The sequence below is a fragment of the Symphalangus syndactylus genome, chromosome 1 (genome assembly GCF_028878055.3).
Source record: "Symphalangus syndactylus isolate Jambi chromosome 1, NHGRI_mSymSyn1-v2.1_pri, whole genome shotgun sequence".
Taxonomy (NCBI): domain Eukaryota; kingdom Metazoa; phylum Chordata; class Mammalia; order Primates; family Hylobatidae; genus Symphalangus; species Symphalangus syndactylus.
Window position 1 is genome coordinate 1,356,010 of NC_072423.2, and position 72,089 is coordinate 1,428,098.

Below are 72,089 nucleotides of genomic sequence, written 5' to 3' on the forward strand. Positions count from 1 at the left end.
CTCCTAAGTGTCACGTAGTCTTTAAACAAATATATTTTCAATGATGGCACAGCTTTTTGGTTCCGTTTCTATTTTAATCTCTGATATTCGCACATACCTGTGCACACCTGGAAACACCTATTACTGTTTCAAAAAGACAACTATTAACAAAGTTCTTACATACACCTGCATGTCATGCATTAGAAACAAGTACTTTATTCATTTCATGTCTTCAAAATTATGTTAATATACTAATCAGGTATTCCATCCTTTCTCCAATATGATCGTCCTAGAATAAGCTACCCAACTTTCTCAAAGATGCAAAATGACCATATTTAAAGTTTGGATGAAATTTAATTCATCTTTAATTTGTTTCTGTCACTTTACTATGTTCTGGGGTGTTTTTTTAATCTCTCTCTCTCTCTCTCCTTCTCTCACTCTCTGTCACACACACACAAACACACATGCCTGGTGCTGTCAGCTCTGAGATTTCTGATGATCAAGAGAAACAGGACATCTTTTAAACTTGAAGTACATTCATATGTCAATGAATGACAACGTGTTTGCGCCATTACAGACAAAATCACAGCAGTCTTTATTTCCAAAAGCCAAAAAAGTAGGGCTCAATCAACATAAAATGTCATAAGCAATAATTAAATAAATGCCAATAGAATGACCTTATAATTTTCAAACCCATGTCAGATAAAGCTATAAGAGATATGCAAATGCCATATAACGTATGATATTAATACCTGTGTTTTGTGGTATTAAGAACATGAAAAAATAGAAAATTCTATGAAGTTCAAAGTTCTTTAAAGTTAGATGGAAAAGGCATTCATTGGTATTCCCACGAAGTTTTACGGTTTAGTTGGAAAATACACATATGTTTCTTAAGAGCTAAAATAATGCATTCGACATACAGACAAATGACCAATGTAGGTGGGAGGGCAGAGTTCTGTGATTAGACAGGAGAATTAGAAAATCTGTTCCAAGGAACTCCAGGGAATGGGTGGTATAACTTCCTCCTTGAGGTCTGAGGGTCACCAACATAAAAGCTCTACATAAGTTTTTATTAGTAGCTCAGAAAAAAAAAACAGAATCTAAAAATATCTGTCAAAATCCTGGCAAAGATTTCCGGTCATAATAAATCATAGTCGCGCAGGATGACATGATCTCCCACAGCATAAGATTTAGAATTAAGTGTTTGGTATTGTGAGTATCTTCAGTTACCAGATAGTCGTTGCTTTCATGATGTGTACACGTCTCCTTAGCCTCGGCAGGGTTTCCAATTAAGCATAGAAATACTTTAAAAATCTGAAATCCTAGTAAAGATAGTTTGGCATTGGAAAGGATCCAATCTGTGTTGGAAATCTACATACGTGTAATGTTTAAGAGAACTTCGCTTATGAGAGAAAGCTTCGTTTTGTTTTTTGAGAGAGAGTCTCACTCTGTCGCCCAGGCTGGAGGGCAGTGGTGGGATCTCAGCTCACTGCAACCTCCCCCTCCCAGTTCAAGCAATTCTCCTGCCTCAGCCTCCTGAGTAACTGGCACTACAGATGCACCCCACCACGCCGGGCTAATTTTTGTATTGTTAGTAGAGACAAGGTTTCTCCATGTTGGCCAGGCTGGGCTTGAACTCCTGACCTCAGGTGATCTGCCCTCCTTGGCCTCCCAAAGTGCTGGGATTACAGGCATGAGCCCCCATGCCCAGCAGAGAGTGAGTTTTAAAGGTACAATATCTAATGTGCAGTTGAGTACTTGAAACAGATATTTGATTTTAAATTTCTTACTAATATAAACAATATTGGAACATTTGGCAAAGCGTTTGGATTCACCTTATTGATTGTTCTTACAAAAATAAAATTATCGGGGAAATTTTGTTTGTAGATGCAGACACTAAAGAACTTAAGTGAAATAAAATATATTACATTTGGAATTCTTAGTGAATTGGAATGATGGTTTCATAATTTCAAACTTAAAATATGTAATTATTCGCTTGATTTTGACATGGTATTTTAAATTGATATTTTAGTATTTATATATTATTTTGGAACAACTAGATGCATTTTAGGGTCACTATTTTTATTAATTAGATTTATAAAAGTTATTTAGATATGCAGAAAAAATTTACTGTCCTAAATTTGAAGCACTCAAAAAATAAGTTATAAAGGTTTATAAATAAATTTAAAAATATTTGAAAATGTTTTACATTTGTAACCAAGATTAAAAAAATTCATAAGCCCTTAAAATAATTGCTGCAATTTCCCATTTTAAAAATAAAATAATCTCAGTAATGAAAGAGACCTAGAGAAGAACTAGGCTTATAAATCTATAAATTGAATAGCAAATGTTAAAAATGAGCTTTAGAAGTTTTCTCTGCACAAAAAAGAAGACAAAAGAAGTCATTAAACCCTACATTCATTTTTAATTACAAGTCGGATATTATTTAAGAGAACAATAATATGTCCCCTTTCATGTAATGTCCAGAATTCAAAGGAACCACAGGATGTCCTGTCGTTTATTCTCCGAAGTGGAATGCAATCATTTCTGCAGATAATACTGATTAATTTGAGCCTGGCTTCCACCTACATCTCCTATGCAAATAAACTTTACAAGGCCTTTCATTACATTATATACAAATATTTATTCTCTTCATCAGTCATATTCTAATTATAGAGGCTCAACAAGGTAAGTTTAGACTGACAAATATCTATGCTTATTGTTATAGATTCACAAAGTGCTCCTTCTTCCTTATTAGTCAGATAATGTTCTTTCCTTTTACCCTATAGACAAAGGATGTGATTCATTAGGAAGTATTCCCCAACAGAGAAAATGTTTATGTAAGCTTATTCATGTGTTCTTTTCAAATGCAAGATAATTTAAATATTCTTTAAATGTTTTTCTTTTCTTGAGAGTAAAAAAAAGGGAAACAGATGTTTTCATCACAAACACCATTTACCAACCAATCCAAAATGCATGGCCATTTATATTAAACAAGAAAACAAGTAGAATATGTGATTGCCTACATTTGTGCCATATAAATTCATTGTCGTTACTCTCAACTGAACTCCTGATGCTGCCTAAAAAAAAGAGACCACGTTTATTTTCTCAATTCAACCCATCACCCTTCAGAATGACTATTTTAATCTTTTACCACAAACACAACTCTGTATTTCCCTCTGCTGTCCTTAATCTTTGTCTCTTCCCTGAAACAAACAAAAGCCAAGACAGGAAACTGTGCTGCATCCTCCTCTAGTCAACCTAACGCCAGTCTTTCCTATGGCCCCTCCCCCACCCGTGGAGGAACATTCCAAAGTCAATGTCATTTCTTCCACCTGAAACAAATTTTACATGTGCTACCACTGTCCTGATTTTGTGTTTCCTCCTAAGCTCTTCAGTAAGATTGTCAACATTACCCATCCTCAGTCTCCCTCTCTTATTCCTCTACACGGTCCAATTCCATTGCTGCTGGCATGACTTGACCAATTTAGCTGCATTCACTACTGAAACAAAAGGGCTAATCACTACTTTGTTCCTATTGCAGACATTATTTATTGACTGTGCAGGATTACTAGACACAATCTAGCACACTCTTTAAACACACACATACACACACACACACACATACATACACACACATACACACACACACACACGCAGTTTTCCATGTGCTACCAGTTGTGTTCCCAGGGAAGGAGAATGTCAGATGGATACTAACAAGAAGGATGTCTTTTATGGAATTCTCTTGGGAGCAATATCTAGGAAAGTAGAGAGAAGCATGGTAGGACAAGGAGAGAAAGTGGGCTGGATGCAGCTTCAGCCTATGGGGACACTGGTAAAATAACACTTCAGAGTTGCATAAAGGCCAAGTTCTAGTTGGAACGGGTAGACTGTGCCTTCATATCCGTCTGTTGATCAGTCATTGGTTGCAGGCAGTTGAGGCCACCCTTAAAGAGGGCTGTGATCACAGCACCCATCATACAATGCAACCTCATTCTGAGGATGTTCCTCACACCTCTATAATTCTTGCTTCTAGATTGTTCGTTACCAGGTCTTACTTTTCTACTTATTTTTAAAGTGTTTTCCCCACACTTTTCCCCACTCTTCTTGCAATATACACTCAATGCAATCTCACCTACTCCCATTCTTTCCTTTAATAATGATAGACTGAAGGGACCCAAATTTATATCTGTACCAGATATTTCTTCTAGCTCTAGACATATATTTGCAAAACCTGCCTGTAGAATTCTACTCATGATTTTCCCCCACTTCCTGTTCTTTCCCAAACAATCTTTCTTTTTTCTTGCTCCACAAACAGAAACTAGAATGATTTCTTTAAAAATACAATTGAGGTCAAGTTACCCTTCTGCTGAAACTTTTCGGTATCTTCCCAGTACCCTTCAGATAAGGTAAGAACATTCTTAAAATGACTGTTTCAAAGCTCTGCACATTCTGATCTACGTTTCTTCCTTAAGTTCCTCTCTAGGTTAATTTTACTTATTCATAGTTCCTCCTTGATCCCTGTCATTCGGTGAATCTTTCTTTATTTTTAAAGTATCTGTTTAAATGGCATTTCTTTAAAACCTCTTACTCATTTTCCAAAAGTAGTTAAGGATTTTGTTCTATAATATCACTCTATCTTTGTGTTTATTCAAATGACAAAATTATGTACTTTATTCTTTTGTTTCATATATTTTTCTCCTGTTTGACTGTGAGTTTCAAGGGGGCAGGGGAATAGATTATCCTATTTTTTTTGTTTTTAGTCTATACCCAGTGCCTAGAATAAGGCTTCATGCACAGAAAACATTTTATGTATGTATATGCTGAGAAAAGCAGTATGATTGAAGAATGCATAAATAGTGACTGGAAAATGAACATGCGAATCCCAGCACTTTGGGAGTCCGAGGAGGGCAGATAACGAGGTCAAGAATTTGAGATCAGCCCAGCCCACAAATGAAACCCCGTCTCTACTAAAAATACAAAAATTGGCCAGGCATGGTGGTGGACACCTGTAATCCCAGCTACTTGGGAGGCTGACGCAGCAGAATCGCTTGAAGCCAGGAGGCAGAGGTTGCAGTGAGCCAAGATCGTGCCAGTGCACTCCAGCCTGGGCAACAGAGTGATACTCTGTCTAAAAAACAAAAGAAAAAAGAAAATGTACATGCATAATTTAGCATGTGTTTCTACCACTGAACACAGTGTGGGCAACATAGGAATATATATCAGGATGATGCAGATGAGTAAATAATTCTGAATTATTTAATCGTCAGGATTTACAGCTAGGATTATTTTCAAAGGCCTATTGATATACAATGGAGATGGATGAGCATGTACTACCTGAGGGCAGAAGAAAATCTCAATGAAAAATAGGGAGTAGAAATCAGAAGACAACAAAGAGGATGGCAAGATAATAGCTTCTCCAAAGTAATACAAATGAACACACTGAAAAACAGGCATGGGTAAGTTCAGTATGGCAAAATGTCCAAATATATACTGGGAAGCAAATGGAAAGTTTTATCTTGACTTTCGAGGTGAATAGAGATCTACAGGGATAAATAATATTTTATAGCTGAGAAAACACATGTGAAAAAGGGGAGAAATGGCCGGGCGCAGTGGCTCATGCCTGTAATCCCAGCACTTTGGGAGGCCAAGGCGGGCGGATCACCTGACGTCGGGAGTTTGAGACCAGCCTCACCAACATGGAGAAACCCCGTCTCTACTAAAAACATGAAATTAGCTGGGCATGGTGGTGCATGCCTGTAATCCCAGCTACTAGGGAAGCTGAGGCAGGAGAATCGCTTGAACCTGGGAGGCGGAGGTTGTGGTGAGCTGAGATCGCGCCATTGAACTCCACCCTGGGCAACAAGAATGAAACTCTATTTCAAAAAAAAAAGAAAAACAGGAGAAACTTGCCCCAAATCATTTGGTTAAAAAGTAACATATTTAAAATGTGAACCAGCCAGGCGTGTTGGCTCTCACCTGTAATACCAGCACTTTGGGAGGCCGAGGCAGGCAGATCACCTGAGGTCAGGAGTTGGAGACCAGCCTGGCCAACATGGTGAAACCCCATTTCTACTAAAAATACAAAAATTAACTGGGCGTGGTGGTTGGTGCCTGTAATCCCAGCTACTTGGGAGGCTGAGGCAGGAGAATCACTTGAACCCGGGAGGCGGTGGTTGCAGTGAGCCGAGATCGCACCACTGCACTCCAGCCTGGGCAACAGAGTGAAATCCTGCCTCAAAAAAAAAAAGTGAACCAGTTTCTTTCTAACCTCCAAATGCACAATATTCCACGACACCAACCCTACACAAAAGAAATGTGTAGAAGTTTATAAAAATCGTTATTAACTGATTTTTTTTCAGCACCAGAATCAACTATCCTGACTCTAGCTTTAGAAATGTAAGTTAAAAAAAGAGGAAAATAACTTCGAAGGAAGTAATTCTTTGAAAGCCGTTAGGACAACACAATGATTTGAGGGTCTTGTGCTTTTCCATGAAAAGGTGGGGCTAAGTCTGTTGTAGAGGGTGAAGGAGACACAGGAGTTACAAATGTGCCAACACTGTGGCCCTTGGAAATAATTTGTAAGATCAAATGAAAATCGCAATCGAGACTGTCACTTTTCGGTCAGATTGTTTTCAATAGATAATGAGTGCAGGCCCGCAAATGTGTATGGGAATTATGTGGCATATCAAGGTACATTTCTGCAAAACATACTCGGTGCAATAAGGCTTGTGCATTCAAGCAGGAAACACAGCAGGACGTACAGGAAGCCAGTGTCCAAAGAGCTGAAGGTGACCCTGTGGCCTTTCAATATTCACACTAAGAAGCAAAAGCAATAGCACAGCCTATCCTGGTCGGTGATGTGTGTGTGTGTGTATGTGTCACAGCTGCATTAGACCAGACCACGTGGTAATATTGTCTAAAGAAAGAAATAGAAAATACATAGAAAGCTCTAAACTTGTTTTTCTTTAGAAGTTATGTCCCAACCATGATAAAAGTGCTATTTTTTCCCCTTGAGGAAACAAAGAATAAACAACGATAACATTTCTACCCATTTTTTTTTTTTTTTTGCTGTTATATCCATTTTATGATGCTTTGGAAGGACTATTTATTCTTACTTTTAAAGCCAGTCAGAATGTGTTTGGGTTTCTCTTATTTCTGTCTTTTTAAAGCTTCAACATAAACGTTCTTTAGTACATCACACATTGCAATATTAAAAGAAAACCCTATCTTGCCTAAATAAGCAGCATCGTATAATATCCAGTCAAAAATAACTTCAATGTGTGTGATATGAATATTGCTTTCGGAAAAATTTATGGTCTGTTTGGACCACTCAATATGTAATTATTAAACTAGGATGTCATAGTGTTTAAACAGTTTTCACATCAGAAATGTAAGAAGTGCTTCTCCTCAGCAAATGTAAAAGAACACAAATCACAACAAACTATCTCTCAGACCACAGTGCAATCAAATTAGAACTCAGGATTAAGAAACTCACTCAAAACTGCACAACTACATAGAAACTGAACAACCTGCTCCTGAATGACTACTGGGTACATAACGAAATGAAGGTAGAAATAAAGATGTTCTTTGAAACCAATGAGAACAAAGACACAACATACCAGAATCTCGGCACACATACAAAGCAGTGTGTAGAGGGAAATTTATAGCACTAAATGCCCACAAGAGAAAGCAGCAAAGATCCAAAATCGACACCCTAATATCACTATTAAAAGAACTAGAGAAGCAAGAGCAAACACATCCCAAAGCTAGCAGAAGTCAGGAAATAACTAAGATCAGAGCAGAACTGAAGGAAATAGAGACACAAAACACCTTTCAAAAAATCAATGAATCCAGGAGCTGGTTTTCTGAAAAGATCAACAAAACTGATAGACCACTAGCAAGACTAATAAAGAAGAAAAGAGAGAAGAATCAAATAGACTCAATAAAAAATGATAAAGGGGATATCACCACCGATCCCACAGAAATACAAACTACCCTCAGAGAATAATATAAATGCCTCTATGCAAATAAATTAGAAAATCTAGAAGAAATGGATAAATTCCTGGACACATACACCCTCCCAAGACTAAACCAGAAAGATGCTGAACCCCTGAATAGACCAACAACAGACTCTGAAATTGAGGCAATAATTAATAGCTACCAACCAAAAAAAGTCCAGGATTCACAGCTGAATTCTACTAGAGGTACAAAGAGGAAGTGGTACCATTCCTTCTGAAACTATTCCAAACAATAGGAAAACAGGGAATCCTCCCTAACTCATTTTATGAGGCCAGCTTCATCCTGATACCAAAGCCTGTCAGAAACACAACAAAAAAAGAGAATTTTAGACCAATATCCCTGATGAACATCGATGCGAAAATCCTCAATAAAATACTGGCAAACCGAATCCAGCAGCACATCAAAAAGCTTATCCACCAAGATCAAGTTGGCTTCATCCCTGGGATGCAATGCTGGTTTAACATACGCAAATCAATAGATATAATCCATCACATAAACAGAACCAAAGACAAAAACCACATGATTATCTCAATAGATTTAGAAAAGGCCCTTGACAAAATTCAACAGCGCTTCGTGCTAAAAACTCTCAATAAATTTGGTATTGATGGGACGTATCTCAAAATAATAAGAGCTATTTATGACAGACGCACAGCCAATATCTTACTGAATATGCAAAAACTGGAAGCATTCCCTTTGAAAACTGGCACAAGACGGGGATGCCCTCTCTCACCACTCCTATTCAACATAGTGCTGGAAATTCTGGCCAGGGCAATCAGGCAAGAGAAAGAAATAAAGAAATAAAGAGAAATAAATATTCAATTAGGAAAAGAGAAAGTCAAATTGTCCCTGTTTGCAGACGACATGATTTATATTTAGAAAACCCCATCATCTCAGCCCAAAATCTCCTTAATCTGATAAGTAACTTCAGCAAAGTCTCAGGATACAAAATCAATCTGCAAAAATCACAAGCATTCCTATACACCAGTAACAGACAGAGAGCTAAATCATGAGTGAACTCCCATTCACAATTGCTACAAAGAGAATAAAATACCTAAGAATCCAATTCACAAGGGATGTGAAGGACCTCTTCAAGGAGAACTACAAACCACTGCTCAATGAAATAAAAGAGGATACAAACAAATGGAAGAACATTCCATGCTCATGGATAGGAAGAATCACTATTGTGAAAATGGCCATACTCCCCAAGGTAATTTATAGATTCAATGCCATCCCCATCAAGCTACCAATGACTTTCTTCACAGAATTGGAAACAAACTACTTTAAAGTTCATATGGAACCAAAAAAGAGCCTGTATTGCCAAGCCAATCCTAAGCAAAAACAACAAAGCTGGAGGAATCATGCTACCCGACTTCCAACTATACTACAAGGCTACAGTAACCAAAACAGCATGGTACTGGTACCAAAACAGAAACATAGACGAATGGAATAGAACAGAGGCCTCAGAAATACCACCACACATCTAAAACCGTCTGATCTTTGACAAACCTGACTAAAACAAGAAATGGGGAAATGATTTCCTATTTAATAAATGGTGCTGGGAAAACTGGCTAGCCATATGTAGAAAGCTGAAACTGGATCCCTTCCTTACACCTTATACAAAAATTAATTCAAGATGGATTAAAGACTTAAATGTGATATGTAAAACCATGAAAACCCAGAAGAAAACCTAGGCAATACCATTCAGGACATAGGCATGGGCAAGGACTTCATGACTAAAACACCAAAAGCAGTGGCAACAAAAGCCAAGATAGACAAATGGGATCTAATTAAACTAAAGAGCTTCTGCACAGCAAAAGAAACTACCATCAGAGTGAACAGGCAACCTACAGAATGGGAGGAAATTTTTGCAATCTACTCATCTGACAAAGGGCTAATATCCAGAATCAACGAAGACTTTAACAAATTTACAAGAAAAAATCGAACAGCCCCATCAAAACATGGGCAAAGGATATGAACAGACACTTTTCAAAAGAAGACCTTTATTCAGCCAACACACACATGAAAAAAGGCTCATCATCACTGGTCATCAGAGAAATGCAAATCAAAACCACAATGAGATACCATCTCACACCAGTTAGAATGGCGATCATTAAAAAGTCAGGAAACAATAGGTGCTGGAGAGGATGTGGAGAAATAGGAAGGCTTTTACACTGTTGGTGGGACTGTAAAGTAGTTCAACCATTGTGGAAGACAGTGTGGTGATTCCTCAAGGATCTCAAACTAGAAATACCATTTGACCCAGCAATTCCATTACTGGGTATATACACAAAGGATTATAAATCATGCTGCTATAAAGACATGCACACATATGTTTATTGTGGCACTATTCACAATAGCAAAGACTTGCAATCAACCCAAGTGTCCATCAATGATAGATTAGATTAAGAAAATGTGGCACATATACACCATGGAATACTATGCAGCTGTAAAAAGGATGAGTTCATGTCCTTTGTAGGCACATGGATGAAGCTGGAAACCATCATTCTGAGCAAACTATCGCAAGGACAGAAAACCAAACACTGCATGTTCTCACTCACAGGTGGGAATTGAACAATGAGAACATTTGAACACTGGGTTGGGAATATCACACACCACAGCCTGTCATGGGGTGGGGGGTTGGCGGAGGGATAGCATTAGGAGAAATACCTAACGTAAATGAGGAGTTAATGGGTGCAGCACACCAACATGGCACATGTATACAAACCTGCACATTGTGCACATGTACCCTAGAACTTAAAGTATAATAATAATAATAAAGAAATGTAAGAAGTGCTAAATTATACATTTTCAAATATTTAGGAGACATTAATATAATGCCATGTTTTTTCTGAACACTTATTAATCACAGTTAACAAAAACAAATAGGAATGATAAAGTTTTGTTAATATTTCATGTTAACTCCCATTTTTATTTTAATTAATTTCTGGTTTGAAACCATTGGAAATTTGTTTTTAATGAACAGAATTAAATATATTAGGTCCTTGATAGAATTCTTTTCCTCCAAAGAATATCCCCATCCCCCACTTTTAGCTAAGTGTCATAATATGTTCTTTTTTTTCCAGATGCTTCTTGTTCCAGAACTGTATACACAAGTTGGATGACTAAACTGATATTTGCATAACAAGAAAAGTGGTCTTTAGACAATTTGGCAAATATGCTCATAGCATCATTGCCAGGAACTAGCCCCCAAAATAGGATCACAGCAGAGTTGGAACGCCAGTGATAGGGCTTTAATTCCAAGCACACAACCAGAGTTAGAGAACACATTCAAATAACCCAGGCCTTTTTTTATGTAAAAATTTTTAATCGTCATGGCATTTCCAATGCAAATTTAAAATCTAGTCAGTAGCTTATTTTATTAAGAGACTTCATGGTTTTGACAGGTAATGATCTTTGGTAGAAAGGTCCCCCTCCTACTCCTCTTCCTCTTCCTTCTCAGGTCTATTCTTGATTCTGAAATTCACACCACTGGAGTTTTATACCACACCACAGTTAAACATTTTTTTCTGAATTTTACTATATTGCATTTTCCTGAAGATTTCTTTAATGCATGCCCTAGTTCTTTGGAGATTTTCAATGCCTGTTTAACAGCTTTCCTTATTCATTAGCAACTTCCTTTAGAATCTAACAAGTCTCTTATGATCCTGGAGTTCTGTCAATTGTAGTAATTTTTTAATGTTTTTATCACACGGTTGGGAATATTTCTGTTACTTTTTAACCTCACTTAGAAGCTTAATATAACTACTAAAAATGTTATATAACTCTTATTATTGTCTTCATCTTTTGTCATTATGAGTGGCCTAGCCCCTCCACAGACAATTTGAGCCTATGATTTTTCATGGAAGAGGGCCTAGTTTAGCTTCATGTACTATTATCCTCTCTCATATTTGCTCTATCAGTATATATTTGAATATGGTTGAATTCTATAGCATGTATTTTATTGCTTTCACACGTTTTATTGTGCTTATGTTTGGATTTCTTCTCATCTGAGAAAGGATTGATTTTCTCATCTCAGTATATTTTTAATAAAATCATAGCTAAGAAAGAACATTTCATACATCTAAAAGCTAACTTCCTTTCTTTTATTTTGTCTTGAAAAATACTACATCCACACTTTTTGCCAATAGCCTAAGACATTTAGCCATACTAATCTATCCTATTGGCTCCTTGGCTTTGATTGATGGACGAACAAAAATAGGTTGCTTGATGTTTCCAGAAAATGTATCTTACCCTAATCTGTCTAAAGTATTCCTAACATAGGATTGTCAGATTTAGCAAATATAAATAGAGGATTTCTACTTATATTTCAATTTCATGTAAAAAACAAATAACTTTTTAGTATAAGAACATCTTAAATACTTAGAGGCTTATCTGAAGTTCACATTTAAATAGGTGCCCTGTAAGTTACCAGGCAATCCTGTCCTAAAGGAATAATATTCAAATCTCTCTTTAGCTTTTCCTCCAAATGTTGCTTAAAAATTTTCTGGGAAAATCATTAGTTTTATCTCCAGAAGCAAGACACTGTTGTCAGGAAAGCATGGGTTTCACTTTCTATTATTTTCATGTACTTGATTTTTTATGATATTAGAACTGGGATCTCAGGAGTGGCCTTGTGTAGCAATCAATGATGGCTGACCATTGGTTGCTCTTTAGGAAAAAGGGTCATAAGCCCCCTTTTGCTCACTTCCCTGCCCCTTGAGATTAACTTATTGATTTAAATTAAAACCATTGCATGCCTACTCTACGATGAATATTGTGATGTCAAGAATCCCACACAAGCAGCAAGATTCTGTCCACCAGAAATGTTAAGCATATGTAAACCGGGGGCGGGCGACTGGGAGGTAGCAGAATATGCTCTTTGTATTGATTTTAGTACCTGAACTTATGTGCTTTAATTGAGTTATACTTACCTATAAATTGATGCTCCCATCATTGAAAACAGCTTATGCTGTCACAGAATACATTGCGTAAGTGTATGGATTTCTTTACAGTCAACAAAAGGGTAAAGGTGACATGAAGAAGAAAAAATACGCTAACTAAATGAAAATTAGGAGTCATAAAAATATTTTTATAGAACTGTAGAAATGATCTAAATCTCTTTTGGTGGGCTTTCTTTGCATCAGTACTACAAATGTTGGATTGTCCCAGCTCAGTCCTCAGACATCTCTGTAATCAGTATCTTTTCAGAGATCCCTGAAGAGGGGTTCTGGAGAGCCCTGGAAGGTTCTTGAGACCTCTCGAGGCAATCCAAAATGTCTTCCCCAAATGACTTGGCCCATCATTTCACTCAGATATCTATATAAAGTCTCCCCTTAGACAGATCTTCTCTGACAACCCATTAGAAAATAGCAGCCTGTGTTACTTCATCACCTTCCCTACTTCACATTTTGTATAGTTCTGTTGCAACCTGAAATAAAGTAAGTTAAACCAAAATATAAATAGCACATTTGTTTATATTGGGTTTCCCACACAAGCTCAAAGAATGTAAGAACATGTACTTTTGTTTATTACTTTATCCTCAACACATTCAATAGTACATACCATATTGCATGTCTACAGAAATCGTTCATAATTCTTTTGTACAATGAATGTATTTTATCTGATAGTTTTTCTTGGCAGTGAAAATATGCTTTTTCCTTACAGCTGCTCTTATTGAAAGACATTCCTCTTAAGTGAGTTTCCTCACTCCAGTAATTGAAGAAGAAAAAGTGTATATTGAGAAAAAGCATGAATAGTATTTTATAACTTATTCCTAAAAAAGATTTGATTAAATTTTTATCATTAGTGCAGCAATGAAATTTCTTTTAAACTCTGAAAATGAGGGCACATTCAGTGCCTTATATTTTCAATGCCTTGTGTAGACCAAAAATAGATAAAAACAAGAATCACTAGGAAAGTAATATTGTATAAGCCAATCTCTAACAGAGTCACAATAAAACAAATTAATGTTTGAAATTATCACCATTCGGTCAAATCTATGTCTTGAGCTTCAGAATACTTCATTCATTCAATGGTTAATCAGTGACTGACTACTGTAGGCTGGGTACTGGGGAGCCAAAAGAGAAATTAATCACAGTCATCAATTTAAAAACCAAAAACTCTGTCAGCCAAGTGTATGCAACAGTTTTGCAGAATAAACACAGTGAGTTTGGTTTAAGCAAAGAGAAATTTAAGTTTTCAGAATATTGGGGAGAAAGTGTCTAATAGGATGGTGGAGTTCATGTAGAGATTCTGGACTGGAAAAATGATTTGGCCACCATTAGCATAGGACTAGATGCCACTGAAGTGGCAGAGATCACTTAGAATAAATGGCAAACAAAAAAGAGGCCTTACTTCCTTGAGATTCTTGTGACTAGGAGCCAGACACTACAGAGCATGGAAAATATTTTGTAAGGTAGAGTTACCGAAGACGGCCTTTTTCTCCGAGATATGCTGACATGCTTAATGTGGGCTTTCTTTACAACAATGTGATCATTCCAACAACTACTAGTTCCACGATGTTTTTAGAGTTTACAAATGTGTTTCTATAGTGAGTTTTATTGTATCTGAGCCTCGTGAGAGATTTACGATTATCCCTATTTTATGCAAAACTTCAGAAAGTTTAAATGAAAGGTCACAAATAGATGATTGATACCTAATCCACAGCTCTTGGATGACCTATAGCGTCAATGTTTTCAAAGAAGAGAAGGTGATTTTCACCCCGTCCTTCACTTCTAGTTTTTCCTAATTGTTCTATATGACTTTATTGAAAGCTTCACTTCAAAATCAATCTCTCCTCTTCTCAAGCTATCTTTCTTAATAAGGATAATTGTTAGGAAGTTCCCACAACTACCTAACACCCTCTAATTCCCAAGACCTTGTGAATGCTTCTGACTATTAATTTTGAAGGCATCCCAGAAATAGAGTTTCAGTTTGATTATAAAGAAAATAACATTTTGGATATTATTATATTTAAATATTAAGAATTATTTAAAATTAATTTTCTGCCAAAAATTCTTGGAGGGAAATGAGAACAAGAGTTTATTTAAGAAGTAGTATTTTTTTTTCTACAGATCGACTTACTAACACTGTGGTTCTCCATAGAAATAAATAAAATTGACATACATAAAAAAGGTAGAGAATACTAAATATGCCAAATAACGAATTCCTTTAAGCATACATATATATACACATATATACACACATATATATACATATATATAGGCACGCACATATATATACATATATATACACACACACATACATACACATGTATATATACACACACACATACATATATATACTTTTATACCTGCCCAGAAAGGTAAGTTTGTCACTGCTTAGAGAATGCTGAAAGCAAAATGAAAGAGTTCCATCAAGTGGTCATATCAAGACACAGCAGTTAGTATTTCACCAATAGAAAGAGGAAAACAGTTTCTGTGAAATCTAGTTCAGACATACATTTCTAACCGAGCTATCAAAATTTTATGCCATGCAACATTAAAAAACACAATTAAATGCATTTTAAACATTATTACTAATTCATTTTCCAATTCATTTTTAAACTGCAAAGAAAATAGAAACTATGTAATTTTTATTTTGTCTTTTTCATATCGAATACTCTTTCCATATAGTTTGCAGTTGAAAATGCGTGGTTATAATCTTAATTTGCATGTTATAGTCATCTGTTTAAATTAGCAGGTAAACCACAGGTAATACTAAACTAAGTATTTGGATTGCACCGAAAATTCAGCAACTAACTACTTGCAAATGACCTATACATCTTAAAATAGTACAAAATAAATACAAAGAAAACTCAACTCAAGGTTGTTTTAAAAAATAAAATAAGTTATAAAACATAAACATGAGTTAACTTGCATCTTTTAACAACCTAAAGTTTTTGCCTTGCCAAATTTCGTCTCCTTCATAAAGACAGACAAAACAGGCATCTTTCTTTTTAAAGTATAATTGATTTAAGGGGTCATTTTCTCATTATTTTGGAAAAACCATCATGGCTTATTTTAATGTTATAAATCCTACTTCTAAATATATATTACAGATTAAGATTTGTATCTTGCTTAATAAAGCAGTAGTTCATTTAAGTAACCATTGTTTAAACTTTCTGAATATTATATATATATTACTAATGAGATGATGTTAAACAATAGATTTTTATATAAAACCTATGAAATATATATTATCTAGACATAAAATTGGAAGCAATGTATTTAATGATTAAGATCATGGATTTTGGCATCACAGAGATTTGATTTGAATCTAATCTCTTCCACTTTTTCTCTCTGTAACCTGGAGCAATGGCAAGCGTACTTTGTTTCATTGCACTTTTCTTGTAGATGTTGTGATTTTACAAATTGAAGGTTTTGACCAGCCTGCCTTGTGCAATTCTATCCACACCATTTTTTCCAACAATATGTGCTCACTTTTGGTTTCTGGGTCACAGTTCAGTACCTCTCACAATATTTCAGGTTTTTTCATTGTCATTATATTAGTTATGGTTATCTGTGATCAATGATCTTTTATGTCACTATTGTAATTGTTTGTGGGACACCATACACTCTGCACATATAAGATAGTGAACTTAATTAATATCATGTGTGTTCCCACTTCTTCAGCAACTAGCTGTTCTTCCATCTCTCTTCTTCTCCTCAAGCCTCACTATTCCCTGAGACACAACAATATTAAAATTAGGCCAAGTAATAACCCTACAATGGCCTGTAAGTGTTCAAGTGAGAAGAAAAGCATCATACATCTCTCACTTTAAGTCAAAAGCTGGAAATGATTAAACTTAATGAAGAAAGCATGTTGAAAGCTGAGAGAGGCTAAAAGCTAGGTCTCTTATAACAAACAGCCAACTTAGGAACACAAAGGAAAAGTTCTTGAAGGTAATTGAAAGTGCTACTACAGTGAACAAATGAACGACAAAGAATGTAAAACAGACTTGTTGCTGATATGAAGAACGTTTTATTAGTCTGGATAGAAAACCAAACCAACTACAACAAGGCCCAAATTATTTTCAATTATCTTCAGGCTGAGAGAAATGAAGTAGAAAAGTTGGAAGCTAGAAGAAGTTGGTTGATAATTTTTAAGGAAAGAAGCCATCCCAAAATAAAAGAAAAAGTGCAAGGTGAAGTAGTAGCATGTGCTGATGTAGAAGCTTTAGCACATAATCTGGAAAATCTAGCTAAGATAATAGATGAAGGTTGTTACACTAAACAAGAGATTTTCAGTGTAGATGAAACAGACTTATATTGAAAGGAGATGCTGTCTAGGACGTTCATGGCTAGAAAATAAGTCAATGCCTGGCTTTAAAGCTTCAGTGCACAGGGTGACACTCTTGGTAGGGGCTAATGCAGCTGGTAAATTGAAGTTGAAGCCAATACTGATTAACGATTCTGAAAATAGTAAAAATTGTGCTAAATCTACTGTCCCTGTACTCTATAAATGGAGCAAAGTCTGAATGACAGCATATCTGTTAACAGTATGGTCTACTGGATATTTTTATCCTGCTCTTGAGACCTACTGCTCAGAAAAAAAAGAGTCCTTTCAAAATATTGCTGTTCATTGACAATGTACCTGAACACCCAAGAGTTCTGATGGAGATGAACAAGGATATTCGTGTTTTTAAGCTCGTTAACACAACATCCATTCTGTAGCCTCTGAATCAAGGAGTAATTTCAACTTTCAAGTTTTATTACATAAGAACTAAACATAGTAAGATTATTGCTGCCATAATGACTCCCTTGATGAATCTGGGTAAAATAAATTGAAAATCTTCTGGAAAGGATTCACCACTCTAGATGACACTAAGGACATTTGTGACTCCTGGGAGGAGTCCAAAATATCAACAATAACAGGAGTTTAGAAGAAGTTGAGTCCAACTCTCACAGATGACTTTGAGGGGTTTAACTCTTCAGTGGAAGTAAACGCGGATGTGGTGGAAACAGCAAGACAACTAGAATTAGAAGTGGAGCCTGAAGATGTGACTGAGTTGCTGCAGTTTCAAGATACAATTTTAATGCATTAGGAGTTGTTTCTTACAGATGAGCAAAGAAAGTTGTTCCATGAGATAGAATCTACTCCTGGTAATGATGCTGTGAACATTCCTGAAATAACAACAAAGAATTTAGAATATTACAGAAACTGAATTGATAAAGCAGTGGCAGAATTTGGGTTTGAAAGAAGTTCTACTGTGGGGAAAAAGTTATCAAACAGCATCACATGCTACAAAAAAAAAAAAAAAAAATCTTTCACGAAAGGAAAAATCAACCAATGTGGCAAACTTCATTGCTGCCTTGTTAGAAGAAATTGCCACAGCCACATTAACCTTAAGAAACCACCACCCTGATTGGTCAGCAGCCACCAACACTGGGACCAAACCCTTTACCTGTGAAAAATCACAACTTGATCAAGGAACAGATAATCCTTAGCATTTTAGCAATAAAGTATTTTAAAATTAAAGTATGTGCATTGTTTTTTAGACATACTTCTATTGCACACTCAGCTGCTTATATTGTAATGTAAACATGACTTTTTTATGCATTGGAAAAGCAACAAATTTATATGACTCATTTTATTGCAATGTTTGCTTTACTGCAGTGGTCTGGAACTGAATCTGCAATATCTCCAAGGTATGCCTGTATATCTTCATGTATAATAGGGAAGTAATTCTACTGATACAGGTATGGTAGAGCTTAGATAATGTCTCTTATATCAAGCATCTAGATTAGTAGCTGACTATCATCAAAATGAAAACTCATGTTTGGGAAATAATATTTCCAGTGTTCTATCTTGTTATTGGTAGGTGAGAGTGGTGGTGAACTTTCACCTCAAATTGTTTGATTTAAATAGTTGAAAAAATATAAACAAGTAAGGAGACAAAAGACAAATGTATTGCTTCTATGATGGCAATACGATCATATTTCTTCTGAGAGTGCTCTATGACCTTCCTCCAATCTAAGCAATATTTCCATTTTTACTAGAAGCCATAGAGAGATTCACACTGTTACCCTTCTTTCTGTCTTTTGGAAATTTGCAGTGATAATAAGCTGATTTAAAATCCTTACTTAATATCAAGAACAACTCTTCCTGTCAACATGGTAATAAAATGAACACTGAGGATGAAGAAAGAGAGAGAGAGAGAGAATGATAAAGTGCATTCAGTAAAACATAAACAAGTAAAGGATGTGGGCGCAAGGTATATAGGAAGTATTAATATTTGTACTCCTCTCACATATTTTGTCATGTTTGAAATAATTCAAAAGTAAGATGTAAGTAAACCTAAAAGAAAAACTAAAACTCCCTTTAGGAAACCTAAAAGTGAATAGATTCACACTTCAACAAATTTTGATGATATGTCAACAAGATGGAAAATAACCACAAAAGGAAAGCTGGAGATACAAGAAGAAATGTTGAGTGAAGAACGTGGAAAGCATGTAGATAAACCACAGAGTGTATGTGAAATAACAAAAATATGAAATTTGGGAATAAAGAAAGGATATAATTAAAATATGGGACAATAAGTAAGACTAAATAGCAGGTGATTTGATTTTTATAATTCGAAGCTCCCTATGTTATATAAAGAAGGAATAGAGAAAATGATTAATGTAGACTTTAAATAAATCTGTTAAAATTTCATGGTAGCTATTAAAAGAATAAAGAGGGAAATAGAATTTAAATAAAAACTTCATGTAAAGGATGCAGAAAAAGTGATAAAAAGTAAAAGCGATGAAGCAAAATAGGAATATACATAAAAAGAAATAGGATGGTAATGAATCCAAATATAACAGCAATCCTAATAAATGTAAATAAATTAACTTTCTAGTTAAAGGTTAAATTCAATAAAAGATAAGATCCAGGATTATACTATCGAAGAACCACACATGAAAATAAAAACATGGGAAAACTTATACACAATGGATAAGAAATTAGGCAGCTTAAATATTAGTCAAAGGAAAGCTGGTGTATCTATATTAATATTATAGAGTGAAGTCTTTAAGGCACAAAGCATCACATAGAATGGAAAACATCATAAAACAATGATAATTATACACTCATTTCAACTTCGATGCCTCTAATAACTTTCCTCAAAACATATGAAGAAGTCAGCAAACCCATCATACGAAGGAATACACAGTGTTCTCAGGTACGCACGGAGCTTCAGAGAAAACCGAACCACGTGGGGAAGACATAATGCACATATCAGCCAATTCCAAGGAATTATCAGACAGATATACTTCTCTAAGCACAACGAAGTTCAAAGTCAGAAAAAAACAATTTTTTTTGAAAAATTTGTAGATTTGGAAATAGGAAAGCATATTTAAAACCTACAAGAAAGCAATAAAGTCTGAAAACAGATAAATTCAACAGTTAACTTAAGATATTAGGGAAAACATAAGAAACCCAAGCAGAAGAAATGCAATTATAAAAACCAAAAATAATAATGAATGAAATAGTAAATAGAGATACAGCAGATTAAAACAAAAAATTAAATCCAAAGGCTAATTCTTATATACTTAATATATGTGTGTGTCTAATCTACTCTCAATATTAAACAATTAATCCTTTCTTTCCTAAATATATATCAACAATGATTGTTATATTTTTTCTATTTTTATATTTACACAGGGAAATGTGATATTCACCATGTTTCACTTAGTGTTTTTTAACTCAGTATCATTTTTGAGGCCAATTTTGAGACCCATGTATATAGAGAGATACATTATTCCCTTTAACTATTGCCCAGTAATATATAGAATAAATTTTTATCCATCTATCCCCCATTTGCTATCTACTAATAGTATTTCAAAGCACATCCCTGAATTTTCCTATGCATCTCTGTTACACGTTACCCTAAAGAGAAATGACAAGCTTTTTAGGGAAGTGGCATACTCAATTTCCCTAAATGTTGGCAAATTGATTATTTAAATGGCATTTAGCAGAAAATCTAACAAAACATTTTTCTTCACATTAAAAAAGAAATCTTTAAATTGCTTCTTAGTTTCTATAAAAATGGAAGAGTGGAGAAGTATTCAGGGCTTTATGTTTTATTCAATTGGATCAATATCCTCCATAATTCTGTGAATCATCTTTTTAAAAAATTTGTAAAACTTAAGACAATATTTTATAGTTTTGCTCCACATTATTTGAAATTTAGAAGCTTTTATTTCTAATTAGATTGCTATGACATTGAGTGTCTGTGTGTGTGTGTGTGTGTGTGTGTGATTGGTATGTATATAAATTATCTACTACATGCAAGATATAAAAATATGATAAAGTGTTTGGACCTTACCCTTAGAAAACAATATCTCAATAACTGTGGTGTGGCTGAGATGATGTTCAGGTATCATCTCATATTTGCCTACATTTCTAAGTTTATTTCTACATTGCCAAGTTTGTCACTATAACATGGCCATTTCTTCTATAGGAGGCAGATGCTCTTTAGGTGTGCCCATCATAAAACTAGTTTAATAAATCAGGACACATTGAAAATAAAATAAGCCTCAAGCACAAAGCAGGACCAATCCTTGAACAACGTGTATATTCAATATATACTCCATTGGCTTCAATAGTGAAAATATACTGTGAGCTGTCACAAAGTTGGTAGGCTCTGATCCCCAGCGGGTACTGTGCCTGTCCTTTGCATAACTAGAGGGATTGTTAGTCCTCTTTGCATACATCACGATTGTTAATAAAGTGGCATTTGTCAAAATGAGTAAACACCTGTTGCCATGGAAGGTGCCATAAGCAAGATTATAAAACAAATTGTTGTAGTTGGCTAGGAACCAGGAGGAAGATGAACACCAGAAGAAAAGGCATTCTTTCCTTAATTCCTCATACCCATTTTACAATACATTGCATACAGTTGTTTATGCAGAACACAGGCTGTTTTCTTTTTTTCTGAAACCTCATGTAACCGATGGTATTTTAAATGAGCTCTAATACAAAATGCCTCACACACTGCTATCCTATGCCTCATTTAACCCATTATATGGGTTCCCTCTTGAAACATTTAGTCTTCATTTGTCTATTTTTCCTGTAACTTATTTTTAGGAATAGAAAAATCATGTCCTGAGAAGCATGTCTTCTGGCACATATTTAAAATACCTAAGGGGGCTCAGGTAACATCAAGACCCTAGTAGGTGCAGACGGGTCCCCACCAATATCTCGGCATTTTATTTCAATTATTTACTATCTTTCAATATGGCCCACAGCATGAAGATTTTGCATATACCAGTTTATTTTTTTAATTGAAAATTGAAATAATACCAATACTCATAAAAATATCCATTCAATTATATTCAGTAAACGGTCTTCCTCTTCATGCCAGTAGATATCTGTAACTCTTTCCCCAGGTTCCTTATTTAAAGTATCTCTACCAAAAAAAGCAGACAGGCTTCAAATAACTGTCCGACATTGGAGAATGACAATATTTTTTCTTGTGAATTAGCATCCTAGCTAGGCACTGACATGAGATATACTGACATAGCTTTCCTGCCAAATCTCATTCTTGTATTGTTCATGAATAGATTATTTTGGTATAAAGACTTTAAATATCAAGTTTAATTGAGCTTTGATATCACACTTCTTCAGAATTTTTTACTGAAGGATAAAGTTGTTCCTCTAAAAAGTACAGCCTGTCCTGAGCAGATGCATGCCATTAAAAAAAAATCACATAAATGTCTTCTTTTGGTTCTATCACAGCCTAACTTATGAATCCATGTTTATTGTGGTAATGATTCAAACTAGTAAAATGGGGTATAATTTTTGTTTGTATTATAATTGCAATGCTCCTCATTTCTAGGTACCCCATACTGGCTATTCTCATGTTTTATGTGAATCACATGGTGTATTGACTAGCTCTGTGATCTTGGAAAAAATCACTAACTGCAAAAAGTTCTCTCATTTTTTCTGCCAATCCCATTCTGTGAAGAGGAAAATGTAAGACTATGTGTGCAAAAATTCTAAGACACTGTGAGTCCAAAGAAAATAGAGAATAGATTTTTAAGCTTGAGAACAGAAAGCATTTGTGATTATTAAGACTGAATTCTTGTGACTTTGAGTCAGAATGGCTTGTTTTAGTTGGAAGTTACCTTCTAGATCCTTATTCTCTGATTATATGCAATTTGGAAATGTCCTACATAAAAACTGCTGCCTAACTTGTCACCTGGTTTTCTTCCAATGCATGGAAAGAACTAGAAGCCCTGCAACAAATGGATTGTGTGCACCATCTGGCCATTTTGTGTCACATACTTAATTTTAAACTAAAAATGCCTTTCTTCTTCCAATACTAGAACATAAGAAATTTGCGATCTTTTCTGGCTTGATGTATAACTTAATTTAGTTGTTAATATAAGTTGTTGATGGCTAAAATGGTGTAAAATGCAGTTATGCATAATTTTTAGCTTCAAAGTCACAAATTCTGTCACTTTATTATGGAGGAATTGCAAATATCTCTAGGGTATAAACTCAGCCTGATTTCTGGATATCTGTTTTTTTCTATTTGCAACTTCAAATATGTGTGTAACACCATTGCGAATTCTCAATTTTGTTAGGTATCTTTTAAGTATATATGAGAAGTTAACATATGCATATTTTATATAATTTTTACATGTAAGTGCATATGAGTTGCTCTGAACTTTGAGAAACTAAACTGTCCAGAAAGGTATGTTTTTACATGTAGCCATTTGTAATTTGGTAACCACAGGAAATGTAAATCTGAAAATAACTATAAAACAGTTAAGGGTAAGTATATAGTGTGATTCTTTTCCTTATCTAATATAAATTTTTAAAGCCACAGGAAAAGGAGCCAAAGACTGGACTATAACAGGTTTGGAGGCTATGGATACATAGAATGATACCAATTTATGGAAATACAGATTGATATTAGCTCATGTTATTGAGGGCCTACTCTTTGCCTTATTTTTTATGTATGTATGTATGTATGTCTTTATTTCTGTATTTATTTTTAGAGACAGGGTCTCACTCTGTGGTTCAGATTGGAGTGCAGTAGCGCGATCACAGCTCACTGCAACCTTAACCTCCCAGGCCTAAGCAATCCTTCTGCCACAGCCTCCCAAGTAGCTGGGACTACAGGCACGTGCCACTGCACCCAGCTAACTTTAAAAATATTTTGTAGAAACTGGGTCTTTCCCTGTTGCCCAGGCTGATCTTGAACTCCCGGGCTAAAGCGATCGTCCCACCTGGGCCTCCCAAATTGCGGGGATTACACGCACAAGCCACCGTGCCCAGCCGCCATTGCCTTTATACATATTACCTCATTTAAATACTCATTTTTCCAATGGAAGGAACTGGAGCTTAGATAAATTCTATACCTCTCAAAATAACACCACGTGGATTTTTAAAAAAATATTTAAGCATTTACCTACTTATTTATTTGGCTAATGGGAAAAAAAAGCTTCCAGTCGCAAACATCCCCCGTCACAAACATCACGATCCGTGATGATAGAGCAAAATCAGATATGCTAAATATAGCCAAATGTATTGCATACAGTAGGTCATCAATACATGCTTATTGAATTAATTAAAATCCAACTTGAAAAGGAAATTGACCCTGTCAAATATTTGTATATTTTATCTCATCAAATTTAGTTGTGTGTGAGCCAAAGAAAACATATAAAAAGTGTTTTATTTTGCAGGGACAGATGTACAAAATATTATCTAATTTTAATATACTAAAGGCATAGTTATAGTTTTCCTTTAAACATCATTTTGACCTTAATGATGTGACTTACTATTTTACCCTCCAAAAACAGTACACTTTATAATTATAATTGCTGGAACATGCCACTTTCTAGAATTATGAGAAATAATTCGCTACACATAAAGGCTTTATTTTGGAATGAAGAAATGAATTTTGGCTGTCATCCTAATTTGTGCCTCCCAAAAGATTGGTTTCCTACCTCTAGATAGAGATAAAATAAAATTTAATCTTTAAGAATTCACATTTCTTGTTTGGCAAGAGTTTGTATTGCTACTAATTAGCTGAAATAGAAATTAAAGAATCTCGGCTACATTGAACAACTGGGCTTTGAATGTCTAAAACTGTTTCCTCAGAAGAGAACGGGTGATGTCATTGCATCAAGTCACTGGGCTGAATTGCTGAAAGGGAGATGCATGGAAGCAATATTGTACCCTCAACATTTCCATTGAGGAGCACAATGTCTCCATATACACTATTACCAGTGTCCCTTCAGAATTTTCTCTATGTCTGCTTTTAATTATCCCAAATTCATTTATCCCCAATATTTAAGTTCCCGCTCCCTCTTCCCCTATATTTCCCCTTGAACCTATCTTTTCTGTATCCATTGCAGAGAGATCACTTCGTTGTAACTGAATACAGATCTGAATGCTTACCACTTGCAGAGTCCAATTCACAAGAGTGAGGTCTGGTGGAAAGAAAGGGATTTTACTAACCAAAACTAGTAAAGGGGATGTGGCCGGATTCCCATTCAAACCAACCACTTCAATTTTGGGGGTGAGGGTAGGGGTTTAAGTGTGGAAAAATTGATAAGGAAGGTGCGCAAGAATTGTGCTGAGTACAGTGTCTGTGTGTTTTGCTCTGGTGGCTATTTTGTGTCTCAGTCCTCCTGAATCACGAGCTGGCAGCATCTCAACAATGGCGGGGTTGTTGACTAGCCAGCCACCTTGCAGTAATCTTGGGAATTTTGCAGCTGAGTCTCCAAGCTTCCTTTGTCAGACTCAAGATTAGCCCCTGCAACTTCTAAGAAGGCATATAGATGACAGCATACAATTAGATAAATGTGAAGGGAGTATACATGGTAGGAAAGGGGGGGAAATGGAGTCTATTTTATGGCTAAGAGTAAAGGCTTCTACAGTTTTCTTCAAGGTTTTATCTTGAAACCCAAGATTAAGAAAAATAAAATGCATTTTGAAGTTAAGCTATCTGGTTTTTTAATGATTTATAGCTCTGGGGGTCTTCTCTTTTCTAAATATCCCCAAGCCCTAGGATGGATTTTGGGCAATATTTTGTACTAAATATGTGAGTTCAAAATGAGATATTTATTTACCTTGTACTTTATGTTGCAAATTTCCTAAAACTGTAATTTTAACAATCTACACGTTTATATTTATATGATGGTTTTGTTAATTTCATTTCAACACTTTTCTCCAACAAGTGGATTTATACAAAACTGACAATGTGAATCTTCTTCAGCATCCCCCTTCAACATCTTAATAGGATAAAATGAATCATAATTTTAAACTACATTTCTTAATTTAAAGAAAAAAATTATGTGTACATATTCACATTCAAGGTGAGCATCCAGCAAACAGTAAATCAGGCAGGTGGTTATGTTGGGAAATGGTAGCAAAACATTTACAATTGATGCCATATGGCTTTCAGCCTAGTAGGGCCAACTAGCTGTGTTCAATGACTCTGGGGAAATTAAGCTGTTTGAAGGTCATTAATGCTAATTCTAAACCTCTGGTGCAGTGACAGGAAGTTTGCAGCAATATGCAGGGAAACCATCCCTCCAACTGAGTGGATAAGACTCCCTCATAAGTGGACCGAGGATTGTTCTTGTTGGGCCTGTGCTCTGATTTGGAGACAAAGAACCAGGTATAACCGCTATTGCTGCATATACACAGCAGGCAGTAACGTATATTCTGATCCTGTCATTGTCTTTCTTAAACTGACCAGGAGTCCTTATCATAAAGTTCAAATCCCCTTCCATTATCTTCCTGTTTCAGCTGATACCACTGTCCTCTGGACTAAGACCCAGGCACATTAAGTTTCTAAGTTGACATTTTTAATTAAGTTTTAAAGACATATTTGGAGAATTTTTTAATGCACAAGTATATGTCCAGCTCAAATAATTCCACTTTCAATGTGCTTTCCAGGGTTTTTTGAATGCCATTGAGAAATTACAGTACATATAAAGAAAATAGAAAAGAAATAGTAATCACTGAATCACTGATTAGCGAAAAAAAAAAACAGCAAAAGCTGAAGCTTTTCAGCAATTAAGTTCACGAATTTTCAGTAAATAACTCAAGTGAAAAAAATTAATTTATCTACTTGAAAATGGCTAATGCAGAGTCAAAGATTAAAATGTTGGAAATAAATTTTCTTCTTACAAGCCAACCTTTAAGGAAAATATTATTGAACTCTTCTGGAACACAAAATCTTTGCAACCAGCACTATTATGTATCTTATCCACTTACATTAAACTAAAACTATATATGCATGAGGGAATGTTTCTTCAAATATTAACCATAAATAGAAATTAGAAAAATGTATAAAATTAGGTTGTATATTTCATTCCTAAGATTTTCTAGACTGGGTTTTCTGAAAGATGCAACACCATTCTCTTGATATTCTACAAATAAAAACACGCTACCCCAGAGCATTGGGTTCAGAACGTGCTACCCCAGAAGATGGCACCTTCACATTTGAGAAAATCACAAAGGACAAAGGTCTCTGACCTTCTCCAATCCTTCTTCTCTGAAGCAAGCTGTAAAAGAATCTGATCTTCAGCTGGGTGCGGTGGCTCACGCCTGTAATCCCAGCACTTTGGGAGGCCGAGGTGGGTGGATCACGAGGTCAGGAGATCGAGACCATCCTGGCTAACACGGTGAAACCTCGTCTCTACTAAAAATACAAAAAATTATCCGGGTGTGGTGGCAGTGCCTGTAGTCCCAGCTACTCGGGAGGCTGAGGCAGGAAAACGGTGTGAACCCGGGAGGTGCAGCTTGCAGTGAGCGGAGATCACGCCACTGCCCTCCAGCCTGGGCGACAGAGGAGACACTGTCTCAAAAAAAAAAAAAAAAATCTGATCTTCCTCTGAAGTATGTGATAAGAGCCTCATGTGCCTCATATCTGGAGACAAGGAATGTCACACTGGGACACAGAAAGTAATATGAACAAACAGGCCTTGCTAAGTTCCCCCAGCTTATTACCATTAGATCATACTCCCTCTGTTCAATCATGCTTCCTCATGACTGTCTACTCCCCATCCAACCTAAGCATAAATATACATAGATTTCGCCATTTCTTTGGGTCTTCATTTCTGAAGGTCCACATGTCACATAAAATTTACATTAAATAAATATGTACGCTTTTCTGTTGTTAAACTGTCTTTTGTTATAGGTGCTTCAGCCATGAACCTAGTGATGGATGAGAAAAAAAAATCCCTTCTACCCTACACTAACAAGGAAGGACGAGAGAGAGAATTCTAATTTCTTACCATAGGTATTCAATGTGATGAGAGGGTGGTCATTTGATGTATAAAATTAGGAATTCATTCTAAAACATGTTTGAAACTTTTGTGTTTAGTTTATTGCAGAGGAAGGGGCAAGTTTGGTGCTCCAAATTCCTGTTTTATTTGCCATCATAGAAAGGATTTGAATTTGCAAGACACTTCACAAAAGTCTGATTTTTTTTTCACTTTAAATGTGGTATTGTGGTTACTGTAATGAGGTGGCATCGACACTGCTAATACTTACCCTTTGGAGTTTACCCCAAGGCTTTACCATAAGACATCATCCAGATCACTGTGCTTTCTTTTAAAAAACAAGTCTTTATTAAAAAAGAAAAGCACAAACTAGACCATCACAAACAGAAATTAGTAATAGCCAGAAACGTATTTAGCAGCGATATTTTTTTCTTTTTTTTTTTTTTAACAGTCTTGCTCTGTCTCTCAGGCTGGAGTGCAGTGGCGTGATCTCCGCTCACTGTAACCTCCACCTCCCAGGTTCAAGCAATTCTCCTGCCTCAGCCTCCCAGAGTAGTTGTAACTAGAGGTATCCACCACCACACACAGGTAATTTGCATATTTTTAGTGGAGTTGGGGTATCACCATGTTGGCCAAGCTGGTCTTGAACTCCTGACCTCAGGTGACCCACCTACGAAAGTGCTGGGATTACAGGAGTGAGGCACTGCGCCCAGACTTATTTAACATCAGTTTTAAACATTGTTGACATATTGCAGTATCTTTCTAATTTTCTCTAAAATCCTTAATTAATTATATAATGTGATTTTTGAAGAATTCTTATATACATTAAGATAAAGTTCAAGAAGGCCATTAGCAAAGGATTTTAAAAAGAGTAGTTTTTTTACAAAGATTTTCCATTTTAAACAGATTTTTCTTATGAAATAAATTTCTCCATGTCTTTTAAAAATACGAAACTTGGCTCCCATTAAATATGCTCATTTTTAGTTACCCATGGGATACCCTTACTTATCTATGATAACAGACAATTGTCATAATTTCCTGTATACTCCTAATGTCAGAGGTATGTTTACAAGTGGTATCATTTACTTCTGGATTTCATTTCCAGCTATTTAACTTCGAGATTCATGAAAAAGCATTTTTAAGATTATCTCTGAAAAAAATACCTGCTTTTTATTTACTCAAAATATATCTACACTTAACATAAGTACACTTTGGATAAGCAGTTATTTTTAGTCAAACCTTTTACTAAGATAAGTATATGACAACATAAATAATGGAGGATATCCATGTGTAGCTAAAAGTGAAAATATTTACTTTACCTGGAAGCTGTTTTTTTTAAAAAAAAAACCTGAAATAATTGATTTCATGCAAAAAAAAGTGCTAAAAGAAAAATGCGTAATCTCCGTATGATAAAAACATTTTCTCGAGCTGTGCAAATGACCTTGTTGATTTTTATTTTATCTAAGAATGATTTTAATATGCAATAATACAACTTACAGCAACATATAACAATGCATTTAATAGTAATGCACAAAAGTAACAAAGCAATGCAGATAAAAATGTTATACTGAACTCATCATTTGACATACTTCATGTATTAGAAAAATTTGCTGAATAATGTCAATTATCAAAACATGTAGCTGCTATGTAGTCCCTTAAAAACTGATATTTCCAGCATGTATATAATACACACATAAGTATATTCGTGTTGAACATAGTTTTAATACTTTTTATATTTTTTTAAAAAGAAATTGTATGCCTTTTGTTCAAAACCGCTATAACTTACTTGACCTGTGTGTGATTTTTATTTTCCATTAAAATATTTAATTTCCAATATAGTTTGGATGCAGGACAGTCTGCATTTTAGGAAGCAAAAAAATAGATTTTAGAAAGGTAAAATATCAAAGCCAGTTTTGTAGTAATAGTGATGTCTAAAAGTTAAAATAGCAGTAGCTGTCATTAAATGAGCACCTACTATATTTCAGGCACTAAACTAGATTCTTATAGACTCTTTAATGTTAATATCATACTTTATAAGTGTGAAATTTTAGACCGCAAAGTACATAACTTGCTAAAAGTCACAGATGTAATAAACCATCAATCCAGAATTTGAACTTAAATCTTTTGGCTGCAGAGAGGAAAACAAAAGAAGGGTAGGTAAATAGCTAGATGAATCCGTTGACTGACAGTCGTATCAGCTTCCCTTTACTGAATGCTGATCTCATCACACCAGCATAACTTTGTAAAATGTGTTTATTATTTCTATGTCCAAATTGAGTGATTTAAAGCTAAAAATGATAAGAAATTGTGTCCTTGATGGCAGCTATCACTGGAAGATCCAGAATTTAAACCAATATTTCACTATCCAGTATTCCTCATTTCAAAGCACTCAGGCTTTCTGCTATCACTTACAATTTCCACTTCAAGTAACAAATTCAAATATAATCAGTACAAAGTTTATTCTACCCTGAAAATGAAATGTATAATATTCAAGAACAACTTGATGATTCAGATCTGAGAAAACATAGTACTCTCAAAGTGACAAATACTGAATAAATAAATATTACCTCTGTATTGGATGTCTAAAAATGCATAAGGACAAGATACTTCAAGCTGGAAAAATTAGAGTGCAACCAAAAGACAGTGGAGAAACCAAACATAGCTGGTCACATATGTATTTTTGTAACGATGTTTAAGTCTGGGAGTCTTGTTTCTTAAGTGAACATTTATTTTGTTGTTAGCCAGAAGTTTATATCTCCCTAGATTATGTAAAATACTGAATAAAGAAATATGAAAACTTTATTTTTGGTTGTGTCATCAAACAATGCCTTACATATTTGAATGACTACATTTTCAAAAGCTGCCAAACTTTAATTTCTTCAGTTAGTATCTCTATATCTACACATATTCAACATTCAAAGTAAGGAATCTTGTAGTGTGTGTTATATTGTTCAAGTATTGATCATTTTGTTGCAAATCTGGAAACACTTTTTAGCCCCTGAAGCCTGAATTAGGGGTATCTATATAGAGAGGAAATTATTGGCTTATCAAAAGTGTGCCTAGATTCTGTAGGTCAAGTCTATCCATCATAGACTTCCTAAAAGGTGGATTAGATTTGAAGCTCTCCCAATTTATTTTGTTATGGTTTATTGGCACATTCATTTTGCACAACTGTTTATACAAAATAAATGGCTGCTCATATCTTAAGCCCCTCCATTAGTGGAGTCCAATTCACCATGTAAGATAACAAAAACATAGAAATCTTCAGTTCCTACTGCTACCATTACAGAAGGCTCAAGCTGTAGAATATTTGATGCTTTCTGCTCTCAAAGTTCTGATCCAATCCTTTCTCTTACATAACATCTGTCCATGTCCTTGCTCAGAGGGACCCAGTGCTCATTCAAAGATTCCTTTATTGTGGTGAAAGTTTAATTTCTTACTAATATTCATTCAAATGCGATGCATTTATAGTTCCATTCAGTCTGTGCTGCTATAATGGAATATAAGAGACTGGGCAATTTGTAGAGATTCTTCATGGTTCTGGAAACTGGAAAATCCAAGATGCAAAGGCAAGTGTCTGGTGAGGACCTTCTTTCTGTGTCATCTCATGGTGGAAGGTGAGACAGCAAGAGATTGAACTCCCAGCCTTAAGTTATTTTAAATCAGCATGAATCTGTTCACAAGGCTTCTGCCTTCATGACCTAAACACCTCCCATTGGGCCCCACCTCCCAACAGTGGTTCATTGGATTATATTCCAACACATGCCTTTTGGAGGGACACAACCAAACGATAATTATATATAACAGCATTTTCTAAGTGTTCATTTTGATGATTTTTGACAAATGTTTACAGTAGTGTAACAACCACTTCAATGGAGACATTTCATCCTAAAAATTCCCTTCTTCTATAGATTCAATTTTTATATTCTTCTGAAATTTTATGCTGAAATCTAATACCCAATATAACGGTATTGGGAGTTGGAGGCTATGGAGGGTGATTAGGTCATAAGAACAGAGACTTAATCAAAGGAGATAGTGCTTTTTATAAGAGACCCTGGAGATATCCCGTCCTTCTACAATGTGAGGAGACCAAAGAATGACAGCCACCTCTGAATCAGGAAGTGAGTCATTACCAGGCACTGAATCTGTCAGTAACTTGAATTTGAACTTCTAGTCTCCAAAACTGTGAAAAATGAATTTTGGTTGTTTATAAACTACCCAGTCTATGATATTCTGTTACAGCAACCTAAAGTACTATGTTACCTAGTGCCCCTTAGTAATCAGTCCTCACCCCCAACCTGACACCTAGCCCCTGTCTACCCCACTCAGATTTGGGTGGCTACAGTTTTGGCTATTAAATAATGTCACAAAAATTGAATCATATACTATGTAGCCTTGATTGTTTTTTATTGAGTTTACTTAATGCGTTGGAGATTTATTCATGCTGTTACATATGTCTATATTGTATTTTTTTTATCGCAAACTAGTGTTCCATTTGATTATACCTTTACTAATACATGGGCCTCTGGATTATTTCTAGTTTAAGGCCATGCAAATAAAGTTGCTATAAACATTAGCAAATGGGTCTCTGTATGAATATGCTTTTATTTCTCTTGGGTAAACATCCAGGAATTGATAGTTGAGTCATGTGATAAATGTATATTTAAATTTAAAAGAAACTTCCCTATTGTTATCCAAAGCAACTATACCACTGATGTTTCTACATATCCTCATCAGTACTCCGTCTTCTGTGATTTGATTATAGCCATCCTAGTAGCTGTATAGGGCATCTCATTGCAGTTTTAATTGCGTTTTCCTAATGACTAGTGGCGTAAAGCAAATTTTCACTGCTTATTTGCCATTGGTATATACAGTGCTTCCACGTTCTCCATGAGGGAATAGTTCTAGAACCCTGATGGATGCCAAAATCCAGAAGTGCTAAAATTCCAACATTGGTCCTGTATAACCTGGGAAAATTAAAACTGAGCCCTCTGCATCCTTGGGCTGCCCAATCTGGGAATACTGTATTTTCTATCCATAGTTGGTTGAATCTGTGAATGTGGAGCTTGTACACATGAAAGGCCAACTGTATTTTTTGAAAGTCCAGTTTTTAGTCTGTTTCTACCAGTTATAAAAATTTCCAGTTCGCATATATGGAAACTGTTTTTATGTGGATGGCTGAGGATTCTTTTGGAAAAACATACTGTCAAGAAAAGAACATAGGGATTATAAGCATGACTTTATAGCAAAATCTGATTTTTTAAAAAGGAATTTTTATTAAAATGTCTAAAAACACTGGGGCCCTGTTGACATCACTTGGATACCCGGCTGGTATAATCTATGACAGTATAAAGAGCCTCTCTACGTATTCTTGCATGGAATATGAGATGTTGAGGACTTTGGCATGTTGGTAGTTATGTCCACTGGTATTTATTTAGGCAGAGTATGGGGGGCTGCCAGGATTAAGAGAGGGCATAGGGTCAAGTGTGCATCCTGAGAAGCCATAAACAGAAAGTGTAACCTAGTAAACCGTGCAGTTCCTGCAGGAATCTGGCAGGAATGGGACACAGTGGGCCCAGCATGGTCTACCAACCCCCTGCTGAATCCTTGAAATGCCTTCTGAAAACCTCCAGAAAGAAAGGATAGAGTACTACATGGAGGGTTGAAGGTTCTGGTTTCTCCTGGCTCTTGTTTCTGTTTACGATTTGTAGCTGTAGTACTTTCCTGGGACTGCCCTAACAAAACAGCGCACAGTGGGTGGCTTAATCAGAAGTGTACTGTCTCAGAGTTCTGGAGGGTAGAAGTCTAAAATCATGGTGTTGAAAAGGTGGCTCTTTCTGAGAGCCAAAAGGAAAAAGCTTTCCAGAGAAGTCTCTCTCCTAATGTCTTGCAGCTTTGGGTGTTTCTTGGTGTTTTAGTCTGTTCTCCTGCTGCTCATGAAGACATACCAGAGACTGGGTAATTTATACAGAAAAAGAGGTTTACTGAACTCACAGTTCCATGTGCTGGGAAGGCCTCATAGTCATGGCAGAAGACGAAAGGCTCATTTCACATGGCGGCAGGCAAGAGAGAATGAGAACCAAGCAAAGAGGAGACCCCTTATCAAACCAACAGATCTTGTGAGACTCATTCACCACCACAAGAACAGCATGGGGAAAAAAACACCGTGATTCAATGATCTCTCATCAGGTCCCTCCCACAACATATGGGAGTTATGGAAGCTACAACCGTGATTCAATTACCTCCCCCAGATCCCTCCCACAACACATAGGAGTTACGGGAGCTAAGCCAGACCATATCGCTTGGCTTATCAATGGCATTCTTCCTGTGTCTTCACATCGCCTTCTCTGTATGCCTATCTTTCCCTGTGTCCACATTTCTCCTTTTTGAAAGGACAGAGTCATATTGGATTGGACCCATCCTAATGACCTCATCCTGACTTGGTCATCTGCAAAGGCTGTATTGCCATACAAGGTCACATTCACAGCTACTGGAATTACCGCCTCATTATTTGCTGAAGGTACACAATTCAACCCATAATACTGTCAGTCTAGTAATTGTGCCCTTTTAGGTAATTTCTGTTTTCCACTCATAATTTAAAATGAAAGTATCTTGAAATTATAAAAGACAATAGTGCTAAGAGAAAATTTCCATCAACCTATGATTTTAAACTCTTCAAAGTGCTAAGAGAAAATATCCATCAATCTATTATTTTAAACCTTTCTAAATTATTAAGAGTAAGATATATAAAATAAGATAATTTTCAGGACAGCCATGGTTGTTCATGCCTGTAATCTCAGCACTTTGGGAGGCTGGGGAGAGCAGACTGCTTGAGCTCAAGAGTTCAAGACCAGCCTGGACAAATGGCGAAACTTCATTTCTACTAAAAATACAAACAATTATCCTGGGGTGGGCGTGGTGGCAAATGCCTGTAGTCCCAGTTACCCAGGAGGCTGAGGTGGGAGACCTGCTTGAGCCCAGAAAGTCAAGGCTGCAGTGAACCATGATTGCACCACAGCACTGCAGCCTGGGTGAAAGCCTGAGACCCTGCCACAGACACACACACACACATTCAAATAAATGATTGAGTTTACATACCAAAGAGCACCAAAACATAAGCTTCAATGAGAAGAAAAGAGTGAGATCTAAGTGGCACTGAGTTATACAGAAACTTGAAAACACGTTGGTGTATCTAAATAATCAATAACCAAAGTAACAGCAATAATAACATTAAGGATAATGACTATTTAGCTTGGAACTTAAAAAACAAAACATAATTATATTTACAAGTTGCAATAACATAAAAACTGGAAGAGATGATCATATCTAAAATTTTCTATAGCCCTTAAATTGTTCAGGTAGAAGGAGATGATTGATTCAAGTTGTACTTTGTTAATGCAACCTTGTGCTTCATTAGTGCTAATGCACTTTATTCAACATTTAATAACTAAAGAGCAATGAAAAGCGACACAGATTAAATAGAAAAGGAAATATACAAACAACACACCCCCGAAAAATATGCAATCAAGTCAATGAAAAGCAGAAAACAAACGAAAAAAGTAAAGAAGTAAAAATACAGTGAAATTTTATTAAAGATGCAGAAATATATCCATATATGTCAAAATCATATTTAGTATGAATAGATTAAGTTCACTATTAAAAGACAGAGAGTACAAGCTATAATGACAAAGGATTTTTAAACGCTGAGGGATATAAAATGATATGCCAAAATTTAGATTGTATAGTAACATTAATATCTCATTAAATATGCTAGAGCAAAATCTGAAATATATTCAAAAATTAACTTTGGGAGCCCGAGGTGGGTGGATCACGAGGTCAGGAGATCGAGACCATCCTGGCTAACATGGTGAAATACCGTCTCTACTAAAAATACGAAAAATTAGCCAGGCATGGTGGCAGGCGCCTGTAGTCCCAGCTACTAGGGAGGCTGAGGCAGGAGAACAGGGTGAACCTGGGAGGCGGAGCTTGCAGTGAGCCGAAATCGTGCCCCTGCACTCCAGCCTGGGCGACAGAGCCAGACTCCGTCTCAAAAAAAAAAAAAAAAAAAAAAAAAAAAAAACGCTTTCCAGTTGAAATATCTTTATAACGTAATATTGAATTCCCATGGCTAAGGAAAAATAATTTTATAATTAATCAGGTCTAAATAAAATAAATTAAATACTGAAAGGGCAAAAAATTATCTTAAAGCTTTTACACTTCAATGCTCAGTTTTGCTGTGAACCTAAAACTGTTTTAAAATTAAAGTATGTTAAATAGAAATAATTATTTGGGGGACATTTAATGTTTCTTGATTAACCCTTGGACTTGTAGAGATTTTAGCTTAGAACAGGCATAAAAATTTTAACAATTGTTATTGTGAATAGAATAGAATATTGTTCTGAGAACAGTAAATATTTCTTGAGAATTTCGATGTGTCAGAGGCTGGAATATTTTCACATATTGTTTATCTCTTTTGTCTTATATACTATTTTGTCTTTAAAACAATCAGATGAGGAAAATGAGGCTCAGATAGCAACTAGCCTGACCCAAATCACACAGCTAGAAAGCAGAGGATGCAGGATTTAAACCCAGAACCTGTTTGACCATTCACTACACTCTACCACCTCCAAGGAACGTGGTGCGTATATGATACTTGAGGACATATCAACAATCACGACTAAGGTTTAGTAAAACGGTGGAGAAATGAAGACAATGTTGAAAGAGAAAGAGTTCTAAGCCAACCACAATTAAAGTCTGAGTATGAAGAAGTCCTGCAAAATATTTAACAATTTTACAAATGAAGAAGATGAGGCTAAGAGAGAATTCATTGCTTGCCTTATCGGACCTCACAGAAGTTACTGGCCGAGAATCAAGGAAAGCCAACATAAACATCTACATGGCACTCGGACTTTTTGTCAGAGATACATGTGTCCAGTCAGAGCCTCTTCAGATTTAAGTGAATAGCAGTGCTTTGAGTCTTCTAAATTATCACTGTTTAGATGCCTTATGTAATTTATACCAATAATTAGGTGCAGCCCAGCTTTGTATAGTTTGACTACAGAAACTTGACATATTTCATGCGAAAATAAACTGCTGCCTCTTCCACAGTCATGGATGCTGACTCATGAAAAGATTTGAGGTAACTTACTCACATCTGTTTGCTTCACAACAGTTTTTTATAATTTCTATAAAGACACATGCACACGTATGTTTATTGCGGCACTATTCACAATAGCAAAGAGTTGGAACCAACCCAAATGTCCAACAACGATAGACTGGATTAAGAAAATGTGGCACATATACACCATGGAATACTATGCAGCCATAAAAAATGATGAGTTCGTGTCCTTTGTAGGGACATGGATGAAACTGGAAAACATCATTCTCAGTAAACTATCGCAAGGACAAAAAACCAAACACTGCATGTTCTCACTCATAGGTGGGAATTGAACAATGAGAACTCATGGACACAGGAAGGGGAACATCACGCTCCGGGGACTGTTGTGGGGTGGGGGGAGGGGGGAGGGACAGCATTAGGAGATACACCTAATGCTAAATGACGAATTAATGGGTGCAGGAAATCAACATGGCACATGGATACATATGTAACAAACCTGCACATTGTGCACATGTACCCTAAAACCCTAAAGTATAATAAAAAAAAAAAAAAAAAAAAAAGAAAACATAAAAAAAAATAAAAAAAATAAAAAAAAAAATAATTTCAAGAGTAAGTGTGATAATGAATACTAAGCAGAAAAAAAAGCCATATACATTTGGCTCAGACTGAAAGTCAAATTCAAACATCATCAGAAATGCTTCTATAGAAGATGAATGGAATAAGTAATTGTTGGATCAGGAACCCCTAAAGACACTGAACTGTTTTCCGTTTTCAAGCACTGACATCATTCTGAAAGCAGAAGGCAGAGAGGGAGGCTCATGTTCCACATACTCATAAAGTTTATACATTTTAGGAGTTCAGAGAATTCATTTAATAAGAGAAATGGAAGCACTTTCTTTATGAAATCTGAAGTCCATCATGGCAAAATACTTTGCCCTGTATCACTTGGAAATGTGGAACGTGAGGACTTTAACTGGTATTACTACTCATCCAGCTAATAGTAACACGAAACACCTACTACAAATGGAAGACAAGTTTATGTAACTTGAAAAACGTCACTGATTTTTAATTTTGTATTTTATGCATATAATTTAGCATTTTCATCCTTATCCAAGGCTGCCATGGGTATTTTTTAGGAAATGGAATTTCTTGAAAAAACAGTCTGAAAAAATAAACTAAGCAACTTACATAAAATTAAATGGCATACTTCCTAAATACTGGATTAAAGGATATCAACATCTCTACAAAATTTATACTTTGGAAGAAATTAAGAATTAACTAAAACAATGTGTAGCTTTCAGGCTTAGAAGAAATAAAGGTTGTGTTTTACTGGTCATTATCTGAATTTCAGAATGCTGAGGCTCTTAAGAAGTTTATATAGACATTGAAGGGACACAAGAAACACACAAAGCACCCAACTTATTTTGGACACTAGTAGACAAGGCATTTTAACGCATGTTATGTCCTAAATTTCCATTAACAACTCTAAAAATTATGTGCCAGAAGAGAATTTCCATGTGCTCCCGATAGGTTAGAGTGTGAAAAAAAACCTGTCCTCGGAACCATTTTTCCAATGTAATCACTTACTAGATAAACTTATATCCATTCTTGTGGGGTTCAACACTATCCACTTGGGCTGATCCTATTCTCTGCTTTCTATTCAAGACATTGTACAGCACTTCCCCTGCCTGTCTTGGATCAGATAATTAGTATACAATTAAATAAGCAAGACTATTATTATCTCTCTCTGTATATGTGTGTATATTCCCTTAATTTAAAAATATAAGGTTCACTCATCCCTTTATCCCTAGCCAGTTACTGTCCCACATATCTTTATCATGCCATCCTAGTATGATAGAGCATCTGTTAGTTATCACTGCCATAACTTTTTATAACATACCACCTCCAAATTTAATAGCTTAAAACAATCACTTATTATTTTTCAAATGTCTATAGATTAGTTAACTGGTTCTGCCTATCTGAGCTGGGAGCAGTGGATCTTACACATGCATCGGTTTTCAGCTGGTGGGTCAGGCAGACATTGGTTGACATAGTTTGCCCTCAGCTGAAAGTATTCACCTGTGTTCTAATCTCTCATTCTTTAGCACACTAACCCAGGTATGATCTCACGGTGGAGGGAGAGGAGCCAGTGAGGAAGCAAAAATGCACAAGCACTTACTCCCGCTCCATCCCACATGTGCTCTGCCCCATTCCAGTGATACTCAATAACAAGATGTGAGCTTGTCAAGAAAATGGCATAGTTTCCTAGCAAAACCTCACTTTAAAGAGATTACTGGTATAAATCACTGTGTCTATGTATTCTGTAAAGTTATTCACTTGGTTGGTAAAATTTTCATGGAACTTGCATGTGTCTTTACCACACAGTGCAGTTTTACTACTGTTGAGAGTTCAGATCAATTATTAACTCTTAAGGACGGATATCAGTTAATAAGCTGAATACCAAATACTGCATATTAAATATATATAACTACAGTAATTTTAAAATTTTCAGACAGCTTTTTACTTTTTTGTCTCACTTCCTTTAATCAATTTTTTAAATATTTTGCTTTATTTTAAAATTGTGAAGCATTTAGAAAATATTTTGTTTTTGGGGGGTGGAGCCAAGATGGCCGAATAAGAACAGCTCCGGTCTCCAGCTCCCAGCCCCAGCGACACAGAAGACGGGTGATTTCTGCATTTCTGCTTGAGGTACCGGTTTCATCTCACTAGGGAGTGCCAAACAGTGGGTGCAGGACAGTCGGTGAAGCGCACTGTGCGCGAGCCGAAGCAGGGTGAGGCATTGCCTCACTTGGGAAGTGCAAGGGGTCAAGGAGTTCCCTTTCCTAGTCAAAGAAAGGGGTAACAGACGGCACCTGGAATATCGGGTCAGTCCCATCCTAATACTGCGCTTTTCCAACGGGCCTGGAAAATGGCACACTAGGAGATTGTGTCCCGCACCTGGCTCGGAGGGTCCTATGCCCACGGAGTCTCACTGATGGCTAGCACAGCAGTCTGAGATCAAGCTGCAAGGCGGCAGCGACGCTGGGGGAGGGCCGCCTGCCATTGCCCAGGCTTGCTTAGGTAAACAAAGCAGCCAGGAAGCTCGAACTGGGTGGAGCCCACCACAGCTCAAGGAGGCCAGCCTGCCTCTGTAGGCTCCACCTCTGGGGGCAGGACACAGACAAACAAAAAGTCAGCAGGAACCTCCTCACACTTAAATGTCCCTGTCTGACTGACAGCTTTGAAGTGAGTAGTGGTTCTCCCAGCACACAGCTGGAGATCTGAGAACGGACAGACTGCCTTCTAAAGTGGGTCCCTCACCCCTGAGCAGCCTAACTGGGAGGCACCCCCCCAGTAGGGACAGAATGACACCTCACTCGGCCAGGTACTCCTCTGAGACAAAACTTCCAGAGGAACTATCAGACAGCTGAATTTGTGGTCTCATGAAAATCCGCTGTTCTGCAGCCACCACTGCTGACACCCAGCCAAACAGGGTCTGGAGTGGACCTCTAGCAAACTCCAACAGACCTGCAGCTGAGGGTCCCGTCTGGTAGAAGGAAAACTAACAAACAGAAAGGACATCCACACCAAAAACGCATCTGTACATCACCATCATCAAAGACAAAAAGTAGATAAAACCACAAAGATGGGGAAAAAACAGAGCAGAAAAACTGGAAACTCTAAAAAACAGAGCACCTCTCCTCCTCCAAAGGAACACAGTTCCTCACCAGCAACAGAACAAAGCTGGATGGAGGATGACTTTGACTAGTTGAGAGAAGAAGGCTTCAGACGATCAAACTACTCTGAGCTACGAGAGGAAATTCAAAACAATAGCAAAGAAGTTAAAAACTTTGAAAAAAAAATTAGAAGACTGGATAACTAGTATAACCAATGGAGAGAAGGGCTTCAAGGAGCTAATGGAGTTGAAAGCCAAGTATCGGGAACTACGCGAAGATTGCAGAAGTCTCAGTAGCAGATGCGATCAACTGGAAGAAAGGGTATCGCTGATGGAAGATGAAATGAATGAAATGAAGAGAGAAGGGAAGTTTAGAGAAAAAAGAATAAAAAGAAATGAACAAACCCTCCAAGAAATTTGGGACTATGTGAAAAGACCAAACCTACATCTGATTGGTGTATCTGAAAATGATGGGGAGAATGGAACCAAGTTGGAAAACACTCTGCAAGATATTATCCAGGAGACCTTCCCCAATCTAGCAAGGCAGGCCAACATTCAGATTCAGGAAATACAGAGAATGCCACAAAGATACTCCTTGAGAAGAGCAACTCCAAGACACATAATTGTCAGATTCACCAAAGTTGAAATGAAGGAAAAAATGTTAAGGGCAGCCAGTGAGAAAGGTCGGGTTACCCACAAAGGGAAGCCCATCAGACTAACAGCTGTTCTCTCGGCAGAAACTCTACAAGCCAGAACAGAGTGGGGGCCAATATTCAACATTCTTAAAGACAAGAATTTTCAGCCCAGAATTTCCTATCCAGCCAAACTAAGCTTCATAAGTGAAGGAGAAATAAAATACTTTACAGAGAAGCAAACGCTGAGTGATTTTGTCACCACCAGGCCTGCCCTAAAAGAGCTCCTGAAGGAAGTACTAAATATGGAAAGGAACAACCGGTACCAGCCCCTGCAAAAACATGCCAAATTGTAAAGACCATCGAGGCTAGGAAGAAACTGCAGCAACTAACGAGCAAAGTAACCAACTAACATCATAATGACAGGATCAGATTCACACATAACAATATTCACGTTAAATGTAAATGGGCTAAATGCTCCAGTTAAAAGACATAGACCAGCAAACTGGATAAGGAGTCAGGACCCATCAGTGTGCTGTATTCAGGAAACCCATCTCACGTGCAGAGACACAAATAGACTCAAAATAAAGGGATGGAGGAAGATCTATCAAGTAAATGGAAAACAAAAAAAGGCAGGGGTTGCAATCCTAGTCTCTGATAAAATAGACTTTAAACCAACAAAGATCAAAAGAGACAAAGAAGGCCATTACATAATGGTAAAGGGATCAATTCAAAAAGAAGAGCTAACTATCCTAAATATATATGCAGCCAACACAGGAGCACCCAGATTCATAAAGCAAGTCCTGAGTGACCTACAAAGGGACTTAAACTCCCACACAATAATAATGGGAGATTTTAACACCCCACTGTCAACATTAGACAGATCAATGAGACAGAAAGTTAACAAGGATATCCAGGAATTGAACTCAGCTCTACATAAAGTGGACCTAATAGACATCTACAGAATTCTCCACCCCAAATCAACAGAATATACATTTTTTTCAGCACCACACCACACCTATTCCAAAATTGACCACATCGTTGGAAGTAAAGCTCTCCTCAGCAAATGTAAAAGAACAGTAATTATAACAAACTCTCTCTCAGACCACAGTGCAATCAAACTAGAACTCAGGATTAAGAAATTCACTCAAGACCGCTCAAGTACATGGAAACTGAACAACCTGCTCCTGAATGACTACTGGGTACATAATGAAATGAAGGCAGAAATAAAGATGTTCTTTGAAACCAATGAGAACAAAGACACAACATACCAGAATCTCTGGGACACGTTCAAAGCAGTGTGTAGAGGGAAATTTATAGCACTAAATGCCCACAAGAGAAAGCAGGAAAGATCCAAAACTGACACCCTAACATCACAATTAAAAGAACTAGAAAAGCAAGAACAAACACATTCAAAAGCTAGCAGAAGGCTAGAAATAACTAAAATCAGAGCAGAACTGAAGGAAATAGAGACACAAAAAACCCTTCAAAAAATTTATGAATCCAGGAGCTGGTTATTTGAAAAGATCAACAACATTGATAGACCGCTAGCAAGACGAATAAAGAAGAAAAGAGAGAAGAATCAAATAGATGCAATAAAAAATGAAAAAGGGGATATCACCACCGATCCCACAGAAATACAATCTACCATCAGAGAATACTACAAACACCTCTATGCAAATATACTAGAAAATCTAGAAGAAATGGATAAATTCCTCGACAAATACACCCTCCCAAGACTAAATCAGGAAGAAGTTGAATCTCTGAATAGACCAATAACAGGTTCTGAAATTGTGGCAATAATCAATAGCTTACCAAACAAAAAGAGTCCAGGTCCTGATGGATTCACAGCCGAATTCTACCAGAGGTAAAAGGAGGAACTGGTACCATTCCTTCTGAAACTATTCCAATCGATAGAAAAAGAGGGAATCCTCCCTAACACATTTTATGAAGCGAGCATCGTCCTGATACCAAAGCCTGGCAGAGACATAACCACAAAAGAGAATTTCAGACCAATATCCTTGATGAACATTGATGCAAAAATCCTCAATAAAATACTGGCAAACCGAATCCAGCAGCACATCAAAAAGCTTATCCACCATAATCAAGTGGGCTTCATCCCTGGGATGCAAGGCTAGTTCAACATACACAAATCAATAAATGTAATCCAGCATATAAACAGAACCAAAGACAAAAACCACATGTTTATCTCAATAGATGCAGAAAAGGCCTTTGACAAAATTCAACAACCCTTCATGCTAAAAACTCTCAATAAATTAGGTATTGATGGGACGTATCTCAAAATAATAAGAGCTATCTACGACAAACCCACAGCCAATATCATACTGAATGGTCAAAAACTGGAAGCATTCCCTCTGAAAACTGGCACAAGACAGGGATGCCCTCTCTCACCGCTCCTATTCAACATAGTGTTGGAAGTTCTGGCCAGAGCAATCAGGCAGGAGAAGGAAATAAAGGGTATTCAGTTAGGAAAAGAGGAAGTCAAATTGTCCCTGTTTGCAGATGACATGATTGTATATCTAGAAAACACCATTGTCTCAGCCCAAAATCTCCTTAAGCTGATTAGCAACTTCAGCAAAGTCTCAGGATACAAAATCAATGTACAAAAATCACAAGCATTCTTGTACACCAATCACAGACAGACAGAGAGCCAAATCATGAGTGAACTCCCATTCACAATTGCTTCAAAGAGAATAAAATACCTAGGAATCCAACTTACAAGGGACATGAAGGACCTCTTCAAGAACTACAAACCACTGCTCAATGAAATAAAAGAGGATACAAACAAATGGAAGAACATTCCATGCTCATGGATTGGAAGAATCAATATCGTGAAAATGGCCATACTGCCCAAGGTAATTTATAGATTCAATGGCATCCCCATCAAGCTACCAATGACTTTCTTCACAGAATTGGAAAAAACTACTTTAAAGTTCATATGGAACCAAAAAAGAGCCCGCATCGCCAAGTCAATCCTAAGCCAAAAGAACAAAGCTGGAGGCATCACGCTACCTGACTTCAAACTATACTACAAGGCTACAGTAACCAAAACAGCATGGTACTGGTACCACAACAGAGACATAGATCAATGGAACAGAACAGAGCCCTCAGAAATGATGCCACATATCTACAACTATCTGATCTTTGACAAACCTGACAAAAACAAGAAATGGAGAAAGGATTCCCTATTTAATAAATGGTGCTGGGAAAACTGGCTAGCCATATATAGAAAGCTGAAACTGGATCCCTTCCTTATCCCTTATACAAAAATTAATTCAAGATGGATTAAAGACTTAAATGTTAGACCTAAAACCATTAAAATCCTACAAGAAAACCTAGGCAATACCATTCAGGACATAGGCGTGGGCAAGGACTTCATGTCTAAAACTCCAAAAGCAATGGCAACAAAAGCCAAAATTGACAAATGGGATCCAATTAAAGAGCTTCTGCACAGCAAAAGAAACTACCATCAGTGTGAACAGGCAACCTACAGAATGGGAGAAAATTTTTGCAACCTACTCATCTGACAAAGGGCTAATATCCAGAATCTACAATGAACTCAAACAAATTTACAAGAAAAAAACAAACAACCCCATCAAAAAGTGGGCAAAGGACATGAACAGACACTTCTCAAAAGAAGACATTCATGCAGCCAAAAAACACATGAAGAAATGTTCATCATCACTCGCCATCAGAGAAATGCAAATCAAAACCACAATGAGATACCATCTCACACCAGTTAGAATGGCCATCATTAAAAAATCAGGAAACAACATGTGCTGGAGAGGATGTGGAGAAATAGGAACACTTTTACACTGTTGGTGGGACTGTAAACTAGTTCAACCATTGTGGAAGTCAGTGTGGCGATTCCTCAGGGATCTAGAACTAGAAATACCATTTGACCCAGCCATCCCATTACTGGGTATATACCCAAAGGACTATAAATCATGCTGCTATAAAGACACATGCACACGTATGTTTATTGCGGCACTATTCACAATAGCAAAGACTTGGAACCAACCCAAATGTCCAACAACAATAGACTGGATTAAGAAAATGTGGCACATATACACCGTGGAATACTATGCAGCCATAAAAAAGGATGAGTTCATGTCCTTTGTAGGGACATGGATGAAATTGGAAAACATCATTCTCAGTAAACTATCACAAGGACAAAAAACCAAACACCGCATGTTCTCACTCATAGGTGGGAATTGAACAATGAGAACTCATGGACACAGGAAGGGGAACATCACACTCCGGGGACTGTTGTGGGGTGGAGGAAGGGGGGAGGGACAGCATTAGGAGATATACCTAATGCTAAATGACAAGTTAATGGGTTCAGGAAATCAACATGGCACATGGATACATATGTAACAAACATGCACATTGTGCACATGTACCCTAAAACCTAAAGTATAATTAAAAAAAAAGAAAATATATTATTTTTGTAAAACATAGGTAAAATTTTGTTGAACACCATCAATTGCATATTAAATTAAAAATGAAAGATCTTGAAGTTTGAAATACTAGCTAAGATAAAATATTAGTAAAATAATAACTAAACCTTATTGAATAATTTTGGCATTCTAAGTACTTTTTTAAAATTATTGACTACTCTACAAAACCCTGCAAAAGAGAGCCCATTATTATATTCACTAGACTTATGAAAAAACAGAAAAGCAAAGAAGTGAAATGTTTAACAAAAGCCAACCAGTTTTTAAGTGGAAGCACCATGATTCCAATTCAAGTTACTCTGAACTATAATTCTCTACACCATATTTACGATGGTAAAATTTAATATCTACAGAAAACTACTATTGCTGATTTTTTCAGATATAGCTTTACAAACTGTTTTGATGTGTAATATATCACTATTTTGAAAAATTGGGACATATTTGAACTAACGTTGTATTACTTCTTGCTCATTTAACTTCCTTTACATTATAACATCTTTCCATAGAGCTGGTTTCAGGATAGTGTCTCTAAATTGACAAGTTCAATGAGAAAATGTTAAAGGTATAATAATTTACTCATTGTTTTCAAAATTGTTCATGTGGTATACAAGAATGTCTCATTGTTACCCAAAATACCACAAGTTGTAAATAGTGAAAATAATCAATAGCAGAAAGTAATGTATAGTGCAATTTATCTTTGTCACTCTACCTTTTCTGGATCTTTGAGTACAAAGTATATGCTGATGTGTATGTATCAATATGGCAGTTGACGCTTTTCAAATTTCCTTATCATGAACATTGATCCATCCTAGTTAACTTGCAACTAGCATACCCCTACTCATTTATTTAGCTAAATTCATATCCATATATTTTAAGTAAACTCAAATAATGGCTCTAACTAGTATAAAATATGGCATGTAGAAAGAGTTGCTTGTGGCAGAAAAGCCTTTTTAAGCATTTTCAAAAAGGAAGAGTTTTCAACTTTATGGATTCAAAACTAAAATTGTTCTCCATTGAATCAACTGAAAACCAAATATGGAGACGCAACTTTTTTATGTCTACAATTAGCTATTTGACTTTAAGTTAGATATTTCCAACAAGTAGTAGTAGGTTGAGATAATCCATTCTACCAAGCACAGACCATGAATTTTTTTTCAACTTTACTTTTCAGCTATGTGTTTGGTGTATGTTTGGACCTTTCTTGTGATCTGTTCTCTAGTCGTATCAGAACCTATCAAGTGTCTATTACGTTGCCAGGCACATTTGTGAGACAGAGTAAGGCCAGGCGAGAATTCCTTTCGTTAAGTGTTTGATCTGTTAATTAGCATGTTTTCCTGAATTGGTTGCTTTTAATCATATTGTAGAACTCTATGCACAAAAGTATTATTTTGCAATTCTTTGATACTATATGAAAGAGTGATCCACACAACACATTATAAAGAACAGAGGGATAATTGAGAATACCTAAGCTACATAATGGGAAGCAAACACTAAGCCATTTCCTTGATAGGTAACGTAACTTTTGAGGCAACCAGCTAAAAATAAAACACACCATATAGATAATGAGTCTTTAATTATTCCATTCTATGGTATGGAGTAACCCTTTCCACAGACGTGTGGCAAAGAAACATGGTTTGTGCCATTCATAAGTGGATTTCCCTCCCTTTTATTTCCTCCGAGTCTTCTTTTTGTTTCTAATTCCTCTTCCGTATATTACATAGTCCTTGTCTTACAATGCTCTGTGTCACAATGGAACTTCCTTAGATTTTGTTTTTAATATGAATTATTGAAAATAACCATTCTTTCTTTGTGACAATGAAAAATTGATTTTTAAACTTGTATTAACATGTAATACATTTGGAGAATGTATTATACGTCAATACCCATGTAGCCAATAGTCAAATCAGATAAGAAATATTGCTAATGTCTTTGAAATTCGTCTCTTCCACTCCAAGAGTCACAAAAAATTTCCTTCCTTTCTACTTTGTATAAGTGGAATTAAACAGTATGTATCTTCTGTGTCTAGATTTCTTCACTCAACACTGTATTTTGGAGAGTCATTTAACTACAGCCCACGGTTGTAGTTCAATCTTATTGCTTAATAGTATTACACTGCATGAATGTGCAATAATTAATTTATCTCTTCTACATTTTCTGGGCATTTGAGTGATCTCCAGTGTGTGGCTATTTTGAATACTGCTAACACAAACATTTCAGTACGGTTTTTTAAACACATGTACACATTTTTATTGAGTTTCTGGGTCATGGTATATGCATAGTCACATGTAAATTTTTGGCAGAGTTTCTTTTTAATTAAGTTTTATAACTTGTGCTTCTGCTGTTCCCATTTGCATGGATATTGACACTATTCTCTCCTCTCCAATGAAAGCTCATAGGCACAAGCCAAAGACCTCTATTACCTGGCAATGGGACTTCTGCTTCATGTACACTGAGAGTTGCTATTCAATGATTTTCAGAATTTCATGGCAGTGACTGGAGTTCTATGGCCCAACTTAGGCTCAACCAATAAAAAGCCCCCTGGTCCTGTAGAAATCAGATTAATACTACTTCCTGTCTTCCATTAGTGAGTATCTCTCCCAATTATAGCCAGATGGGATTTTGCTGTTTAGTGATTTTATGCTAATAAATTATAGATCACAGATTCACACATAATCTTTGATTTAATTCTCACACACTATTTCTATATGGTCATGTTAGCATCTCCTGTTCACTGAGAAGTAATCAGAGCAGGTAATTTTCTTAAGGCTTCTATCAACCACATTGTTGATTGAATGTCATAATTGTTGATATCAAGGATCATATTACTTCAAAAAATAAACATTGGTAACTAGTGATAGCCAAATAATGGGAAAAAAAGAGTTTATATATATACAAATAAAGTATATTTAATATATATATATAAATAAAGTATATATAAATAGAGTATATATAAAGTATATATATATAAATAAAGAGTATATATAAATAAAGAGTAGATGAAATTGATCTAAACAGAGGCTACCAAAATATATTAGTACATATAAATAAAGAGTAGATGAAATTGATCTAAACAGAGGCTACCAAAATATATTAGTACATATAAATAAAGGGTAGACGAAATTGCTCTTCAAATATTCGAATATCTTAGTCATTTATAAAAATTATTCATTTTAATATAAATAATTTGATAAAGAATTTGGCCTTGCAAAAGTACCTATAAAGAGGCCAACAAACTATTAAATTTGTACAAATATGTTTAAATTTGTATCTGTGGAAGACCTTATTTACCCAATTTGCCAATATTCATGTATTGTACCCAATTACAAAATAAACCAATATATGACAGTGATAATTGTCTAGATATCTGCCAACTATTTTATGTCTAGCCAATTCTAATCCCAAAGTATGTATCTTCTTCCAAATTTTAAGCATACATTATGAATCTCAAAAATAATTCAATCTTTTTCAGCCATTGTGAAAAAGATTATTATACTTGTTAACAAGTTCATTTTACTTGTTATTATTTATATTTTGAGGACAGGTTAAAAATATGTTATAGCCCGACAAAAATAAAATAAAGCTCATCAATTTATCAAAAACACTATCTGTATAAACACACATCTCTCTATGTTTTACATGGCATCAACAACTATTTTCCTGCTGCCATCGAATAAATATAATGTGACTTAAGTCTAAAAAGTTGTGAAAGTAAATGTATCTACATATTTTAGCCTCTCAAAACTGCCTCTTATTGTGCAATATGGAAATTTACAACTCACTAAACTTTTCAATAAATCTCTTGCAAAATTAAACTCAAATAATTGAAAACATTATAAATGTTTACCTAACATTAGAGAATAACTGCTAACAGTAAAATCCGAAACATTGTTTAGCCAAATTTACATTTGACGCAGTACATAGAATTACAAGACAAGCCATAATTCATAAAATTAAATTGTCTGTTAATGCCAACAATACTTTGACAAATTTTCCATAAATTTTACTTAATTAATGATTTTAACCCCCGAAACATTCCCATGATAGCTACTTTGAAGTATAGCTACTCTCAACTGTTCAAATGCACCTATCTTTCAAAATACAGGGTGCATATTTCCTCCTATTATGCTGATAATAATTGCAACAGCGAACATAATTTCTTTTGTAACTGAGTGCCTCTGAACAAAAAATTAATACTTATCTGTTTCTATGCACTGCTATGCATTTTGTGCCTACTATATTTTACATTTACCAAATGCCTGAATCTATTCTTTCTTGCGTTGAAATATTTTCATACATTGCTTCTTTCAGCCTCTACCTTTTGTATTCACCAAATGCACTATATTTAGCAATCATAATCACCTCACAATGGTCAATCCCAATGTCCCTTCAGTTTCAGCAAACTGTAAGCTGTTCGCAGTATTTGGTCCTCACCATTACCTATTGCTGTTTTCCTTCACTTTCTTCTTTAAAATAATTACCCCTTCCTTCCATATTATTCTCATGTTATATAACCACATTACCATGGTTTTTCTCCTCCCTCATCCCTACCTTAACTACTCATGAGCCCTTTCCCGCCATCTTTGCTGGCTTCATTTTTACGATTTTTTTCTAACCCTGGGTAATTAATTATAATCTTCTGCCTTCAAATTTTCTCTTTTCTTCTACCTCTGAAATCTCAACTATTATTTTTATTTGATGAATCGGAAGCCACTCCATCTAAAACTTCCTATCACCAATTCCCTCTGCTACTTAGCTCCTTTCATTTCCATGGCCTGCTGTCATTTCAGTAATCCAAAATCAAATTAACATTCTTTCTATAAAATTAGTTTCCTTTTCTTACTCTCCTGTTTTTTCAAAATTTCTATTATTCCAGACAAAATTTTCACTGTTGCTTTCAGGTAACAGAGTCTATCTATACTTTTTTTGTTGTTTTAATTTTTATTTTTGGTGCGAGGTCTCACATCTCTCCCTCTTGCTCCTTCCATCACTATTCCTTGCCTTTTTAGTTTCTGGGCTTTTAGGCCTTCTGTAGGGCAATTCCTCTTTCCTGTCGCTCATAACACACACTATTGCCACGTTAGTCTTCCTAAAAGCCTAATTCTATCTTTATACTCCGACACCAGATTCATTAATTGGATCATCAAATTCCTGGATAGTCTGGCCAAAATCAGCAGTACTAGACTCAACTAGAGATGGCAAACAAAACCATATCTGCCATCACGAATGGCCACAAATCTGCACATTGCCACCTGGACAACCCTTTACATTTTCATACTTTGCATGGATCATATTTCAGCATTTGAATAACCTTGCTCTCAACCTTACTTTACAATTAGTCTTCCATATAGCCCAAATTACTTCCTCTAAGAAACGTCCCTGAACTTGCCTCCGTGCAACACTATTTATCACGAAGCACAAACTTACCTTCCTCTGACCCCTCACTCTTATTGAAGTGGACATCCACTTGGTTCTTTCACATGTAGCCTTATGTTGTTGTTGTTCATATATAGGACACCAAATATTAGCTAACCTAAATGTTAGTATTTTTTAAAAAGAATATATCGTTGTGTTGTAAATATCTTTGGATTCGAGTATTTTTATGATTATAAACCTTACATAATTTTTATACTTTTATTTTAAAAAAATTATTGGATATTTTATTTATTGAGTAATTACAACACCAAGCACCTTCCCAACCCCTATAAATAATTTATCCATTTAGCCCTGATTAAAGATAGGCATTACCTTATCAGTATTTTAGAGATGGAAAAACTGAGGTTCTGAGAGGCTAAATTACTTGAGTTCACCACAAAGTGACGGGATCAAGGTTCATGTGAGTTAGTCAGGCTCTAGAGAGTGCTCTGTTCAACACTATGCTGCAAATCAATAATGATACTAATAATATTTATTATTATGTAATTACCAATTAATCTGCCAGTGTGAGATAATCAGCCTTATGCATTGTTTTGCTGAATTAACTTTTCATTTTTTCTAGGCATGTTTTTATTTTGACAAAGTTGACAATTCCATGTAGAATTTCATTTCTTGCTTTGTGATTTCATGGTTTTATGTCTATATATTATGGCATCATGTAGCCATAAAATAAATGGTGCTGATTTGTGGGAATTTAAGTCTATCCACACACACACAATTATTTGTCAGTGCTTGATGAACCCTCTGTATCAGAGAGGAATCCACAATCACACTTCACATTCTATACAATCAGTTTCCTTTTCTTACTCTCCTGTTTTTACAACATTTCTATTATTCCAGACAAAATTTTGACTGTTACTTTTCCTTAATGTTCATATACAGGTAACAGTGTCTATCCATAATTTTCGTTGTTGTAGTTTTAAGTTTTATCTTTGGTGCAAGGTCTCACATCTCTCCCTCTTGCTCTTTCCATCACTTAGTCCCTTTTGCCTTATCAGTTCCTGGTTCTTTAGTTCTTGGATTAGATTTCTATTCCCTTAAGGTGATTGTTTAACCGTATTATTGTGTCAATGGCCATATTTTTTAAATTCTTGATAAATTCTGCCAAACTGAGCCTAGAAAGTTTGTACTAAAGCACTCTTCCAATAATGAAGATAAACCACTGTGAAGGAATCTTACAATATTTGTTCATTTGATAATTAAATTTTTTTCATTTTTATAATTTCTAGTGTTACAGAATAGATGTGTAGTTATTCATCTTATAATCCTTCTAATAGGATCTACCTACCTGGCTATGCTTTGCTTATGTAAATGACATTCTGATAATAGTTTTATTTATTTCTTGTTAACTAACCACTAATTAGTAATTGATTGCCTGGTCCTTTGACTCTATGTCTTCTTAATTCAGAAAAATGTTGTTATTTAGAATAGCTTAAATTCGAGTGAAGTACCTTCTAGTTAGAAGATTGAAAATAGATTATTTCGCGGATTATGGTTTACATACAAAATTGTACCCTATCATTTGTTATCTTTCCATCTGCCACTAAACTTTAATAGATAGAGTGAACAAGGGATGGTCCTGCAGGAGCCACACTTAACAGGCTGCCACAGCTAGTGCCAGACGGCCTTCGAGGGACTTCGGTTATTTGTCCACAGCAGTGGTTTTCAAACTCCACTGTGCAATGGAGTCACCCAGGGGACGTGCTGCAAAAGAGACTGCTGAGATTTCCTGAGTTTCTGATTCAACAGATCTGGGGGTCCAAGAATTGACGTCTCAATGTAACACCGATGTTGTTGGATCAAAGACCACTCTTTGAGAATCAATGATCTACATGATTTGAATTCAAGAAAATTATGCCCTGAATTTCTCCAAAATCCAAGTCTCTGTCCAGGCAATCCCTAACATAATCAAATTTGGTTTCATTTATTTAGAAGTTGCTTATATAAGAGTAATAAGTCAAGCTGGTATCACAAACATAATTTTTCTCTCAAGAGGCCATCCATTTTCCAGAATCTGTCTTTGGTCTTTACTATTTGTTCAACATGATGCCCAGTGTCCCTGCCTCAACACTCCCTTCTTGCTTCCTTCATTGAAACAAAGTCCTCGTCAATGGCCAAAAACTACTTTCCAGAACTTCACGCTCACCTTAGAATACTTTAACTTTGCACCCCCATAACAATCAAGTATACTATTGTGTGGTATTTCACACATTTTGATTTTATTGATCATTTCTATGAATATTTCACAACTCTCTTAAAAATGCTTGTGTCTTAATAATATTTCTTCTAAATTATGTTGCTCAAAATAGTTTTTTGATAAGCACTTTTTCAATAATCATTTACTGGACCCCCAGGAGACGGGAAAGAAAGAACAAATAACTGACTTAGCAACCTTTTCCGTTTCCATGATGATGGCAAATTATCTAAAATTGGGTCTGAAATCTCACTTTTATAAGCACAGAACAGAATAATTTATTTGGTTTACTTTGCAATAAGCTTCGATTTCACAACATAAGCAATAAAAGTAACAAATACTTATTTAGGATGCTATATTTTATTATGTACTTTGGACAGGTGTGACTGATTATATAATGTTTTCTAATTAATGGAAGAGGCTGAAGGATATATTTCTGAATTTGTAGCAACCCTTTTTGTGAATAAGCTTCTGTAAAACTTAAGAATCTCTAAAATGTTACAAGAAAAATTTGATATATATTGGTGTATACATGCTCTATTGCCCTCTGATTTAGCCACATAGCCTGAAGTTTTCCAAACTTGAAAAATTATTTTTTCAAAGTTGTAGAATTTATTAGAATTTGTACTTCAAAAAATAGCTAATTTTTAAATGAATTTTTAATAATCTAGATGGTTAAGACATTCTATGCTACCACAAAATTTCAAAGTTATGCAGCTTTCTCACAGAGTTTGGCAAAGTAGGATGAATTGAATTTTTCTGTCTTTATCGATGAAGACAATGAGAAATCAGAGGTTACTTACTTGACCAAAGTTTTGCCACAAGCAAGAGAACTAGAATTTAGACCTAATTTTTAAGCTATTATTCTGCTTTAATCTTATTTTGTTCCAAGTTTTTGATGCCTTCATCACTCAAATATTACTGAAAAGAAACATGTTCAGGTTTTATGATGTTGTTCAGAGATCTCTGAGAGAGATGATACCTCATTATTATATTTTGATATACAACACGATGATTTTCTTTTCTTTCATGGTACAAAGAACATGATTTAACCATAAAATTCTAACTAGTGTTTTACTTTTAAAGCCTGAAATCTAAAAATGTATATTGTTCTTAGTTATTTAGTGGTCATAATCACACCTAATTGTTTATGTCCTAAACATTAGAAATATAGGGATACACAACTTTGATGAAGAAAAAAAGTAAAATTTCTTTTTATTCTAAGAAGACCTTTTAAATATTCTCCATTAAAAGTTTTGAATTTATTGTCAAAATTTCTCAAAGAACAAATAGGAGGATTAAAAATGTTTTGGCCAAAGATATTTAATTAGCAAGAAATAAGAGTTCAAAAATAAATTATTTATTGAGGTTAATTTCATATTCATGAGAATAGTTTCCAAAAGCATATTTCCTGAAAACATGCAACTAGATATAAGACAGGCTTTTGGTCTTTAAATGCTACAAGAATAATAAAAAGTAAAAATGGCCTTCAGTTTCATATATAATTGGATATGTTTTCCTCCAGAATTGGCATTTCAGCTGAAGAGAATGTGTGCTTCAAACTTGGAAATAAATAATGCATTTACTTATTTGATTAAAGATTGCACAGTGAATTTAATAAAGACATTATGGTCTTGTAATGTAATATAAACTCAATCTTCTACTTACAAACAACTTTAAGACAGAATTTAGGAGGAATGTCCTTTGGAAAATTATCTTTCCTTCCCCCACAGATGATTCAAATAAACAATACATACTGTTTGGAACATTTCATTTTATCTGGAACTAACCCTCTGTTGGCATGTCTTCTTCATCACTGAAAATGTAAGAAAGCACAGCCTCATCATGAAAATGCTGGGTATCCACATCTCACACAACTTAAAAATCATAATGAGTTGCAGGTTTCATTGTCAAGAATTACCGTGTGCTTCAAAAATGTGCTTGCTTCTTATGAAGCAATATAAACCTTGTTTTTAATCTTGCGAACTGTATATTCTATTGGATATGTCTATTAAAGACCGAATTATGAGTGAACAATAAATGTCTTTCCTGAGAAGGTGCATTTTCTGTTGCACTTAGACTTGAAGGTGGTGTAGAAGGCACTTGGCCAAAATTGGGGCAAAGAATGGTTCCTGTGAAGAAGCAACAGTGAGAGTCTGGTTATCTACATATAAAAGAATAAAACTGGACCCTTATCTTAGACTGTACACAAAACCAACTCAAGGTGGATTAAAGGCCCACGTGTAAGACCTGAAAGTATAAAATTCCCAGAAGAAAACACAGAGAAAACAACTCCTTGATATGGGCCTTGACAATGGTTTTTTAGCTATCACACCAAAAGCTCAGGCAACAAAAGCAAAAATAAACAAGTGAGACTGCATCAAAATGCAGTGCATAAAAAGCTTCTGCACAGCAAACACTCAACAAAATGAAAAGACAGCCTGCAGAATGGGAGAGAATATTTACAAACCATATGTCAGATAGGGGTTGACATGTGAAATAAAAATCTCACACAACTCAATGTCAAAAAAAAAACCGACTGATAAATAGCCAAAGTATCTGAATAGACGTTATTTAAAAAACACATACGAAGGGCAACAAGTGTATGAAAAGGTGCTCAACATCATTAATCAGAAAAATGTTAATCAAAACAAATATATCATTTCACAACTGTTAGGATGGTTGTTATATAAAAAAGAGAGAAGTGTGATGAGGGTGTGGAAAAAGGAAACCCATGTTCACTGCTGGTGGGAATGTAAACTGATACATCCATTTTGGGAAACGGTATGAGGGTTCCTCAAAAATTTAAACTAGAGTTACTGTATGACTCCACAATCCCCCTGCTGGGTATACACCCAAAGGAACTGAAATCAGTCTATGAAAGATACATCTGTGTTCCCATGTTTATTGCAGTATAGTTCACAATAGCCAAGCTATGAAAACAATTGGATAAACAAATTATGATATCTAGTTATAATATATATTATAATCTTATAAACTCTGTAATAATAGTATAAATATTATGTATATAGTATTCAATCTTAAAAAAAGATTAAAATTGCCATTTTTGATGATATGGATGAACCTGGATGGCATTATGCTAAGTAAAATAAAACCAGACATGGAAAGAAAAATGCTTCATGATCTCACTTCTATGTGCTATCTAAAAACAAGCCAAGTATACAGAAACAGTAGAATGGTGGTCATCAGGGATAAGGATTAAGAGGAAATGAAAAAAAGCAGATCAAAGGGTACAAACTGGCAGTCATGTAGGATGAGTAAGTTGTATCTAACGTATAGTATGATACCAATAGTTAATAATATTGTATTCTATACTGAAAATTTTCTAAAAGTATATTTTTTAGGTGCTCTTGCCAATCACATAAAAATAAAACTATCAAAGGTGATGGATATGTTAACTGGCTTGATTTTAGTAATAATTTCATGGCATATATGTATGCCTTAAATATGTACCATGAAAATAAGTAAATAAACTAAAATGTAGGTTATCAAAACTTAACAATTTATACACTAAAAATTTCAAAACTTGAAAAAATAACTCAATGGGAGAGATTTACAATTACTTCGATCCTATTAGAGCGGCAAAGACGGAAGATAAGTAGAGGAAGGAGACAACCTGATACATGTAGACTCATCAGCAAAGCCTGAGGGACAGTAATAACATCCATAGCGTTGACAGCCAAACCATCAGTAACTTTGCTGTGAATATATTATTTTTGCAACATATGAAACACAAACAGAACAGCAAATCTTGATTCAGGCATCTATCGTCCTAATTAACTGCCTCTCTGATCATGTATGCATGTGTCACCTTGATCGCAACCATTTTCGAAAACAACGAAACAAAAATAAACTATTGTAATTTAAGAAAGTAAATTATCACGTGAAGTTTATATTTGAAGTTATTTTTCAGGAAAACTTCTGGACACTGAAGATACTTACAGTCAATATTACCTCAAGGCAATTATGGCACCCAAACTACTGTTTTTAGTAATATCTGCTTCCAAATACTCTTAGAAATGGGCAACTTGATAAGGTGATCCCTGAAAATCTCTGCCATCTTGATTGTGTTAAATGTGTTTATTTAAAGAGGCTAAAAAGAAAGTTGGTTTTTAATGCATGGTAACTATGCATTAAAAACAAAATTATATATGAAAAATGAAATTATATATGAAATTATAATGAAAAATGCAAGATTACTCCATGCCTTCTAACATTATTCTTCCTACTTGGGTACGTTTTTGCCATCAGAACAAATTGTTAGGATAAATAAATGTGTAAGGGCCATACATACCTATTAAGTCTGAGTGCCATGAATTTGTTTGTAATTTTATGTTATTTTAATTATTGTAGTATGTGGTTATAACCCTTTTTGTGTTAATATATAGTAATCCTAGAGACACCTAGGATTATTTTAAAAGTTGACTCAGTTGTCTCCAGTTATAGAAAATTGACTTACACACTTTTAGTAGTGAAGTCAAAATATCTGAACTGAGTTCACTTCTGCACAAAGGAAAACTCTGCAAGTAACTGAAATTTTGTCAAGACTGGCACATAGACAATTCTAAAAAAGTCCTGGGATATGAACTATCTCAAATTGGCAGCATATACTGGCATGTGCCTCATCCTGCTGACAGTCATTTCAGCTTGAGATACTTACAAAAAAGAGAAAAAAGATACCTTAATAGTTCCAAGTTTAAATAGTTATATTGGTATACTCCTTAAAAGAAAAATCAGCACCTTATCGTGGAGTAAAAATTTTACTTATGATTTCTTCACTTTTCTCCCATCAACTCAACAGCCAGAACATAAAGCATATTAATAAATACACATGCAGACACACACATTGTGGAAATCAAAGACCTGGGTCTATGTGTAGCAGTGTGTTGATAAACTATCTGTAGAGACCGGAGGTCAAATTAATTATATATATGAAAATTATACAACTCCAGAGACTCAAGAAGATATACAGATAAAAGTTACTACATAAGAAAACACAGATTTCTCTATTTTTCTACAACAGAAATCGTAGAGTGGAATAGTGATTTTAAATGTAGCTTCTGTTATCACTTGGGGGAATAGAAAAGTGAGGGAAACAGAGATCAGAATATAGGCACTAATACTTGAATGCCTGTTATGTGTAGCTATTGTGCTTTGACAGTTTTACATAACTTTCTTATTTAACCAACACACAACATTATGAGATTGCTGTTTCTATGACTATTTTTCTGTATGAGAAAACGCAGGTTCTGACTTGACGTCATTCATACCATATTGGGTGGCTGAGGCAGGATTCAAATGCAAACATGGCAGCACCAGTCTATATTTTATTAATCATACAACCACTGTATCCAACTAATTATAAAGTCTGTATGGAAGCCCAGAAAAATAGGCCAGCATTAAACTGAAAACAGCATTAAAGAGAAAACTGTTGATGTAAAAACATTTAGTTTTACAACTTTTAATTTACCATAATTGTGGTTGCTACTGTGACTATTTTATAGGGAAACCATGCACAAATTAATTCATGATACATTCATGTTTTTTTGCATATGTCTCTTTAAAAAAAAAGTTATTTAGGCAAAGTGATTTGGCTACTTCTATAGATGTATTAATAAAGCCTTATTTGTATAATAGTCAAGTTAAGATGAACATGTTTGTGACCTCTTGCAGAAATAATGAAGATTCTGCCATTTAAAGAGCAATAAAATGTAAAGATGTAATTACCAGCTCTTCATTATCTTATGGAATCTCAAGATAAACTCACTTTATTTCAATGTCAAAAGAGCATTAAAGTCCTTTTCAAAATACCATTTAATTAGATAGATTAAGATACTTTAATACATTAATTTCATTCCTTGTTACTGTATATTTCACGATAAGAATGCAGGGATATATATTGGAGTTCTGGGAAATTGAAATTTGTGTAACTTACCAGTTAATTCTAAAATCTATTAATCATGTGCTTTGGTTATCTTTCTTCCTTGGTAAAATAGGGATGTTCAAAGATATTTTCTTGTTGTCTAAAGCATCTGCATCTCATATGCAAGTATACAAAATATATAAAATATTAACAGAATTATGCCAAATATATACAAAATAAAAATATACAAAATATTAATTTAGCAGAAAAAAAACTGTTGCATGAAGATAAAGTACAGGATGAGTAGCTGAATTTGAATGACCAAGAGACTCACAAAAAGATGTGTATGCACAGTTATACTAATCACAAAGGACAAAGATCTCTGTGCACGTGCACGTCACACATATCTGAATAGCTCATATACAATATTGACCGCACATTTAACAATTCAATGAATGGTAACTATAGAACAAGACAAATATGTCCATTCCTAAAGAAACAGTAATCAGTCACTAAAGTGCAAAATACCCAGCCTGTATAAACTTGTAGCAGTAGCCTCTTCATATCCATATCTGCAACACAGAGTTAGAAATGTTTGGATTTAAACAGTAGTGAAAATATTACTGCATTTCAGAAAGGTATGGCCTCAACAGTATGGAGTTTGAATTTTAGAAAAATATATTTCTAACTAGGTTAAAGCTTGGGTGAAAATTTCAATTGCTTAAGATAAGCAAGAATTAGGGAGTGCTGATGAGGTAAGTATAGATGAAAAATAAATTAGCAGGCTAGTCCAAATGTAGTGGTGTTCAAAACTAATTAATCACAACCAGTTACAGATTTCTTGTTTTCTTTTCCACTCGCACTTAGCCTTAAAAATAAACAGAAAAAATAAATAAAATAAATAAGTAAATTGACAGTTGGATAATAGTACGACATCCTGAAACCACTATTCTGGGAAACATATACCTATAATGGGAATACTTAGGAATATTTGTCATGAAAAATTCATGCATAAATGGTGGCAAAATATAAACTTTGAGATTATGTGTACAATATAAATAAATGTAACAATGGGCAACAAAATGGTGTTTTCTGTATATTTCATAATAAGAATGCAGGGATATATATTAGAGTTCTGGGAAATTGAAACTCGTGTAACTTACCAGTTAATCCTAAAATCTATTAAATCATGTTCTTTGCTTATCTTTCTTCCTTGGTAAAATAGGGATGTTCAAAGATATTTTCATGTTGTCTAAGGCATCTGCATCTCATATACAAATATGCAAAATATATAAAATATTAACAGAATTATACCAAATATATACAAAATAAAAATATACAAAATATTAATTTAGCAGAAAAAAACTGTCGAATGAAAATAAGGTACAGGATGGTACTTTATCTTATGGTTTTTTTGTGAACCATAGTCAGAAAAATCAAGGGATCAAAAATAATTAAACAAAATATACCCATTACCTTAGGGAAATCGGTAAATGAGAATTATATTTTTAAAGGAACTATATAAAAGCTTTATGTAAAAACCACAACCATATTTCTTGTTCCCACACATTCCAATCAATTCATTAGATTGTTTTACACATTCTGCAAAAATATTCTAATGCAGGCAGAGAATTTGAAATGTAAAAATTATCATACTGTCTCCTATATTTACAGCTCAGCTACGTATCTTATATGTTAAAATGCTACTTCTGTGTGACACACTCTTACACCTACTGAGGAAAAAAATTGCTTTGTATTAAAAAAGTGAATTATCTCTCTTGAGTAACATGAGTAACTTGGTCAATAGTTACTTACCGTGTGTTAGTTATGGGCTGAACTGTGCTCCCCTCTCTCCAAATTCATATGGTGAAATTCTAAAGCCTAGTATTTCTGAAAGTAACCATATTTGGATGTTTTAAATAAGAATTCAGTTAAAATGAGGCCCTCAGGGTGGGTTCCAATCCAACAAAAATGAAGTCCATATAAAATAAAATTTGGAAAGGGGTAAAAATCAGCTACATGCATGCACAGAAGTACAACTGCATGAAGGCAGACACCTACAAGCCAAGAAGAGAGGCCTAAAACAGATCCTTCCATCATGGTCCTCAGAGGAGCACTTTGACCTTGGATTTACAGCCCCTAGAACTGTGAGAAAATAAATATCTGTTGTTTAAGCCACCCAGTCTGTGCGTGTGTGCATGTGTTTAAGTGCCACCTTAGAAAACGGACATAATGGACTTTTTAAAGCCAGCACCCAACTATGTCAGAATCATTTTCAGATGTTTATTTTATTTTATTTTATCAAGTATTCTAATGATAATTTAAAAAAACAGTTTCGTGAGTTGGTTCACACTTTTAATCCCAGCACTTTGGGAGGCAAAGGTGGGAGGATCACTTGAGGTTGGAAGTTCAAGACCAGCCAGAGCAACATAATGAAAGCTAAGGTCTACAATTGTTTTTCTTTAATAAAAAATAAAGCTGGGTGTGGTGGCACACACCTGTAGTTCTAGCTACTTGGGGGCTGAGTTGAGAGGACTGCTTGAGCCCAGGAGATCAAGAGTACAGTGAGCCATAATTGCACCACTGCACTCCACCCTGGGTGACAGAGTGAGACCCTAAATAAAAATAGACAAAAACAATTTCAAAACTTAAGCTAAAAGACACTCAGAAAACTGTCAATTACATTTTGTTCTGATTTTTCTATTTTATATAGTATGATGAAATGTTATATCAACTTGCCATTTTTAAAAACAAAAATCAGATGGATTTAGCTGGGCACAATTCCAACTGTATTGAGAATTTCTAATGTGTTCAGATGAGAGACCTGAAGGAAAGGAGACAGATTTAGAAGGAATGATGGTTAATCAGATCAGTCATTCAAATAATCTACCTACTAGTAAAGTTAGACAAACAAACAAATGGCAACAACAACAACAAAATCCCACCCATCATCTATAGAGAAAAATCATAGTCTCCCACTTGAAATAACACATCTGTCTGGCAGCTGAAATAAAAGGATGCATATTTTCACACAGCACAAAAGAATTATTTTTATATTTCAAAAACAATTGCTGCAGAACTATGAAAAGAAAAAAATACAGACTGTAGAGAACAAAATAAGACAAGCTTCCATCAAGAAGGAAACATAAAATATACTAACTTGAAATAACAGATATACACTATATTTGGAGTCCAAGCTTTTAGTGTTGACTCCAGCCCAGTTATATCGGAGGCAAAGATAACTTGAAATAACAGATATACACAATATTGAGAGTTCAAGCTTTTTAGTGTTGACTCCAGCCCAGTTATATTGGAGGCAAAGAAACAAAGATTTGCAAAGGATTCCTGAATTATCCAAAGTTAAACGCGTTATATCTAACCAAGCCAGATCTAGAACACATTATTGGTCATATTCTTTCCATTGACTATGTCTAATTCCCCTTAAAGTTTTTCCCCTTTAAATATAAATCCTACGCACATTACAACTTTGGTAACATAAACAGAACAAGACACTTATTCTTTCTTTCAGCACTTTGGATGTGCTATCCCATTGTGTTCTGACTATCATTGTTTCTGATGAAAAGTCAGGTGTTAATCACAAAGTCCTTTCCTTGTATGGATGAGTTCTTTTCCTTTTGTTTCAAGATTAACTCCCTCACATTTTATTTAATCCAGAATTATTAGAAACTTCTCTAATTTTGAGACTCAAAGTCACTCGTCAGATCACCAGAAAATTTCAAAATATACATTCTAAGTGCTTGTAAACTATCAATATACTACTTGAATGTCTTCTTTTATTAATACAAGGTCATGGTTTGGAATATTTGGGCAAGGAATATAAGTCAGAGCAAGAGCATCCTAGATTAGTGATTGCAAGTTCAATCAATGTTTTTGTGACAATCAAATAATAAATTACTTCTAGTATTTTTGCTGACATATTTCTTTCCCTACTTTCAAGATTCACACAGAAATATACCTAAAATACTATAGTTTGATTCTCTTCAAAAAAATTTTCTTTCTCCTCAATCTTTCTCAATATTTTTAATACAATATTTTTTGTTTCTATATCCATCAAAAAGTTTCAATTTGATGAGATAGCATAAAAAAATCTATTTAGAGGATCAGTTTGGAAGTCAGATGTGCAAAATGTTTCTTATCTGCTCTGTTCTCTTTTCATTATCTTCTCCCTGACCCAACCCCAAACATTATAAAGAATGCTAAACCCTTTATAAAGAATTTTACCAGAATCGATATTAAAATTGAGTGAGCTATTTATTACTTAGAAGTAATTCTCAAACTTTAACCTGTAATCTCATATATTTACAGTGGAGCATAGTATTTAGAAGAAACCTGGCTCAATTATAGGTGAATCACTCCTTAGCAATGTATCAGAGTTCGGCAAGTTACCCAAACTCTGCTAATAACAATCTATTAATCTGTAAAAGTAAATATAAATATATCCACGAAGTATTCTTAAGGTTAAATGAAATAACTTATATAAAAGTAAATCACTTAGTGTAATGTTGAATATATTATATGTTCTAGCTTGAATTACTACTAATGAAAAACTACATTTTGAAATTTTTGAAGCTGAGATCAATAAAAAAAAAATAGTGCCATTCTCCAACTTTTTCTAGGTAGTTTGCAAGAAATAAGAAAGTAAAATAGACTAGGGCCCAGTTTCTGGATTTAAGGATCAGAAATCATCTGCTGTGTTTATTATGAACCCTTTATATCCCTTCAGTTCTTCCTATAAATTTTTACAAAGAACTTACTGAATAAAGAGTTAAAACACCTCAAATTAACAAAATCTTCTCTACTATGTCTCCATTATTTCAAAAAAGAAAAGAATAATAATTTTGTCAATGATAGTTAAGTACATGTCAGTCACTAACACTATAGCAGATACCTTCATATTCCTATTTCTAATATTTCCAATACCTTCATATTTCTATTTCTCATTCATATTTGAACCCAACTCTGTAATTTAGGAAGTTCTCTTTTTTCTTTTATAAATTAAGGCATGAAGTGTCAGGTGACTTGCTCAAGATTACACCACTAGTAAATTTAAAAATATAGTTTACTTGCCTACTGTCTTAGTGATATAGTTTACTTGCCTACTGTTTTAGTGAATTATTGATCATGCACAATTCTTTTTGAAAACAGAAATTCATTTAGCATACCACATTTCAAGATCCATTGGTAAAAGCCATCTTATTAGCTTAATCAACAAAAATGTCTAGAAAATGTGAGCTTTTATTAACTGATAAAATATTAGAAGTTATTTATACATATATATATAAACCACCCCTATAATCTTTATAAAATTATTTGGGAAAGGAGGGAGGGGATGAAATAAAAATAAGCTTCCAACACATCCAGTCTTAAACATTAAGTTAACTTGCTATCTGTCCTGCTTCCTCATAATTGTTTATTAGGTACAGCCCCACAATCATTTATATCCTGTCACAAGATTATAGTTAAACTTAACTACTCATAGATAACAACTTGAGCATTGTGAAGTGTTAAGTTTTCTCTCTGAGGTATTCTTTCAGATCCTACATACCAGTGAAACTACTGACATCAGCTCCTCCGAAGGGCTCCAGGAGAAGCTGACTCACTAAAGGGCGAAGTTTCCACATCCTGGTGATTTAAACCCCCTAACCCAAACCAGTCAGTGACCCCATTTATCCAGCCCGTGGCCCTCTACAATCCCTTCACCCCAACCAAGTACTCTCTGGAAAGACAGATTTGAGGGTGCTCGCATCTCCTCACTCAGCTGTCCTGCAATCATTAAACTCCTTCTTTACTGCAAACTCTGTTTATCAATTTATAAGACTGTGACTGCACAGCAGTCAGAGCATACAAACACGTGAGTCCTGTATCATTTATAAATATTTAACTTTTATATACATTTAACTTCTATACACATAATTGACTATTTTGTATATTAATATTAGTAGGTAATAATAATATTTATATTTCCTCCATAGGTAGCTTCTGGGGCATTTCTGCCTGGTAAATTTTTATTCTTTAATGACAAAGACTAAAGTAACTTCAAAATATTATTGAGAATTTTTTTTCTATTGACGGGACACTGAATTTGTAGGTAGAAAGAAAAACCTAGCTTTTTACTAAACTTAATTTTAAACAAAATTCAAAATATAAACATAAAATTAAGAATTTCCAAAATTAAACTTAGTTTTAGAAACTCACATAAGCAAGTGAAATACTGAAGAGCAAAGAAACTGTGGTCTACAAAAAGAATTATAAGTAATTCATGAAATCTAAGGGCTAATTTGTGAAGTAAATTAGGAGGATATTTTATGCTGTAGCTCCATCCTAGAGACCGAGAGAATCGCTCTAGGAAAACCTGCTCAACTCCTTTTAACCAGAAATTCTTTCTTTCTCCAGAAATCCCTTTCAGGTAATGCCTAATAATATCTCACTGAACATGTATTAGAAATCGTAGTTTAATTTTTAATTAAATAATTCAGTGAAAATACATTAATTGTAAAGATAAGTTTTAACACATATAGGAATACTAGACTTATGGTGGTCATCAACCCAAAATGCTACAAAATTACATGGAATGGTTCGTTTGGCAAAAATAAATATCACCACTACCACCAAAAACCTAGGTTTCAAAAAGAAATAAAAGAAGCATTCCAAAATGTTAAAAATTTTTCATTTGTCTACTTTCTAAATGCTCTTTAAAATACTTACGTCATCATAATTTTGAAGTTTAAAAGTAAAGAAATAGTTCTCCTAGTTAATATACTGCCTTAAAGTTACTCTGGCTCACAAACAGAACAAATCAAAGCATGACTTGACAGCTGTCAAATTACAGGAAATTGAAGCTAAATGAAATTGGACACCTCACCTCATCTAAACTCCTTACTTTATAAGAAGGAAAAGCCTCACAAAATGTTGAGGTCATTTAACTTCAAGTCATCAGGTGAGTTAGAGATAATCTGAGAACACCACTTTTTTTCTCTTTGTTACTATTCTCTCATGAAATTTTGCCTGAAAACAGGTCTACTAAAGAGAGAAGAATTTGTAATGAAGATGAACATATATCATTGCGTTTCTGCTTAGGGTTGTTCAATATTTTCCCATTGATAATATATAAAATCCTACCTACTTTGACCTCCTCTCCTACCATTTCCTTGCTATTTCCTAGAACTTCATTCTTGACTCCAAAGCTGCACCCTCCTGCATCAGTTTCTTTTGTTTTAAATCTTCAGCCCTTCATAAATTTCATCCACCAAACTCCTATTTATCCTTTAACTCCCTATTATTTTTTCTTACAGTGCCACATTTTCCTTCATTAGCACATATCCAATTTAAAGTTATATAGTTTGAGGTTTTGCTTGACTTTCTGTTTCTCCATTAAAGCATAAGCTCCACAAAAGCAAGTATCATGTCTGATTTAACAGGGTATATTCTATTCTTATAAGAGTGCTGCCACGTAAGTGTCAATGAATGTTTGTTAAATAAATGAAGGACTAAAGGAGTGACTGAACAAATAAAAATAAGTTCTCTGTGTGTATTGTATGTGTGAATAAGATTTTGAGTTTGGCCAAGGCAGTTAATCACACATTAACAACTCATTAAGGTTTATAGCACTGAGGTACAAAATTGGTTCAACACCAAATTCTAAGATGAAACAAGGTTTGTGTTCAGAAATATAGTGTCACTTTTTCTAATATCAGCTGTCCCCCAACTATCAGCATGACACAAGCAAACCATTGATATGTGTTTTTCTGGGTTTTTTTGTATTGAAGATTCCACATGAATGAAAATTATTATATTTCTAATAGGAAGTCCTGTTCTAAATGACAGCAAATCTGAGGGTGAACACATTTGTTTAAAAGAGAGAGATTAAAAAGATGAGATTCTGTGTGTACATTATATAACTGAAGAGAGTTGTCTCTAGCAATTTGACAAGAAAGGTGAAACAGAACATTAACCTGAGCACACAAGTTCAGCTAATGATCTGGGATAGGGAGTTGCGGGTAGAGGGGAGGACAAAGACGAAAGACAACCATTTACCCCAAGTTACTCTCCAAAGATGAGAAAAAGCCCTCTTAGTAATGTCTTTCAAAATCTAACTACTTTCAAGAACACATCGATGAGATACAGAGAGATAGTAATCAAGTTGGACATTAACTTAAAAGTCAGATGACTTTTTAAGCAAAAGTAACTTAGAACTGTAAAGTAGAAAACACTAAATGTCATTGACTTTAAAGTGGATACTGAAGCAAAAAAAAAAACCCTTCTATTAAAAACTAGACTATATGCAGTAACTTATGTAGAAAACTTAGCATAAATATTTATACAAAATTGCCCTACCATATTTTATTAAAGTATTACATTATAAATTAAGAGAAAATCATTTTAAAAATGAGTTATATTTTAGGCCTTTTTTCTCAAAATGAGTTTCATAAATTGATATGGTTATTAGCATAGGAATTTCAATAATAGGAACAAAGAAACCAAATGAAAACCTAATGTGTGTGTGTGTGTGTGTGTGTGTTTTGTGTGTGTGTGTATACAATTACGTGGCATTCCAACTTCAACATGTTTAAAAATATTTCAGTAAAAAATGTTAGATTTATTTTAAGGTAGTTTGTAAGATATTTATTAGGTTTATTTGTAGGCCTTGCACACTAAGTTAAGCAACACTATCATAAAATAAATTATTTAATAACGAAACAGAAACTCAAAGCTTCATATTATAATTAAATAAACTCTAAAAGATCTAGTAACTTCAACTGTATGCCCTAAAATAACATCAGGACTACAGTGTCTATCAACTTGCCCACAGAAAACGCAACAATGAAAGAAAGAAAGAGATATCTATTTTTTCATAAAAGATCAACACACTTTGTCCAATTTTTTTGTCCAACTGCTATAAAGTGGACCAACGCTAATGGCAAATAAAAGAGATGCCATTCAACATGCATTCTAGTAGTGAATATTAACTGACTACTATGTGAAGGCAGTGTTCGTTGAACAAATAAAAGAATCTTTGCCTGCGTGACGCTTATATTTTGGTCACTTTACATTTTACTGGAGGAAACGTGAAGAATAGAATACCAGCAATATTAACAACATTATCCCACTAGAAGGTCTCCAGTGACTCATACTTTCAGACTCATCTCAATGACCCTATATGATCTTTATATTCCAAGGAGCATGGCAATGGATTTTAACATTTCCAAATTAAAAGGTAATGGTAAAGTAATGATAACCAACATAAAAATGACTCCCTGGAAACGAAAGCAACTCATTTCAAATGGCTTTGGAATGCCATTAGGACAGCACCTTTTTCTTTGTAATGCAAAAGTCTCACAATCCAGAGAGCAGGTCTTGTGAATTTTGTGAATTTTGATGAGAGGTAAGGCATTACAGAAAGACCCAAAAATCATGCTCCAGATTCCGGCAATATAGCTAGTAGGACAGACACAGAGTACATAGTTTTACTACTGATCACAGTGATTTAGAGATTGGAACCCATAGTTCTGTGAGATCAGGCATCACTTCAAGATAAATTTACATTTTTAATAAATACAAACTTTGGCTCAGCTAAACAAGGTACCTTGGGCTATATTAACTGTAGATAGATAAATTTGGCGTAATTAACCCTTGCACAGTCTAAACATACCATGTGCCAAAAATGATGTAAAGCACTGAATATGTGAGATAAAGTATGATGAATTCTATTGACAAATACAGGCAATAGCTTCCATTTAATTGAGAAGAAACCGTATACCTAGCACAAGTCTTTTTCTGTGCATTAACTTTTCATAATACAACTATATGAAGTATATAGTATAAAATAGTATATGAAACTATTTTATATATAAATACAGGTGTTTCCAAAGGTTAAGAAAGGGCACGGTGAGAGTGAGAAGCACAGTCTGGGTGGGCAGGACAATCTAGTTGTCTATCTGTGCTTTAAACTCCAATAAACATCATCTCCCACACCACGGCATCTAACTCAGAGTCACATTTCAATTGCCAGCAAATGGAAGCCTCATAAACCCAAAGTGTGAACGGTAATGAAGTTCATAGAGCACGCTTTGAGTGCACAGAGTATCTTTGCAAACATTATCTTTTTTTATTATACTTTAAGGTTTAGGGTACATGTGCACAATGTGGAGGTTTGTTACATATGTATACATGTGCCATGTAGGTGTGCTGCACCCATTAACTCATCATTTAACATTAGGTATATCTCCTATTGCTATCCCTTCCCCTCCCCCCAAACATTATCTTTTAAGACTTTCACAATCACGCCATGAGATTATTCCCATATCAAAAAGTAGGAAATGAAAGCCTGGAAAGAAGTTATATTGACATTAAACTGCTCTCAAACCCAAGTGTACAAATGATTCTTCTTGCAAAGAAATTCATATTCTACACAAAGTTCTATTTCAAAATGAATTCTGGAATTCAATTAAACACTCATCTGGAAAACGAGAGCTTAAGTGGAAATTCCTCACTGGTATTCAAGCAAATAAATTAAATAATGATATTAAATCTACATCTAATCTCTTATTATTACATATTGAAAGTTTGCTATATAGCTACCACTAAGTTATACATTTCCAGTGACACAAACCATAAAATGAATTTGTTTCTATTGGTACTAGCAAAAAAAAAAAAAAACCTGCGTAGACAGCAAAAGGGTCAATCTACTAATTTATCTTCTAATAACTTTCCACCCAGGAACATTCGTCCCTCTCATTACACAGTTGTTCTATGCTTCTTTTTTTCACATTCTAATTGCCTCACCTGAACCAAAAAAAGAATGTGGATCTAGGATCAATACCTTTTGAAAAGTCATTTATTTCATTATATTATTTTTTCATATATCTGCATTATTGCATAGAATACCTGATTGGTCTTATGCTAAGTTTTTCATGTAACATTACCTCTGCAAGATGTTAATAAGTATCCTTCCAAAAATGTTTGAAAAATCTTGGGTAAAATATATTAAGTAAGTTCCTGTTTTATAGTTTTCCAAGAGTTTTACTATCCTTGGCCAATGACAAAATTCAAAGCAGAGATACAGTACACAACTTTTGTAAAACTTACCTATTTTTCTTATAAGACTGTGGCTTTGTTTTGTTTTGTTTTGAACTTCTTTTCTGTGATGTGACATGAGACTGTGTGTTGAGTTAGGGGTGGGGACATACATTAACAGAGGTTTAAGAACTGCTTTGCTAAAGCAAGTTTGAGGAGAAAATGGGGAGACTAATAAAAGATTTTCCTTTAAGCAGTGGGAGTTGAAGGGGTAGGTGGTTTTTGGAGAAAGAAGAGACCCATTCATGGCACAGGCTTCTTTATGTTTCTGCTCTGTGTGATACTTAATGAGGATACAGACATTCACTTCCTCTATTTCCCACACCTGGCTGGGGGTAACCCAAAGGTACCTGATAAAGACACAGCCTTATAGCTGTATCAAGTATCCCTGAGTGTGTTAGGACTGGAGAGGCCTGAGGAATAAAAAACATACATGCATTAAATGGAACAAATACAGAGAAGAAGAAAACTCAGACATGGTACATTAATTGTGTACCTTTCCTTACAACCCAGCACATCACAGGGTACATGACCTGCTTCCTTTTGACCTGCTTCCTTTATGTTGACTGCATGAACAGGGAATGGGGTTGGGGTACACGTGGGAGATAATTGTGTTTATTATGTACCTGGTATTAATACATCTATAGAGACAATTGGAATGACTATACTGGAGAAATAGCAAGGGAAGAACTGAAAAGGCTAAAACAAATACTTGGTTCTCTAAAAAATACTACAAAAAGATTTCTCATGTCTGACAAATTACATTTTAGTCTAATAGTAATAAGTGACCAAAACTAAGGCGATTTGATAAATATCATAAGGTATTTTATTGTGAAATTGATATCTATACGTATTGCTTATAAAGCTCAGTAATCTGTTCTTGAATTGAGAAATTACTGAGACAACATCGAAAGCTGTCATTTTTGTTTCTATGTTGTCGTTGTTATTGTTTGTGAGGTCAGAGCTTCTAAACTTTATGACTGTTTGAAAGGGGCCTATATAGACCTTGCCTGAATGTTAAGTCATGTGAAATGATAAAAAGCTTTCTGATTTATTGGGTTAGACAAAGAAAAAATTGAGAAATTGAGCATCATTAAAATTAAAGACTTTTGTTATTCAAACTGTGCTTAGAATGAAAACAAAAGCCACAGGTTGGGAGAAAATTTTTTCAAAACATATTCAAAACATTTTCAAAACATATCAGATAAATTACTGGTATTTAAAGTATACAGAGAACTCGAAAATAAGAAAGAAAACAACTCATTTAAAAAATAGTCCAAAGGTCTAAATACAGCTGTCAAATGGGGATTTTGAAGTTACTAGTCATGTATCATTAGGGAACTGCAAG